General features: G+C 38.9%; 1 protein-coding gene across 2 annotated transcripts; it reads left to right on the plus strand.

Annotated features, from left to right (window-relative positions):
- The first annotated feature begins 12,795 nt into the window (after positions 1-12,795).
- kitlga (kit ligand a) lies at positions 12,796-56,050 on the plus strand. 2 transcript variants are annotated; one of them, XM_021317042.2, is made up of 10 exons: positions 12,796-13,101; positions 41,978-42,091; positions 44,782-44,838; positions 45,416-45,577; positions 45,791-45,965; positions 47,556-47,606; positions 50,119-50,216; positions 50,407-50,516; positions 55,029-55,085; positions 55,212-56,050. In XM_021317042.2, the coding sequence occupies exons 1-9, from the start codon at positions 13,087-13,089 to the stop codon at positions 55,054-55,056; spliced, it is 810 nt and encodes a 269-aa protein (XP_021172717.2). In that variant the 5' UTR covers positions 12,796-13,086; the 3' UTR covers positions 55,057-55,085; positions 55,212-56,050. The 2 variants fall into 2 exon arrangements, with proteins under 2 accessions (XP_021172717.2, XP_021172718.2); XM_021317043.2 differs by having other exon boundaries at positions 50,407-50,507.
- Positions 56,051-72,089: the final 16,039 nt, after the last annotated feature.

Here is a 72,089-nt window from a genome sequence, read left to right on the forward strand (position 1 = left end):
TTAGTTTAGCATATTCCATAAAAGTTGTGAGTGGTGTCTTAGTAAGTTGTAAAAACGGTTAAGTGCTGGCTTAACTGTAGAGTGGATCATTCTTCCAGAAATGTAGGTAAGAAACTCCAACTCCCTTTTTGAATACCTGTGCATGCACAAGACCATATTACCTGCTCTGCCGCTCCTCAGGGGGATCACATGAAAAAAATCTCCCAAATACGCTCTGGCCTTATCTCATCTTCTAAGGCCTTCCTCTTCTTTTCATAAACTGGTAAGACAACCGGATAGCTAAACACTAGACGTGTGCATGATCAGCCAGCAAGCAGAAGCTAACAAGGAGTGTGCATGCATATTGGCGTTACATGAGCGCATCACAATGATTGGTATGTGGAAGAACCAATAAATAAGGTGATCCTCCCAGAACTTGAAGCTGGAAAGATTGTCCACTTTACCTGCAATGTTTTGCTGGGACAATACAATGCTTGCCTAACAGTTTGTATCACTTGCACCTTTTCACATTTTCTCATATTACAAATACAAACCTCTATGTATATTGGGTTATTCAACATTATAGACCAAAACAAAGTAGTGCATAATCATGCAGTGAAACGAAAATAATACATAGTTCTGTATTTTTTTCTCTTTACAAATAAAAACGGAAAGGGTGTCACGTGTATTTTTATTAAACACCCTTTACCTTGATGGCTCTAATAATCCAATGCAAACAATTAGCTTCAAATATCTGCAAAAAGGAACATCTAGTATGATAGAATATCACAAGTATCACTGGGAATTATGTTATTAAGACTGATTAAAAAAAACCTAAATCAAATAAATGTTTTTGCAACTTGCTATGCCAGAACCCAGCTCCACAGTTGATTGAAATCAGCTCTGACTGAAAATAGCAACATGTAATCTGCTGGTCTTGGCCCACTGTGTTTTCTGAACTCTAGCCATCTTCCGTGACATTTTAGAGAACTCCATGCTTCCTTCTGCAGACAAGGTTTATGGAGATGCCGATTTCATTTTCCAGCAGGACTTGGCACCTGCCCACATTGCCAAAGGTACCAAAAGCTCAATGACCATGTTGTTACTTAGCTTAAGTGACCAGCAAACTGGCCAGACCGGAGCCCTATAGAGAATCTATTGAGTACTGCCAAGAGAAAGATGAGAGACACCAGCTCCAACAAGGCAGATGACCTGAAGGCAGCTATCAAAGCAATCAGCCATGCCGCATTTATGAAATCTGGCATTTCATTATATGTCAGCCATATGATCAAAATTACGTGGTGGACCAACTTCTTTCAATATTGTTGAGAGTAAAACATATTTGAAGATTCAGTATTGGTGGAAAATTTGTAATGGTGAAATGACAATGGCAATAATTAACTTTTGGAGTTCACCAAACCACCCACCACCAAGGGACTCCTGTTGATGGGAAAGGAGGCTGCAACAAATATTTGGAATGGCCAAGCTGTGTCAACAAACAATCAGGCATAGCGACCTGTGAGAACCAAGGCCAAGTGGTTAATGCAGTGAATGATTTTGTTTATTCAGCTATGTTAGGGCATAGTAACCCTGCTTGGCCTCAAGGGAAGGCAGAGGGACTGGTTTGACAACCATTTAGGCTGCAAACAATCTCTCCAGGAAGTGGTTATATAATGGAGCATTTGGTTGTACATGTGCTATAACTATGATCATGGTTCAACAAAATACTAAAGCCTTGAAACAACAGCAAAAGCCACCACCATGTGCTAGAGATTTGTTTTGTTGAGTAACAAAACAAGGACATTAGTCTTCAGACTCCGGTGGAGCTGGGATTTAACTAGCTCTACAAAGTCATCTAGATAAAAAGTCAACTAATAATCCTGAACAGGAAAGGAAAACGTCTGTATTGTTGTCTAATGGTAAATGGTTATATGGGTTGCAATGTTTCTTTGAGGAATACATCTACCTCATCTGTTGGGCTACTCAGCCTCCAATACTTTTTTCCTCCCAAAAGAGATCTGGTAAAATTGTAGGGTTCCTATGAACTGAGTGAAGGGACATTAATTTATTAGTAGGGGCTAGGTATGCATATACTATTTGAGCCTTTATTTACATTTGACCAACTGAGGATTAGTGAAAGTCACCAATTAATTCAAACTTGTACACCCTGGCAAGGGAGTGGGGTTAGCTGCTGTTGGGGAACCGTGTATCTGATCTACTGATTGGCTTTAGTGACCTGTGGATGTTGCTTCCATGTGGTGGAAGGTGTGGCCTATGTTGGTAAATGGCGACCTTTAGCTTGGTGGCTGGGCTCGGGCGGTTTTGGGGCTTTATTGGGAACGCTGGCTCAGTGGTTAGTTGGTGTGGAACTGGTGAGTGCCCAGCAAGGTGCATTAGGGTCTTTGTATCTGCAGGGTCCTCTCAAGGGAGTATTAGAACTTCCTACTGTAGGAGGGCTACTTTTAGCCCTTCTACCCTTTGGTAGGTGCAGGGGAACATGAGTGTGGTTCAACTTCCCTTCCCTCTCAATCTTATATATCTCCTCACCCCTTTCCTCTCTAGCTTCAGTCTCAACACACACCCACACATGTAGGGTTTTGGTGGGATGTGTGGTCCATGCCGTGTATTGAAGTGGACCATCCAGGTTGCTTATTTTTACCCAAAAATAAGCAACCTGGTCAAAATCCTGTTGTGATTTTGACCAACAAGGTTCCCTCTCTGCCGTGCTTTGGAACCTGCAACGAAGTTCACCTACTCCAACACCATGCCTGTCTGCTCCTGTCTTTCCGCCTTGGTTTCCGTTGGTCCTGTTGTGTTTCTGTTTGCTGCGCTGCTGGACTCTGTACCTCCGTTCCCGTCTTCATGGACTCTGGCTTCACTCCCGGTTCTGTAGCAGCGCAGCTTTCCCGTTTCCTGGTCAGTCTCTCCTCTCTGCTCCTGCCAGCCAGCTCCTGCATCCTACATCTCCATCCGGTAACTGACTCTGGTTCATCTCATCATCATCATCCACTCTGTCCGGGTTCATCTAAGACAAAATCATGACAGTTTGATTGTTTTGCTAATTTGAAAAATATAAGCTTATACGTTTCAGGCTCCACGCTTTTCCAGACTATATGTAAAATGTATTGGCTTGGCTTTCGAAGATTATGTATTTGTCATGTTATATGTAATAACTACTAGATCAAAATTACAGAATCTTATTAATTTGTTTAGTTTATCTTTTACTTTATATCTAGCCCCAAAAGTGAAATGCATCCCCAAAAGGATGCATTCATTCAACTTATCAAATTACAAAGATCAATCTACTCTTCTGTTTGTAATTAAAGCACAAAACATAACTGAAATATTATAGAAATTAACTTTTTCAGTTAATATTAACATGTATTAGCGTTTTCCCTTGCAACCACAGCTTGGATGTTCTGCTCACTGGCAGTGACTCCCTCAGGATGGAAAAGGTTAGCTTGCTAGCTTCTGACTTTTACATTAGCACTAAACTAGTTAAACATGGGCACAAGCTTAAATACTTGCTTCAATAACTAAATATGTCTCAACCACAAGGGTTTGACAGTTTCTAACTTTTACTAAGTTAACAAATCTATTTGTAATTCAACTCGTTTGAATACATTGGGCTGCTTTCAGCTGCACACACCAAATAAGACAACTGTTGACTGAACCAACATCTTTAGATTCATTCTAATTAAAATCAAAATGGATCAGAGATTGGTTTCTCTGAGGGGAGATTGTCACTTTAAACTGTTCGGCCATTTCCTCTCAGTGGTCCTTAATAAGCAAATAGCATGTGTGATTTAAATGCTGATAGAAGAGAATAACAATGGGAAACCTCGTTAGTGAAAGCTGAAATTGTGTTGTCCAATTGCACAAGCACAATTTAGCCATTTCACAATAAGGAGAGACTTTTTGTTCTGTTTATTTGTTTTTAAATCCAAATCTTTTTAACTTTTAATGTGTTCAAGACTCCAAGTCATTGACTTTACAACATCCCAAAGGGAAGAAGGTTGTTACTGTAGCGTGGCAGTGCAGATATTATCTCCTTTCGATGTAAAACACACCATGATATCCCCCAGGGAGTGACTGAAACATTAAAACTGGCCATATGCTTGAGACATTTTCTTTTTTTAAAGCATTATGGTATATTTAAAAGTACCTTTTGTCGGAGCCAGGGTCTAGTTGATTTCTGTGGACATTGTATTCCCCTCGCATTTCAACTCCAGAAATTGGAGCAAGAACAGAGAACCGAGGTTGGAAATCACCTTCCTCTGATACAGAAGTACTTTTGAGTTTACTATAACCTATCGTGGTGGAGCTTTATGAAACGAAGCGGCTATGAATTGTGAAATATCTCCCAATTTCTTGCAATCTGTTTCTACCTTTACCAGATTAATTTTCTCTGTAGCTATTGGAAGTTGCTTATTTGATTGTTTGGTGCTCAAATGCCAACTTTGTGCCACTTTCACCATATTTCTTTGACTCTGTGGTAAAATCAGCCATCTTCTGTGGTGTGGTCTGTTGGAGCAGCGGCTTATCTGTACCTGAGAGGAAGCGGCTGGGTAAACTCATTAGGAGGACCAGCTTTGTCATGGGATGCCCCCTGGACCCTGTGCAGGTGATGGGAGACAGAGGGACTGTGAGAAAAATCAACTCACTGATGGATAATGTCTCCAACCCCATGCATGGAGCTGTATCCTTAAATGAACTCCATTTTTAATAAAGCAATAGCTATAGCAACAGCTCACATTGTTTTATTACGCTATGAAAATGTTATACTTTTTCTGAAGGCATCCAGCTGTACTATTAACAGTGAAACATTATGCACAACTATTCTGAAGCAAAACTGAATCAAAGAGGTAGACTTACAGCATAAACTAAATCGTCAAATTACAAATATCCTAACAAAGAGGAAGATGATACCACCGACTATTTTAGGCTGCCTATATAAAATGAGGAAATAATGTAGGGATTAAAATGAGACATATCTAAAGTAAAAACATAACTATGGGCTTTTTAGAACAATTATTTATTTTATATTTGGTACCTCTTCATAGAGGAAATACTGTCCTACAACTATTCAGATGGTTAATTCATATAAGGCTGGTCAAAAATCAGTTCACAGCTCTTTCAAGTAAAAGACCAGACACTGAAGTTGGCATCTGTTTCCAGGCTTATAACAGCACCAGAATAACCAGAAAATGAAGTTTAGCTTCGTTGTAAATGAAGGACAGTAAGTAGAAAGTTTCAAGTTCTCTTTCAGAAAACTAGTGAGGATCTGAAAGTGATCATGTGTACCTTTTACCACATGATGGTGGAAAGTGATCAGATGTTCATATATGTATATATATATATATATATATATATATATATATATATATATATATATATATATATTTATCTTACTTTTTTCCAGATTTTTTGGCATATCCAAAGGCCTGAATTGAAACAGGCTCCTGAATTTCTTCTTACATTCCACAGGGGACCTTCAGTATAATCCAGCATCTTGCAAAGTCTGCCGTACATTGACCCATGAAGCTGTACCATTGCTCAGACAGATTTGGAGAACAAGCACATAATGTAATTATGTTGCCCAGACAGCCGTTGGTAAGCGGGGGAGCTTTGCTTTACGATTAAGACAGTGATCATTCAGGAAGTTTGACAGCAATTTCCCTCCTGCAGAAAATCAAGCTTTTAATGAAAATAAGCATTATATCTGTCGTGCTCTGAAAAAGTGTTTGCCTAATACACATAACTTCTGTTTTTGCTTTTTTTGTCATGCTGTTTCACATCATAAAACACATTTTACCATCCCACAGATCACCGAAGTACATGCAAAAAGCTGTTTGTAAAATACCTTAATTTATCAAGGGGGAGAGCTGTGCAGACCAACCTTGCCCTATGTGAAAAAGAGTTATTTCCCTTGAACAAAATACATTTCTACCACCTTTGGCTATAACAACTTCCTTCATATTGTTTGTAATAGCTACCAATTAGTCTTTTAGATTACTGTTGAAGAATTTTGGTCCATGTTCTTGATATAATGGTTTTAATTCAGCCACACTAGAAGGCATGCCAAAACATTCTAATTGGATTTAAGACCTAAGTTTTTCTAGACCACTCCAAAACCTTCATCTAGGTTTAGTTTAGCCATTCAGAGGTAGACTCACTGTTGTCCTCTGGACCGTTGCCTTGCTGCTTAACCCAGTGCTTCGCTGGGCTTCAAAGTCATAGGCTGTTGGCCAGACACTGTCCTTCAGCACGAGACAGCAGAAGTCATGGTTCCATCAGTTGTTTGGCACTTAACAGGATATTCCTTTTCTCAAATGCTATGTTCATTTCATGCCAGATGTAAATGGAAACACACCTGCCACTTTTGTTTTGACGTTGAAAATAATATTTTTCCAAAAATCTGGTGGGTCATCCAGATTTTTTCAAGATGTTTTTTTGGTTGGTGTGTTCAGGTCCTTTTTATTTATTTATTAATTTATTTATTTATTTACCTTTAAATCTCTCTTATGGAAATGAAGCTTTATTGGCTCTTATTATGATTTATCTCTTCAACAATACAGTTGGAACTTTTTTATTTTATTTGTGATCTTCTTGTCTACTTCATCTTGTCAGACAGGTTCTATTTAAGCGATTTCTACAAGTCAGACAGCAGTCAGGCCAAGACAAGTTTCATAAAACTGAATTCATCTTTACAAATAATTTTGTTAATCAGTTAATTTATGATTTAACATGGACCGGGTTGGCTTTTTTCCCCTCAACAAATGAAATCATATTTTAAACATTTTTTTTGCTTTTCACATTTACTCAGGTCAGCGTTGTCTGATACATTACTTTGATCTGAAACATATATTGTGTGTCAAAAAAGCTTAAAACAATAAATATGTTGGAGTTGTGAATACTTGTCGTGAATACTTTTTCACAGCACTGTAAACCACGGATCTTTGATCTCGTTTATTACAGATCCCCAGTAACTCCACATCTCTTAAAGTACGATCTGCAGCATGAAGTTTGGTAGAAATTACAAATGAGTAAAAAAATCATCTGTCAATATTGCAGCAGAAACTCAGATCGGATTGGAGATGGCTGTTTTTGGCATTTGCCTCATTGATTACACATTAATGGGTTCTTCCGGGGTGGCACTGTCCATCCCCAACCCTTTTAAAGCTTGTTTTATTGGTCAGTTAAAGAGCTTTTATTGCAACCCATGGATGAATTTGGTCCTATCAATTAATATTACCCATCCTTATGTGTATCCCACCAATGTTATCAAGTAAGTATAGGGTGGTCACCTAGGAAAAAGATTCAAAACTGCTAAATCTTCTGTCACAGCGTAACTACAGTTGTGTTCTTTGAATAAGAAGACAGAGGAAGTGGCAGAGCGAACAGAGTGAGTATTGCCAACCTGAGTCCTTTTTTAATGCTCCCATTGCTACTCTGTAAAGAGCAGAACAGCAGCGATGATATTCTGTGCAGCAGCAATTCAGAACTACTAACTAACTTTAGTAGGTGCTTGTTGTATATTTTTAGCTATTAACTGTATAAAACCATCAATAATAATAAATTAATGTTATAGATGATGTTACTATAACTAATAAGTGATATGTAATTTTATTTTAACAGCAGTGTGAATCATTTCTGGTTTTTATTAATCCATTCGTTCATTGTCTAACACGTCTATCCCCTGTGGGGTTGTGAGGGGTGCTGGTGCCTATCTCCAGGTGTCAATGTTTTTTATTAATAAAAAACCCAATTGAATTGTGTCATCCATTTTTTTTATTGTTATCCTTTAAACATCCTGAGACAGTGATATATTAGGTACTCCTATTGTGAGACTCTAATACCAGCCTCTGCATGGTCCATCTTTTCACGTGATCAGCATTAAATGGGAATATATATTTTTAAAAGAACAGACACTGTATAAATGTACCAATTCTAATATCCAAACAAATGTATTTTGTTATTAGTGGATTTGTATATATTTACTTCTTCAAGTCATATTTAATTTTAGGAGTTTTCAATCCTTATGAAGATTGGATTATTTTCATTGTAGTGTAAATTGTAGCTTTAAAGTGCTGTGAAATAAAATAAAAACACTGAAAGAGAATGGAAGTTGGTTTAGAGCAGGGGTGTCCGACGTGCAGCCCGGGTATCATTTGTGCAGCCCCCCAACTACAATTCAAGAATGATTTAATTGGTGCATATCAAGACTTTTTTATTTTAAAATTGGTTTAAATTGTTACAGACAAGTTAGAATCATCATTCTCCTTAATTACATAGTAAATAGGACTACATCTATCCAATGACTTTATTCAGTTGCAGACTTTGGTGCACCAAAACATGCCTTTAATTGAATTGTTAAAAAGGAAGGACTGACCAAAGTCCTGTTTCTACTGTTGAGAATAGACCGTTTTTTTTAATCGAGTCCAAATTAATTTGCAAACTGGATGACCGTCTTTTAACAAGGCAAATGTGCGAAGCACTTTTCAAGTCTGGAATCTACAATGATTTACCCATCCCATTTCTACAAAAATGTTATTAATTTGTTTAACTAAAATGTTGCACCCTCACACTTTTGTCGAGGGTAAGAAACAAATATCACAATATATTATGTTGGTTATTTATTTCGTTTTTTAAACTATATATTTTTTTTGGCCTTTGAGAAGTTTTGACTTGACACTTCTGGCCCACTTGACAAAACGTTTGGAAACCCCTGGTTTAGATGAAGCATGTGGTAAATGATGAAGTGCAGAACTTCAGCTCTAAGCTATTAAGACTAAAACAAGAACAGATATTTGGATTTCTAATGGTCTGATAAATAATGCAGCTGAACAGCTGAAGCTAGCTAAAGCCCTCATTTTTCTTCACGTCAACAATAAGGTGAAAGGCGGACAGAAATATTCAAAACCTTAGAGTGCAGGAATGACATTACTCAGGAGATATACAGCTTATCTTCAAAGATAATACCAAGCTTGCTTCTACTTAGAATTCTCTTGAGTCAGTTCATATGTTAGGATTATTTTAAGGGAGCTGCACACTGCTCTCTCTAATAAATGCTGGGTTTTCAATCTGGACACATTTATTAAGGACAGAGAAGCCAAGAGAGTCATCTATAGATATGTCTGCTAAGTTAGAAGATGTGTTGCGATGTGGCACGTTTGTCATGTTAGAAGTACCTCATCTACTGGAGATGCAAAATAAAAACAGAAATATGACTTTAAAAAACATCTTTGGAAACCTAAATGCTAAAGTGGCTTCCTGTTTAGAAGGAATATGTCATGAAATTACCTCTCTCTATGTTTTTTATTTCATCATTTCATTTTATCTTATCTTTTTTTACACTGCAGTTTATTGTTGCCTATTTGCCTTATTTGTTTCTTAAAAGCAGAATTAACCCTTTAGTAAAGCAAAATCCTGGATACCAACTTTTGCGCACAGTCCAAGAGAGATGAACAGAGAAAAAGCTCCAGATCTATCTGTAACAGGTTGGGTGTTGCAAGTATGTTTTTTTTTCTTTTGTCTTAATGGTTTAGGTAATTTTGCATTATCTAATGACTGTTGTCCTTATTACAGTCCCTTCTGTTGCTGTAAGTCGTGGCAGTATGAGAGGAAATTGTGTCGAACTGGAAGTGAAGGTACCCGTCTTGGCACATTTCTGCGGTTTACATTGTCATAGTTTAATTATTCAAGCACATAACAAAGCTTCCATCCCTGAAATAATGAATGTATAAACAAAATCAACATGCACCTTATATTATGTGTTCTTCTGAGGTATCAATTCTTATCAGAAAACAAACTTCTTGATTGAATTAGAATAATCCTGAATCAAACATATAAACCCAGGGGTATGAAGAATTTTGGCCCAATATATTACACAGTTTGTAGCCATCAATAAGATTCTGGCAAACATGTTTGAGCCTTTTTCTGGCAGAGTTCTTCTAACTTGGTTAAATTGATGGAAAAGCCTAGCCCTGCTTTAGCTGTTACACACTAACGGGTGTTTGAGATCAAAGATGAAATTAAACTGGTTCAGATGTTCTGGTACAGCCAAGGGACCATCAAGAAACCAGGCCGCCCTGAACTGGAAGGTTCTAGAGCACCTGTGTTACTGTCCACAGTACATGAATTTAACATAAATATGGGCTGCTATTGTGCCAATGAAGAAAGAACCGCCTGATCCAGATTGACGCCCTCAAGCTAGGCCATTATCTCCTCCTCCCCTCATACGTAGGTCAAATCCCCTAAGGTGAAAAAGACACTGTTAATAGCCGTCATTAAGCTTCTGGCATACTTCAGGCTGGATATTTGACTGTTGTTCTTGGCAAAACTGGTCAAATTCGTTGAAGTCAATTTTGAAGGATATTCCAAATATTGTCCACAAGGTTGAGGTCAGGGGTTTTGGAAGGCCGTCATAGAATAATGTCAGCCTGAATGATCCATTCCCAGATCTGTTTTGGGTCTGCTTCCAAAATGGTGACCATCCATATAACTTGGACTGATGTGTAAAGGTCTGAATTTGGATGTTGGAATCTGCAGTTGTTCAGAAAGACTAGACTTTCCCGACCTCTGAGAATCTAAAATTCTCTAAAGATCTTCATCCTTGGTGTTTTTTCTATGCATGACAAGGGAAACTACCAGCCGTAATACGTCGCTGTCATTGATGTGAAGTCAATGGGTTTGGTGTTGGTAAATCAAAGGAAAATCTAGAGCATTCAGCACTAGTTATTAAAAGATTTAGACGGGTGTATGTGCACTGTACAGACTGAGACTGGCGTTAATTACGGTAATATTCAACAAATAACTGGTATCAAACATCACATTAGAAAACAAAGTAGATGTAGTTTGAGGTGAAACTTAGTTGAAATTCTGAGTGAAGAAATGTCTGTAAAGTTTAGCCAACATTAAAGAATTTAGGTAGAATTTTAGGTTTTCTCAAAACCATGTGGAGAATGTGGAGAAAAAAAGAAGATCTGTTGTCAGTTTGCTCAGTCCGTCAGTCAGAATAACATGTTCAGGTCCAAACGGCTGTTTGCACCATCTTTTAATCTCAGGAAAAGCCTCCTGAGGAAGAGTTATGGCTTAAGTGAGTCCTTTTTTTGCATTTCAGGGTAAGTAGAAATCCTTCTGATGGAGTCTAAACATCCATCAGATTGTTGTCTCTGGTGTATCTCGCTTTTTTTCTTGACAATGCTCCATATGTTTTCTAGGGGTTTAGGTAAGTGCAGTTTGTTGGCCGATCAAGAACGGGGAATTGAAGGGACATTCAGTCCAGGAATATGTGTATCTGGCAGCGTGGCCGTGTATCTGCTGGAGTCCTGCTGGATAATTAAATCAGAATCCTCAAAACGCTGGTTAGCAGAAGGAAGGCTAGTCAGCTGCACTAACTTGATAAAGCCCAGTGGACCAACACCAGCAGATGACATGACACCCAAAACCATCACTGACTGTGGAAACTTCACACTGTACCTCAAGCACGTTGGATTATTTTCCCTCTTCATACCTTTACCATATGATTTCCTAATAAAATGCTAATTTTATTTTCATCTGGACAGAAGACTTTTGGGATTTCTTTCTCCTTGGCCTATGTAAACTCTACAAAGAGAACGCAGTTCCGACTTAAATTAATTGTTTCAATTAGTAACAGGTCATTGAACTAAATTGATCCAACTTAATTCATTTAGTTCCTAAGTTGTCAAGTTAAACCATTCGTAAATAGATTAATTTAATTACTTGTTAGCAATTGAAACAATTAATTTAAGTTGGATCTGCTTTCTCTTTTGAGAGTGAAAGAGGCTTCTGACCTTTCTGGTTCAGGTGTGGCCTGATAAGAGTTATGTAACAGTTGTAGCACATAACCAGGATGCATGTGTGGCACACAGGAACTTCTCTGTCAAACTCTCCAATGGGCTTCACCCAATTCTTCCAATCCTGAGGTCATCCCTGTTGCTTGTGCATTTTCCCTGTGACACTTTTTCCTTCCTCTTAACTTTCCTAGAATATCCTTGAATACAGCATTCTGGAAAAAGACCGCTTCTTTGCCAGTGACCTGCTTGTTGAGCGGCTCAGTGAATGTCTTTAGGACAGCCAGCAGTCCTCCCCATAAACTGTGTGGGCTATAGCATAGTCAAAATAGAACTTTTTAATCTTTTTTAATCTTTATTGCTCTATGTCTTATGTGATATTATTTGTTCTGCAAAACCTAAGCTTGGGATTTAAATCCCAACTTTAAACCATAATCCTCTAGGTTAACAAAATAAGCCCTTAATATAGATCATTGCTCGTGTAATGGTTCAATTTATGAGATATGTTTTAAACTGAATTACTGTAACAAATAAACCGTAAACTGACAACCTGTATTACACACCAAAAACAAAACAAAAAATCTTCCAATTTGAATTAAAAAGTTTTTTTTAGGGGAAAAGGGGGAAAGTTTTTTTTTTTTTTTTTAGCAGGGATGGCTTGCAGTTGGTTATATGAGTCACGGGATGTTTTTGATTTGACTGAATCCTATTAACACAAGCTGACTGAAACAGAATCTTTTATTGTACTCCATATCCATGATCGTAGCCATCTGGCTCGCACGACCTCCCGTTCTCTGCGAAGCAAAGACTTCAGCCGTTTACGTTCCCACCTGTGAAATAAGAAAGACAGAAAATCGGCGTTGAGCAACCTGGTTCTCCCACTGCCATCTGTTTACACTGACAGCAGTGAGATCGAAGTGAAGGCGGCTCGTCAGAGGGCGGCTCTTTGGCTGCATTTACGCATCATAAATGCTTAACTCCCTCCCTCTTCCTCGCTGTTGCGCGCTGCTCCGCTCAGTATCTGGATCTATGTTGTAGCCTAGAAAGCGGATGTGTATGTTTCACACTACACCAGCCTACAGGGTGCAACTATTAAATTAGATTTTTTTTTTTTTGTCTGATTTTTCGTCATTGTCATTCTCTTCGGGGCTTTTTTTTTTCTCGTCTGTTTGGATACCGCGGACTTAGGCATTGGATATGTGCACAGAGGATGATGAAAACCCCTTTCCTCATCGTAGAAGTAAAATAAAATAGGCTTTCACGCACACTGGATTTACTCCTGCCATTCCATATGAAGAAGTCAAACGTAAGTACATGCTTTTGTTTTTTATTTGTTTTTGTTTTTATTATTTTTGTTTGGGGGGGGGGGGTAAGCATTTCGAGTTGGGGACGGATACAGCGGGACGCGATCCTGTTGGAAGAAAGCCGTTTCTCCATTTGACATTTTCCTTTCACCGCTTTCTGAAACAGTTTACTTCTGTCAGAAGGAGCGGACTGGTTGGGATATCACTGGACGGGATAAAGCCGAGGAAGGGATCAAACCCTCTTGATTGACTTTAAAAGAAGTCATTAGGCTGCTGCTGTCATGTGGAGGCAACGTGGAAAACCAGCTTCCTTTCTCAAACGGGTTACCACATTCATTGAAAAAAAGGGGGGGTCCACTTGAACATGTCCATGCAGACTAAACACTGTCCGTGCGCTTCGTTTGTAAATCGGAACGATCCTGATCAGTTTATTTGTGCCAGTCGCTATCTTCTAAGAACTTCTAGGAACTGTTTGCGCTCCGGATCGCCACCCTGTCCAGAATTCCGGCCCTGAATCCGCCGATCTGCGGTGCTATCTGGGCAAAGAAACGTGTTTGTTTTCGTGCAGCTTGAATGTGCACTCCCTCCCGTGCCTCAGGTAAAACACGAGGACGCAAAGGCATGAAACGAATGTGCGACTGTCCTGCCGGGTTAACGCAGCGTCTTGGGCAACAGCCCGCGTCTGTAACCCGGGGTTGGATGAGTTCGTCAGGGCCATCTTAGGTTGACAGTCGGCAAAGCAGTGACACCTTAATCTATGTGGCTGACCTAACGCTGTGCAAACTTTCAGTTCTATTCCAAAGCCGTTTCAAGGAAAAAAAACATACTGTTTACTAGTGCAGGCAAAAAAAGTCGCCCTGTTTTATTAGCATTTTTTTCCCACTTTCCAAACCAATTAATTGAGCAAACCTTTGTGCGTCCCCAGCTCTTATTAGGGCCACATAACGACCTCAACATCATAAGAGTAATTGGGTTGAAAATGCGCACTAGAAGCCATCTAAAGTAAGCTTTTGAAGAGATCCGCGCTCCGTTTGATCTGCACCTAAACCGTGCGCTCTTCGGCTGGTGTTTTCTGCGCGGGCCGTTTCCCCCAAATCTCTTAATTAGATTAAAACAATTAAAGGGCGTAGAGCATGTTAATATGGATATAGTAGCTACCTGGGGAGTGTACGTGTGAGTGGGCAGGAAAGGGAGACGGGGAAGTGTCTGAAGTGGAGTGGGAGCTGGGTGGCATACCGGCCGCTGGTGCTATAAATGCTCCGAGCGGCTCCGCTTTTACGCTCCGTAATAAAGTTAGACAACACTGAGCTGTATGAGTCTGACTGTCTCAACGGACACCTCTCATCCGAAATTTACGCGTTCATATATATATATATATATATATATATATATATATATATATATATATCTCAGGTGACCTTGCGTTAAGAATGCAAGGTCACCTGCTAGACCGTTTAGAATTTTTAATATGTTTTTTTTAAATAGTGCAATGATTCCTATTATTCTCATATCTCTGAAAAGAAATGCAAAAGTATGATATCAGTGAGTGTGCCGCGCCGCGCCGCATTGTTGGTTCTGAGATGAGTCCTTTACACCAGCTTTGGCACAGAGGCTGCGTGCGGTAGTCCGGGAGCATGTCAAGACCTTCACAACACATTTGGCACCAGTAGGGAGCGCTAGTCTCCTGATGCCTGCCACACAGGGATTTTCCTTTTCTTTTCTTTTTTGGCCAGCAAAAGGTTTGCAAAGACATCGTCTCGGTGGGCCCCAGGGCTGCATACAAGAAGTTTTCAAAGAGGCGGCTAGATGGGGGACACTTAAAATGTTGGGGTGGCCCACAGAAACAAATGTAGATAAATAAAGAAACAAATAAAACTAAACTGTAATTTCAGGAGTTGAATTGTGTTGTCATGTTCAAGGGTGGGTCAGGGCATGGCTGTGAAAGAATCATAATGAAATGGGCACACTTAAGGAAGCATTAACATAAGCATTATAAATAAATAAAACTGCTGCAACTTATGGAAACATGTAGTCTCTTATCTTAAAACCATAGATGAAGACTATTGGTCATAGAATATTATCTATCCGGTCGTCCAAATCAAAATTTCTGATCATCCATTTTCTATCTGAGAAAAAAGGGATCAATATTTGGTTTTTAGAAACAATGAAATAACCACGTTTTTTGCTGTCTGATTTTAATTATTGGTTTCTGATAAGAGACCAGCTTTTAAATTATGCATTGAACAATTTGCTGCTTTCTTCTCTAGTGTCTGACATGCTTCCCTTCTACGTTGCTATAAAAATATGTATGTTCGTTTTTTTTACGTTTTTTTTTTTTAAGAGAATTATGTCAAAACAAATACATTCCAAAGAGCTTTAATACAAATTCAAATTATATCAAGGTCATCCATGTAAATCCCAGCATCATGAAATCATGTCCCTAAGTCTGGGTAAGACATGAGAAATTGTGACCCGAAATGTAATATTAATCAAGAAGATGTTCAGAATTATATAAAGATTTAGATGTCACCTCGAATCATTTCAAAGCTCACCTCATTTATACATTTTGAAATAAAGACATTTTGATTTTTGATGTGCATGCTATTCCACTCATGATATCATATGTATGTGGCTTGTAGGAAATAAGAAGACAAGGAATTAGATTAAGAGTGTGTTTACGTTAGGATGAATACAATTATAGCTAAATTACAACAACATTAACTACTTAGTCTTGGAGACATATCCACCCGAAGCATCTTGATTTTAACTATAAAATGTTTGTCCAATCAAATGCTATTTATTGTGAAAGGTGTCCAGCAGGGAATGACACTGACAAAAACAAACATCATTATTCAGGTTGTTTTCAGAAAAGTCATACCCAGGCTTTAAAATTTAACCGTTCAAAAACGATTAAGATTTTCTGTGAAAGTGTTTCTAAGTCCTTTTCATGAGAGACCGAAGAAAGTTTAGGATGGAGGCTGAGTTTCCTCCAGCTGTACAGAGTGGAGCCGGGGCGGCACCCCTCCTTTATTTGTTTCTGGTTTGGGAGGCGGTTACCCTTTTCCCTCCTGAAAAGAAAGCCAAATCCAGCTGTGTGGAATGTCAAAGGTTGAAAACTAAAGGAGTGCCTCTATCACTTTTGCCAAAGTAAAGTAGAGCAGAGTAGAGTAGAGTAAGTGAGAGTACAGGCAGCAGGCTGGTGAAGCAGCTGACTGGAGGCCCTACCTACCCTCGCAGATAGCCTGACTAATAAGCTCAAGGACCCAGTAGAATCTGTCGTCACAGACGGGCTCGTCTGATTGCATTATTTCCTGCCTCTGTGTGACTGTATCCTAGGTTTATTTGGAATGAATCAATCTGACCTTTTATATTTTAAACCTGTGTTAAGGAACATGATGCTAGATTCAAAGATTTAAAATGCAAGCTATCATCCTGCTTGCCGTTGAACAGTTCACTAAGGTGTAGATGTTTTGCACTTACATTTATATAATAAAATGTAAAAGTAACAACAATTAATATTGATGTGTAAATGATCTTTAACTATTTTATTTAAGTTTTATGAAGAAATTGTGTAGAATTCTTTTTATCATTCATATTGCTGAGTAGGTGCAATTAAAAAAGTTTAGTTAGAAATAGTTGCACCACTCTTACAAATTAATTTCTAACTGTTTTACCAGCGTAAGCAGGTAAATCACCAGAAGCTGTTAGCACCAGAGTGATTTAAAAGCACAAATCGCCTGAAGAGAGGAGTCGGACTCTAAAAGGCTGCAAATCATCAGACGCGCTGCTCATGCAATCCCGGCTCAGTTTACCTCTTCTTTATTGTTGTGGCCCCTGGCCTGCTGAGAACCAGCACATAACATCAGGATCTCTAAAGAAAACATAATTCTTCTGCTTCGCCCCTGGAATTATACGTGCTTACTTTGAATGTGCAGATCGAAAGGCCAGGAGGGAAAGAAAATGAGAGCCATGGAGCACTGCATCATTAGATTTATTAAATCACATGTTTCAGGAAACACACAGAAGGTGGGCGCAGGAGCAACACCACTGCTAATGTGTTTGAATCACACTTATTCTAATCATATGTGAGTGAATTTGTTAAGCTGCTAATGAGCTTGGCATAACAGCATGAAACGGCACAGGGAAGCTTGACGGTGTCGGTGCCGTGGGTTCAAATATCTAGTTTCTAGAACTGTAACCCATGACTTAGCCGTGTACTTTGAAGCGTGCTCCGTTCAAGTCAGACTCCTTCCCCCACTCCTGGTTAATTATCTCAGTGAAGATCAGAGATGATTTATGGTCCTGGAGCCAGGTCTGGACCCAATAAATTACACCAGCACACTGGCAATTACCATTGTTCTCTTGTTGTGAAACAACAATAAAAGAGGACATGTTAGGGAAGAGTGTTCATCTCTCAGAGCTGCATCGCAGATATTCCTCATTACTCATGTCTCCAACTGGCTTGAATGTAATATCTACGTTTGTTACCATCTGCTTCATTAGATCCATCTCCGGCACTTGATTGTGTATCACCCGTCCCACTGGAATAAAAAATCCTCCTATGGTCTTTCTAACACCCTCCTTGAAATGGGTTTTATTTGTTTGCAAAAAAAAACAGTTTGATTTCAAGGATATCTTTCTCTGGAACATTTTTCTTTTTCTTTTCTGGAAGCCTTCCCATTTTAAACTGTAAAAAAGCTCAAGTTGCTTTCTGTGTTTGCTATCCCTCTAAACCCCTGTAAGTAAGTAGCACCCATGGGCATGGGTGAAATTCTCATGCTAAGATAACCTTGAATGCAAATACCATGGTTTTGATGTATTAATGCAAAAATTTAAACCAAAACAGTATAAAATAATCTGATAGCTTTTAATCAAGAGAGAAATGCCAAAATTATCCTTACTCCTGATCAAATAAAATGCATAACAGCGATTATTACATTTCTAATTATGTTTTATACAGATATGTTTATTTATTTAAGCATAGACTTAAATATATAGACAAAAAAAATAAGTTCAATAAATATATCTGTGGTTTTCAAGTACTTCTTGAGGACAATATTTACCTTTTTGCCTTTCTGCTCGTTATAGTCTAATACTGGAAGTCTAACAAGAGCCTGCAGTCAGCGGGTTAATAGGCATACCACTCATAGTTTGCCAAGTGCAGTTTCAAAAAGGCATTACCTCAACATGAAACGTGGGTGGCGTTGCTTTTGTTTATCACAACCAGATATATTTCTTACCACCTGAATTTCCTTTATCATCTGGAAAAGTATTGGAGCCTTCCTTCAGCCAGTCAGTCACAGTGTGCAGCAAGAGGTGTGGGAGGGGCAAAGGTCCATAAGATCCAAGCGGATTGCGTTCACAAGCACATGTTGTGTGGACCTTACAAACATGAAAGCCCCCCCCCCCCCACCACCATTATTTTTAGCATTGCTGAACAACCGTTCCACTGAGTGATATTCAGTTTTCACTGCAGCTACCTGGGCGTGATAATGGCATGGATTATACAGTCTCTATTCCCAAAAGGAGAAGAGGAAAAAGCCTGACATCAATTGCCCAAATGGATTTCTCACCAGACTATCAATGCAGTTTTTGTGTCCTTGTTGTCCTTGACAGAAAATTTTCCTAAACTTGGAAAAAGACAAACCTCTGGCTTTGTTTGTATTCGTCTATCCACGATGTCACCCACAACCTACAGTATTTGCTATCTGTTTGATGGCTCTTCTCACTCTGGCATTTCATCTGGTATCTCATTAAAATGTCTCAAACCATAGGATTGGTAGATTAAAAATGCTAGCTATTATGAAACCCTAAGATTTGAAAGCTCTGGTACTCCCTGATACCGATGATTGACTCATGCCTAGCATATAATAAATGTTGTCCACCTAGAGTCAGGGAGTATATCTTCACGGGATCCAAATATATATCTGTTCAGTAGGTAAGGTTAAACCTTGGCTTCATCAGGGCGTGATCTACAGCTCTCACTGGAGCGGTTCGCAGCCGAGGGCGAAGCGGCCGGGATTAAGATCAGTGCCTCCAAATCCGAGACCATGGTCTTGAACCGCAAAAGGGTAGAGTGCCTTCTCCGGGTTGGGGAGGATGTGCTGCCCCTAGTGGAGGAGTTCTACTATCTTGGGGTCTTGTTCACGAATGAGGGGAAGATGGAGCGGGAGATCGACAGGCGGATTGGTGCGGTGTCTGCTGTGAAGCGGGCGCTGTACCGGTCCGTTGTGGTGAAGAGAGAGCTGAGCCAAAAGGCGAAGCTCTCGATTTACCGGTCGATCTACGTTCCTACCCTCATCTATGGTCACGAGCTTTGAGTCGTGACCAAAAGAACGAGATCCCGGATACAAGCAGCTGAAATGAGTTTTCTCCGTAGTGTGTCTGGGCTCTCCCTTAGAGATAGGGTGAGGAGCTCAGTCATCCGGGGAGGACTCAGAGTAGAGCCGCTGCTCCTCCACGTCGAGAGGAGCCAGTTGAGGTGGCTCGGGCATCTGGTCAGGATGCCTCCTGGACGCCTCCCTGGTGAGGTGTTCCCAGCACGTCCCACCGGGAGGAGACCCAGGGGAAGACCCAGGACACGTTGGAGGGATTATGTCTCCCGGCTGGCCTGGGAACGCCTTGGGATTCCCCCGGAGGAGCTGGCCCAAGTGGCCGGGGAGAGGGACGTCTGGGCCTCCCTACTGAAGCTGCTACCCCCACGACCCGACCCCTGATAAGCGGAAGAAGACAGACGGACGGACGGACCTTGCTAAAAAGAATGAAAATTGTCAAGTCAGAACATCAGTTTTGGTGTACCAGTGCTGCAGAACAGTTGGCAGCTAAGTAAATGGCTGGACACAACAGGCAAATTACAATGTCAATGTCTAGCTAATGACCAGTCATTGGGCAAGAGTTAGCCCAATGGGTTGCTGCCTCAGAGGTGAGGTACAAGCTCAGAATGGATACCCACCCTCATCTGCCACCATCAATGAGTCTTAAATTGGCTTATCGTTGACCAGATAATGAGCTTCTGGTACCTGTTACTGCAAATTTAAACTTGTTTTGATTCCCTTACACTATAAGGAAGACCAGTGCTCTAAAGCGCTTTGTGTCATACGTGGTTGTATGAAAAGTGCTGTATAACTAAAGTTTGATTGATTGAATCTTTTCCATACACCTGCTGCCACACGACGTCTGGTTGTTTCAGCTTGCTTCCCAATGTGTATAAGATCAATTAGCAGACAGCAAGCGGGCTTAAATCGGAGGCCACCAGACTTTCGTTCAGTTCTTTCTCAAAACGTGACACTTATCAAGGAGTCTTTGTCAGTTCTGGAGGCTCGCACTTGAGCAGCTTATAGTTGGTGTGCTGGTGTTTTTTAAGGACATGGAGGCCCGTCATCCTAGGTGCATTCTAAGTCAGCAAATCAATGACCTACCCACCACTATCCTGGGTCTTTAGAAGCAATTGCTTGGTGTGAGTAGAGAACTCTTTCACCTGAATGATGATGAGACTCTCATCATCAGTCTGGTTGAGGATGGGCCTCCATGTCCTTAAACACAACAGCGCACCAACTACAGGTTGCTGAAGTGGGAGCCACCAGAATTGACAAAGACTCCTGGATAGGTGTCGAAACGTCTTCAGAAAGAACTGAGCGAAAGTCTGGTTGCCTCTAATTTAAGCCTGTTTGCTGTTGCGATGACCCAGGTAACTGAGAACTTGCACAGGCATCATTTAACAGAATTTTGAAGCACAAAAATGCAAAAAATGAAATATATTAAATAAGTAAACGTAAGGAAAGCAAAGTTAATATTTAATCTGTTGAGGAAGAGAAAGCCTGTTTTCTTTGGTCCAAAAATCTCTGTGTTAGATGATAAACTTTGTTATCAGAGTATGTTGGGTGTATCTGCTTAACAGCCATGGTGTGAAGCTTTGTTGAGTTGTATCTCGTCTGAAACGTAAAACCAAGATGATCTCCGCTTGAAGTCATCTACCAAAGTATATCGGATGTCCTGGAGAGTGTTTGTCTTTTTATATGCAAGTAGAAGGGTTTTCAAAACATTAAAGGAAGATAGTTTAGGACTACAAACAAAGGTCTGTTGGCCTGGAATACCTGCTGTCATTGGTGTGCAAGCTGGAGACAACTGGTGTGATGACTTTGGAAATTTATCATATCTAGGTTTGAGTTACAGTCTTGGCAATTAGGCAAAAAGGCTTTACGGTAGCATGAATGCAAAGATTAGTCCTGGAAATCAGAGAATCGCAGATAGGCAGTGCAGTTGCAGACCTGAGGTGACAGGCCTGTTGTTAGAGTTAAAAAGGAAGGTTGACAGAAGGTACGGGAGAAGATTTTAGTGTTCTTGCAATATTTTCACAGGTGCATTACACTTCTTCACTGCGTAAGTGTTTTACTTGCAATAATATTTTTTTTTAATTCAAATCAGAACTTGTGTTTTATTCCACCTGTTTGAGGTGTTTGATGGACAGGGTTAAGTCTATTCATTGTCAGGTCATTGTAATATTGAATTGTTTACATGTCTCCTCTCAACATTTTCATTGATATTATGACTGTAGAAACAATTTAAAAACATGGAACTTTGTAACATTCAGAATGAAGAAAATTGCAGCTCATGGATTCTCAGACAAGTTGTTCTGGCTTAATTTACTTTTCTGTCACAGCAAATGAAATATGTTTGAGTTTGGGGTGTTGGTCTAAAAGTCACTGTGGGAACTTGGAAATAAGCTGCTGGCTCCTTAAGGTGTTTTGTAATGTTTAATGGATACCATTGGTTAGAGACTGCCTTTGGATTAATGAATAACTGTTATTGTGCCAAAGCAAATGCAGACGCTATAATTCCTAATGGAAGCTCGTGACTTAGAAGACATGAAAACATTGATACAAAGTGTAAAAAAAAAAAACTTTCAAATTTTTTTGAATCCTTTTCATTGACAGAGAGCTGGACTCTTTTACTCATACTGTTCATTAGACAAAATTGTTCACCACTCAAGCAACACAAATGTCAAAATACTTTATTACTGTTTTTTAATCTAGAAAAACAGACCTCAGAGGTTAGTGTGAACAAACTCTGGACCAAGAGGTTTACACTAAACTCGGTCGTATTTCTCCAATCATCCCTCCTTCTCAGATGATTTTTTCCTGTGAGCATAGTAGAAACATCAAATCACATTTTCTGGTATTTGATGCATTGCTCAGCTTTTGTAAGGAAAAGTCTTTTACAGTTGTGATATTGGGAATTTTTTTTCTTGTCGTGGTTAGACTTTAGACTTCACAGCAGTTACACAAAGTCAGACACGTGTGTTTCCGTTACTCTTTGGATTGTTGATATTGTGGAAACAGCACTACCTTGACGAGACAGAATTTCCCTATTGCTTATCAGCATGTACAGTGAACAAAGCCTGGGTTTCCTCCTTTAAGAAGAACAGTGTAAGAACAGTAAGAAAATATTACTGTACAGCCCCAGGGTGGGCTACTACTTTAAATAGTCTGGTTTGCATTTGTTCAGTCAAGTTCTAAATCTGAAACACGTGGACTGGTCAAACTTAAACTGGAAACTCAACAATTAGGGATCTATGAAATCCTTATTCCATTTGTGAAAGAAAATGCTGAATATTTCTATTTTTTGGGCATAAAGCACCTAAAATTGATTAATTTACCCCAGATTCTTTCTAACACAGTTTGGATTAATGAAACCCATATGTAAAAACAAAATTGAGAGTTTTCTTAATTAATAATAATGACATTTACAAAAAATAAAAATCCCTTTGCTGGGTGCAAAAGGACAGGGGGGCAATGTAAGAACCGCGCCTGTTAAAACAGTGGCCATATCTTACTGGAAACATGTTGATGAAGAAGGTATTTCAAACTCCACTACTGTATCTTGTTAATCGAAATTGAAATTTGGATTCCACGAAAAAAGAAAATGTGATGTTTGACAAAGTTGATGCTAATATTCCCCTCGAGGCTCAATTCTTTCTACTTCAAATATCATTTTATTAATTAACATGCGGATTGAGACCACGTGAAAGCAAATTGTCCAGTGAATCTGATGCTAGCTGCAGAAAGGAATGCATCATTTATCCCCTTGTGCCTAAAAAAATGAATAATCTTATTCAAAACACACAGTGAATACTGTGCCTTTCTGTATGTATTTGTTCCGGCATCCAATCAGGGGTGGAAATTGACAAGCTGCTTGAAGAGATGTGAGTAACAAAAGCTCGAGGCATCTCCGGCGTTAAGGACCGTTAGATATTTTTACAAGCTACAACCCATCCTATGTGTGTACTCTCTTCCTCTGTGAAGTCTGTGTGTACCGCTGACTCAGAGCAGATGCTGGAGGCCTCCTTTTCCAGATACGTGTTAGCTTGGATGTTACAGTTTCCACATGATCAGTTTGCCTTCAAGACTGGAAAGGCAAAAGACAGAGCCCATTGGATCTAGTAGTCAGAATCTGCGTTGACTATCTGCACAATGAGCGGTTGCTGTTTGTGCTTAGATATCAGTCCTGGGTAATAATAATAATAATAATAATAATAATAATAATAATAATAATTATTATTATTATTATTATTATTATTATTATTATTATTATTACCCTGATAGACCGCCTCTTTCCCATTGACAGCTGAAGATAGGCACCAGCACCCCTCGTGACCCCATGAGGGTTAGACGTATTAGAAAATGGATGGATGGATGTATTATTATTATTATTATTATTATTATTATTATTATTATTATTATTATCATTATTATTATTATTATTATTATTATTATTATTAGTGTATAGTCATCTACCCTTGTCTTAATGAATAGCAATGTTTTTTTGTGTTCTCACAAATTAAATACAACTATCATAATTCTCAGTCTGTTCAGTGTAAAACAGTTCAGTATAAATTTGTGCAGTCCAGGTCTTTTGCAATTGAACAAGACTAATTAAATGCCTTCCAGATTCATTAAAAAGCAGTAAACTTGGCCTTTCATTTAGTCCAGAATAGTATTCTCAGCTCAGATGGCAACTTTACACAGGTGCGCCCCAGGTAAAGAACCATACAAAAACATTTAACTGATCAGGAAACTTAAAAAAATAGCATGGCTCTTTTTGTTGTCACATTCACATTGCTTTAAGCCTGACATACTGCGTGGCACATTAAAGCGGCTCCTTCGTGCTTTCAAGAGACTGCCAATTTCAATTATTTTCTGCTTTTATGAATCCAACATCGTTTCCAAAAAGTCTTTCAACCTCAGGCGAAAAAAGTCACCTGAGAAATATCCCTCAGTGTCTGCCGATGACAGCTTCTCAACTTCAGGCCAAAATAAACAACCTCAGGCCCCATTCAGAAGAGACATTTGGCAGAAAACATCAAAACAAAGAGTCTTCTTCTTATTATAATAAGCCCAAAAAAAATAAAAAATAAATACTGTTTTTACATCTGCAGACTTTGAACAATGGCTAATTTAATGCAACCACGTGTGTTTTAGTTACTGCTGGTTGGTAGAAGCCGGTAAATATTACACCGAGGCCACTTTTCAGGGTTTAACATACTGCCTTTGAAAAAAAAATTGCAATTGCACTTTTATCTGCAATCAGATCTTAGATGTGAAGACATTTAACATAACTACTGTTGCATCACGCAGTAAGACCGACTTGTGAAAGTTAGTGCAAATCAGAAGCCAAAAGGGGAGTGATCTCTCTTGCCGAAGGAAAAAAGGTTTATTTTTTTCATTTAGTGGGTGGCACGCTCTTCTTTTTTTTTCTCGCCTCCTAGGTCCGTAGAACCAAAATCAGCCATTCCCCAGCCCAAATGACTGCATCGAGCATGTGGTGCTCAGCAGTGCTGCTTTTTCCTCTCTGAGTCATCAGAGAAAGCCACATGACAATTAATAGGATTTCAGCTATGTTAATAATATAAAATCAACATCAGATAGTGATTATAAACCAGTCATGCAAGTCTGAGGATGAATCAGACGATCAGTTGAATGAGAGATCTTAAGGATCTCTCAGGAAGACAAGACAGGATTTGAACCGAGCCATTGGGGAAGAACTTTTCAAGGTGAATTCTTGGCGTGGGATCTGTGTAGGGGAATCTGATAACAAACAGTTTTACAACTTCACTCACTTCCTTGTTGGCTGAGACAGATTCCCACTACTGCATATTAACCAGAACTGTCCCCTGTTTGTTGACACAGTAACTGATGTGCCTATATAAAGGGACTGCTAGAGGATTATAAAACATCACGTTTCCTTTCCAAGGAAAACAAGACGGAGCATACTGTCATCAAAAAGTTAATCCTAATCCTCCCCCTGTCATAGTTTCACCCAGCCTTGAGATGAGATTTCCTGCTGAACGCCAGCGGGACAATGTCATCGCAGTCACAGCGTTCATAGTTCAAGTCAACATGTACATTGACGATGCAGTAATTTATTTCTGTTATATTATGATTGGACTTATAAAGGGAGCAGATGTGGATCCAGACTTGTGTCATACAGAGTATATGAAAAATGGCCTCTCTGAAAAAGAAAAACACTAAGCACTTGAATTCTTCTATCATATGTTGTGTAAATCTCAGGTACAGTAGGCTATATATGTATGTACCCTTATGTCAAATTACAAATGTGCAGATTTCTTTAAAGAAATAATCTAGTTTTGAACTATGCAACAAAAATAAATAAAACTAGATACGAAAGTCATTGGCTAGATGAAACACAATTGGATTTTCTTTCCTTCATAGTTCCCGTTGTTTTCTGAGTTGTGTTTTCTTCATAAAACCAAGCATGAATGGAGGTCTAGTTTCCTCAGACACTTAATCTTTTGTTGTTCTGTTTTTCTCATTAACATGTGGTTTGAATTTTCAAGCTGTAAAACAAAAGGCATACAGGTAGTATAAGGAGATTACAATATGAGATTAGATTTGCTCAAATGTGGCATATAATCTTTGGTTCTGTTTCCTCCCTCTTTTGTATAACAATATAATAAGTTAAATTGTAGCAAAGATTAAACTTAAGTTCTTCAGTTCACATCCAATAACTGACACTACTTCTTGATCCATTTCAAATGGCTAGAAATAAGAAACGCTATATACTACATACAATATATTATTTGCCTTGAAAATATTCATACCCTTTGAATTTTCCAGATTTTGTCACATTATAACCACAATCTTCAAGGCCTTTGATTTTGTTTTTCTGATGGACCAAAACAAAGTGGTGCAGTGGAAAGAAAAGTATATTTGGTTTTCAGACTGAAGAAAAAAATATTGGAATGTGTGGTGTGCATTTGTGTTCATCCCACTTTGCTCTAATAACCCTAAACAAGAGTGCAACCAATTGACAATTATAAACCACCTAATTAGTAGGTCAGTGAAATCAGTATCTCATGTCTGTATGTAATCTCAGTTTAAATCTAGCTGTTTTGTGAATGTGTCAGAGGCTTGTTATATAAAGTTAGATAACAATCGGGATCAGGAAAACCTAGGAACACCAAAGACAGTCTGGTAGGGATGCAAGGCTGCTATGACTCAGCCGTCCTCCTAAACTGACGCGCTAGTCAATTGGAACATTAAACTGTGAAACAGCAGAAGCTTATGGTAACTTTGGAGGAGCTGCAGAGATCCACAGCTCAGGGGGGAGAATCTGTTAAGAGGACAACTAGCTCTGTCCTCTATAGATCTGGCCTTTATGGAAATGGGACAAAAGCAAATCCATTGTTGAAAGAAAGCCTTAAAAAGCCCCATTCAGAGTTTCCCATAAGTTCCACAGCAGCCTGAGAGAGGGGTGGAGGTTGTCTTCCAGCAAGATAACATCTTTAAACATACAGACAATACAATAGTTTAGATAAAATCCTGGGTTAGAGTGGCCCAGTCAAAGTCCAGATCTAAAGTTTACTGAAAATCTGTAGAACTTCTGTTCACAGAAGCTCTCTGTCCAATCTGCAATGAAGAATGGGTACATACAAATTTCACTCTCATTACTTTGTGTTGGCCCAGCACAGTTACATGTCACTAAAATACATTGAAGTTTGTAGTTGTAACGTTGCACAATGTGAAAAAAATGAAAGCGGTATAAATACTTTATAAATACTGTCAAGGCACTGTATTTATAGGCACTTGCCTCTGAGCTGTTGTAGATTCTGTCTTAAAAGTATCACTTCCACATGAAGCAGGTTTTGTGTGGTACTTTTTATAAGAATGACCTCCCCAAAGTCTCAGGTTCCTTAATTATTTTTTCCTGTTTCCCTAGCAGCACTAACGTTTGTCTTTTTAGCATTAAAAACAATATTCTACCCCAGATCACTGACAGACGGACAGTATTAACTTGAAAAGACACGTTTGGTACATACTGATCCGAGGAATCATTTTTGTTTAAAACACAGCAGGCAATTTCCCAGCTTCCCTCCAAAAAGCTCATGATGAGATTTCATCCCATTAGACTCTGTTTCCTGTTTTCCACTACAGTATATGCAGAGCTGCAAATACAGCAAAGCAAATTGTTTTCACATTGGATTAAACGAGCCATATCTCTAATGATGTATCATTAGCGAGAGTTATGTGTGACAGACTGCATGTTGTTGCCGTGGTGAATTGATTGATCTCAGCCAGCCTCTTTCTGTTCATCTGGTGGTAATAAATGTTGCAGCTTTACTGGGGGTGGGGTTTGGTGGAGGGAGAGGGTGGGTTCAAGGATGCCAGTGGAAGAAGTTTTTTTTTCTTCTAATCTGTTTTTTGTTTTGTGTTCTTCATTGGATTTTCTTGATTCATGCATGTTGTTCTTCGCCAGAGGAAATGCAGGCAATAACCCTTATTGTGCAATTTAGGTATGAACCCTATACACACTGTGTAGTTTCTAGGTTAGTGTCAGAGTATGTGATAAATGATAGAATTTAAAAGACCTCCAAGACCTTGTATTTATGCCACATCACTCATATTGTGTAATTTCCAAATGTAGCGGACCATTTTCAGTTTTATTGCTGCCCCTCTGCTTTACAACTAATTTATTTCTTTGTGAACATATATTTGCTTCAGTACTGGAAGGTAGCTGTACATCTGTAGTGTAGAGAAGAAAAACACTGCTACAGAACAAGACCTTGTTATCCATGCTTTGAGAAGATGGACTTAATTTTTCACAATTTTTAATTACAGTCAAACTAATTCAGTATTATTTCCCCATATCGTGATATAGTCCCATCATCTTGATAACGTCAAACTGTTATCGTCCTTTTTTTCCCCATTGGTATTTAAATGAGCAATAAGCAAAATTTCATTATCTTAGATAGAAAGAACTAATAAATAGTTGTTCTCCAATCTCTTGTTTACAAAGCCTGACCGGCCGCACATGAACGTACATGCATGTGAACAGCTGCCTCTCCCTGCCCATAAAATGCCATCGCCAGGCACAAAATGGCGGTGAGCCCATTGGATCAAAACGTTCTCTTGCTAACAGCGTTATAAAGTTATGGGTTACTTTACTAGACATGTTCCTCTGAAAGTTGATGCTGTTCTGCTGTGTATTTATCCTTTGCACATATGTGCATACAGGCCGATGGGTGAGAAGGGGAAGCGGAGTGCTAGAGCGAGGTAGATAATGACATGGCTTGATGCACACCTTGTTTTGGTCTACAGACAGTGCCCAAGCTACACCTAGTGATGACATATCACCTATTGCTCCTTTAAATGCCATTGGTATTGGTATTTACAATGGCATGTTAAAATAACACTCTGGCATTGCCTAACTATACGTTCAACAGGGTAGCATGCATAATTTGATTTAGATAGATTAGAGATAAAGCAAACTGCCGCAGGTTTTTGGGAAATGTAAAAAAGTCCACTACATGAGCGCCACAGATCTCAGTCATACTATATGTGCGCAACTGCTGCAGAATCGATGCAACTGTGACTCATACATCGCAGGAATGACCCAGTAATCCCATTACTTGATGTAATCCTGCGGTATCCTGTCTGCGCTGAGGAAAATTCACTTACCAGGCGCGCCGGATGCTTAGAACTAAAAGTGAAACTGGCGGCTTGACCTACTTTCTGATTAATTTATATGATAATTATCTGAGTACTTTGGGGTAGGGAGGTGATTGAGGGGCAATCCAGATTGTCAGTTGATCTCGTAAAAAATAAAATAAAACTTATACTGTGAAATCCAGGCAAAGTAACATAGTACTTCCCGGAAAACAGTGTGACAGCAGCTTTAAGGTGAAGCTATGGGGTGATATATATTTTCTATTTACTGGCCAATACTGATTTTGGCTTTACCCTTAGGTGTGAGTGTGCATGGTTGTCTGTCCTGTTTGTCTCTGTATTACCCTGTGATGAACTGGCAACCTGTGCGGGTTGTACCTGCTTCTCACCCAATGACTGCTGGAGATGGGCATCAGCTTGTATAAGTAGTTATAGACAATAGATGGATACTGATTTGGGGGCTGATCTGTCAATTCCAGTACTTTTTCTATGGATTATAAAACTATCCATCCTTTTTTCAACACGCTCATCACCTTTGGGGTCACAAAGGGTGCTGGTGTCTATATCCAGCTGTCAATGGGCAACACAGAGACACTCACACTTAAGGAGAATTTAGAGAGGCCAATTAACCTGACGCTAGAAAGACAAATAGTCTGCATGTTTCTTGATAGAGTTTATCATGTCAAATCCAACAGAAAGTGAAGGAATAACAAGATTATTCCTGTTTCTTTGCCAAAGTAAAAGTATATCCCCAAGTATTTCCCCAAACTTTATAGGATTTTTCTCAAACTAAAAAAAACTGCATCGGAGAACATGCTGTTGGTTGACAAATTTCACAACAGAAAATTGAGGGAGCTCTTAGTTTTGGTGCATTCAATGAACAGAATAAACAAAAACGACTTTGAGCCAGTGACATCTGCAAATTCCAAAATAAACCAATTGCTCTGTCACTCTTGAAAGACTCTTTATTTACCACTCTGGGATATGAAAAGAGAATAGGAAATAGGTTGCAGCTGACATGTCTCAGCTATCCATTCTACCACCTAGCCGTTGATTGTGTTAACGTGGCTCCTATAAGTGCATCTATGCAGACAGCATTAGGACCAAAGTCAATTTTCTTGGCAGCTAATTTAATTTTTGCACAAAGTAAGTGAGCTAGAGTGGCTGTGTTGTCTTTTTCTTATTTTTTTTTGACAAGCTTTTGCCGCCCCTACTTGCCTTTACTGTTTAAGCATAGAAATATGCTTCGATAAGATGCTTATGTCTTCAGTTGTCTAGGCTTTATGCTTGGGATTTTTGCCAGTTTATTCCTTGCAATGTTAAATATTGACTGCGAAATGAGACAGATGGATTCTCCAAGAGCATCAACAGCCCTTTCTAGTTAGTTATATTGAAAAGAGAGACCCACATCACCTAAACTCCGAATCCGGCACAGTCACAGCCAGGATCGGCATCTGGAACATCTGGACAACCACAGCAGCCTGATATTTTCTCTGCACGCCCTTTGTCATATGCACTAATCCTCATTATGAAACATGGGAAGTGAGGTCTCGCCAAATTCTCAACAGTGATGTGGGCTGAAGATTAAGATAAAATATCCCTCTCTCTGACAAAGCGGTGGACTAGTGTCATGCAAGGGCCTGCACTTCGCATTGATGAGATTATGCGGAGGAGAGGGCCATGAGGCCGGCATTCTGGAGAGCCTCGTTCCGCTAATGGCACCTCAACTTCAAAGTGCCGGTGAAAAAACGAGACAAGGACCACCATTCTCTGCATCAAAGACAGCAGGCTTCAAGTGGCACGCCTCCGGAGCTGTGACTTGTCTCACAATGACGGACGAGGGTCCTCGCAGAGGGGTATGTCTGATTGGACGTTAGCTGACGTGAGAATAAAGGTGATTGAATTGGCATCAGCTTTCCCCCATCCCAGGAAAATTTGGGGGGGGGGGCAGTATGAGCATTCTGCTTTGGGGTAGGTGTGTTTTTAATATTATGACATGAGTATCAGCATGTTGGGTGAAGAAGTTAAAGCATTTTTCTCACCGACGTCCGGCTGTAGATGGATGTGTTTGACATGTGCCGTGTTTGCAGGCCGTGAATGTTTTTTGGAGCTTTTTTTTTTTTTTTAGAGGAACTGCTGTTTGTTTTACATGGTTATAATTTAGCAAAGATGTTTTCTCCTCTCCTTCCTTGTTGAAGTAAGAGAGCTCTCAGCAAGGCAAGGTTATCTAAGTGTGCTGCGTGCGCAGTAGACTGCAACAAAACGTCACAAACTATCCAATTTAGCTGCGTGGCAGGAACAGGGCTGATATTTTATCCAGACGACTCCAATTTCACAGTCACAGCGAGAATGAGACAGATTGATGTTTTGCAGTTGTTAGTCCTTTTTATAAGAATACCCTCCGACTCACAAAAACAAAGTTGTCAGACTATGAAGAAATAGCTTGTGTAATTGAAGTTATACACTGGCGACCGCCCTCACAGGCACGTTCCAAACATGTCACCGCATTTATCGTTTAAGAGTCTGAGACAGTCTTTAAAAATCTGGAATCTTTTATCAGTGAAATAAAGTTTTAGGGGTGGCACACATGTTCCACTTTCCATCATTGCTTCTGCATTCTATGACCTTAGGGATAATAATTTGAATTTCCTAAGCATTAATGGCTTACTTAATTGAACTTATGTACTTCCTGACATAAAATCCATCAATGAAAGCAACTTTTTGTAAATATCTGACACAGTTATTTCACTGTTGTTTGTTTGGCCTCTTCCTTCTTGGATTAGGCTTTCAAGCTGGACCTCTGCCTGAGGTTCAGACGGCAGACGCAGAATTAAAACTCAACAAAACCAGATAAAGCTACCACGGATTACAACCTCTCTATCTTTAAATAACTATCTTTAAATATCAGGTAATCCACTTTAGAGTTATCAAAATTGTGTTATAGATATACATATAAAGAATTGAGTTTCTTAATAAGAAGATTTTGTGCTCAAATCTGCAGGACAACTTTTAGCTGTTAATGAAAACTGTTGGTAAAAAGTTGGAAGTTGTAGAAGCCCTGATTTTATGTTTTTTGTTGTTGTTTAAAACATTTTCTTTACTGTTAAAAATAAGGAAAAGAAGTAGGTTAAAGCAGTTGCAGAAGTTGAGTGTCTTTGCAGTGTTACGGCTCTGAAGCCCCATCAGGAGGAACTTTTATTGCTTCTTTTTGTGCTCAGTGCCATTCATGTCGGAAATGTATATTTTCCTTCACATGTTGTGCTTTGCATTGAATGTTAGTAATGTATGCCATGTTTCCCTGAGCACCACAGCCCCGATGTCCTTGGCTGCAGGCCATGGCAAGCGAAGTTGCCCTTTGATCAGCCCTAATATCTAACAGACATTAACGTTATCTGTTGGCTTAATGTGGCTTTTACATGTTGTGCAAAAACAGCGATCCATGACAGATTAGCTCCAGTCATGGTCGGAGGTTTACTTACGATCCTCACAGACGTGAACGTCAGCCGACTTAATGGCTTATAATGGTTTATTAGATTTGTTCTATTTCAGCGTGACATGACTACAGAACAGCCAACTGCAATGATAAAAATGAGTTGGGTTAATACATTTGATTTAATTGTGGGTTTTCTAGTGCTCACATGGTTAAAGTATTAATTTCAGGCTAAAATAGATACATAAATGCAACCTAATGATCGGTCAAATGTCCCTCTTATGTACACATTATGTTGTCATCAACAAACACAGGGGCTTATTCTGGCATGGTGTTTGAACACTTATCGCTTCATAATTAGAGCTCATTTTATTTTTTTGTGACCTTGCATGGACCGGGGCTTTAAGAGTCCAAACATGTTCAAAAGGGTTGAAATGATTGCATTCCCAGCTTCTATGTTTGTTTGGTTTTACGTTTGAACCAGTCAGCTGTTGATTTCAGGTGAAGCTGAATGCAATATCAGCACAACTGGCAGCAAAACTCCCCAAAGGCATGATGCTGCCACCGCCCAGCTTGAAAGATGACAGTGTTCATAGGTTTGAAAGCCCCTCTTTAAATTCTCCTAACATCCAATAATACTGGTTCTACAGATTTGTAAAGGGTCAATCTTGTGCAAGTAATGTCAGTTGTGTTGTTATTATCATGACCAAAAATGTGAACTTATTCTAAGCGTAGCTAAATGAGGTTTAAAAAGGTGTCTGCTTAGATGCATCTCATTTTGTGTTTATTCAGCCCTCATTGGTCAAGATAATTGCCATAGATGGAAGGCTGGTATGTTACTATTGACGTACTTTACCTCGCCAAGTTTATCTTGGAGACATTGAACTGTCATTTTGTCAATAACTGTGAAATCAGACTCTGGAGCAACCAGATCAACATACAAAATGAAGATTTACATAGAACCTAATAACACTAGCATCACAGCTTAAATCAGAAGGATCAACAGCATACCTCAATTCTGGTGTTTTTCCGAGTAGGTTTCAAACATCATTATGAGGATTTATTGTGCTTTCCTCACATTCAAGTGTTCAGGTGCAATGGATAGACCAAACAGGTTTTTATTTTCAATTACCATAAAATACTAAAGTGGTTGTATATGTATTGACCAAAAGGAAAAGGTTCATGAAAATAGGATAAAAACATTTTAATTTAATTCAATTTAATTGAAGAGCTTAGAGAAAATACAGTCAGATCTTGTATGCAGCGGATAAAAGCAAGTCCTATTTGTTATTTTGGTGGAACAATTGAGAAGCAATAACTCCCAAGAAGTTTAAAGTACAACAAAAGAGGTGTGGCTAAATTATCAAGAGATCAGCATTGCACCAAGGTGTTGTGCTTTATAGTTTAAAGCAATGACTAATCTACGTAGATATCATAGATATGACATACTGTGCACAGCTACCAAGGAAGTACATCTGAACTCTAATTGAAAAAGAACTACAGCTGGCGTGTTGAGACACTCTCTCACTGTGACATGTCCAGTGTAATGCTTTTTAAATTAAATACGAAGTCACAACTCCGTTAACGCCTTCTTCTGTCCATGCAGCATAAAACCTAGGGCTGGGCAATATATCGGGATTTTAAAAATATCGAAATATTTAAAAGAGATATAATCATCATTAATTGTTTATATCAAGATGGTCTATGTTGCATTAGAATTATACTTTTATGTATTCCAGTAGGTTATTTTTTTTATCTGTTTCTCATATTTATCTACAGCTGTTGAAAAAAGGCATTTGGAATAAAGCCTTGATTCAGAGATGCCTTTTAATAAATAACTTGTGAAAAAAACAGATATCCAGATAAATATCGTATATATCAGCATTCAGCATAAAAATATTGAGATATTATTGTTGGTTAATGTCACCCAGCCCTAGTAAACTCACCTACAGAATCTGACTTCTGCAATAAATTCCTGCAGACATGCTGAACAAACACTAAACAATGCTCAGTGAGCTATTTGCAACTTTGACCAACTTCTCTGTTGCCACGGTTACTGTTAATTATAGACTTTACTACAAAAATGTTAGAAAAGTGCCCGAAGAACAAGCCGACGTTTTGGGAGCACAGCCACCATAGCTGCCTTTGATTAGCAGCCTGTCCTAATTTTCAGTGTTTGCGTTGGACTGCAACCGTGCCCAATGAGGCACAGTCCACCGATTTACTGAAACAAAGCTGACCAAGTTGAAGGAAATCTGCCGTTATCAGAATTTCTGCTGTTCTGTAGATAGAGAAATCAAGTGGACTTCAGCTTTTGGATAGTAAAGACAGAGTAGAAGTCCATTTGTATGTGAATCGTCTTGGTCTCAGCACTGGAGGGGTGACTATCTCACTCCTGGCTATGGGGAAGGATCATCGGCTTTTCAGACGCTGAACCGCATCAGTTAGTTGGAGAGTTGAAGTAAAGGATGAAAATAGAGCTGAGTGTAAGCGGTAAAAGTCTGATCTGGCTTCTTTTTGGGCTGGAGGTTTCTTTAAACTGAAGCCTCATTTTTGTATGCACAGCAAGAAGAATCTTTCGACCACTGTGGGCCGTGGATTGTTCATATCAAACAGCCCAATAATTATTATCACACTTATATCTGACCAAGTGAACACTATTCAATCATTTTAGGTAATTTCAGAAAAAAACGAAGCGAACCCACTTCAGATGTCTTACTCTGACACGCTTAAGTTAGCTGCCTCATTATTTGAAAAATAAAACCACTTCCTGCTTTGTTCATTGGTCAACATTCTCTCTCATTTGCTGACAAGACTGTGTCTCAATCATTGCATTGTATTTTATAGCATACTCCAAAACATGTTCACTGTTCTGACTTGATATAAGGCTTTAAATTTAAATGTAAATTTTACTAGAATATGTTTTCCTAGTAAACTTGCAGTTGAGCCAAGGTGACCTCTGGACAAGGTGAAGCACACACTTCAAAACCCAGCTATATTGTGCTGTACTTCCTGGGGGATAATATAAATACATGGATTAGCACATGATAAAGTAAAGATGTTTTAAATGAACGGCCATTCATGGCGTTTATTTTAATGAAGTATCACACTGGTACTGCTTTTTAACAAATGCCTATTCCTAAATGACTCAGATCCATATCAGGGACAGGAAAGCTCTGATCCAGACATCCTTGGCTCTGGTGGTTGGCCTGTTATTGAAACACTGCAGGGCAAATCCAAGCATGTTAATACTCTTGAAGGGGAGAAATGTAATGACAAATTGTTAAATCCAGTCAAGAGCCTGTCAGCAACTCGTTGACAGGGATAGACTTTGTAAATCCCTGAGGCCTCAAAGCAAAGGAACAATTAATTATACTAAATCCAAATCTGGGATTCCTGCCAGAGAATAATTTATCCGCTACAGAGTTTCTCCCCCATTAATTATACAATCAGACTTTATTGGCTCAGACAATCTTACATCTTCTGTTTTCAACATGATACAGAAAAGCGTCGACCTATGCACTTTTGAGACTCCCATAAAGAGGATAATCATAACATTTTCTTTCCTTCTGTTTCAGCTGACTGTCAGTGGTGTCACATGTTTTGCAAATAGATATTTTCTGGAAACTGCAAGCCTGCACTAATGGCTCAACATCATCTGAGCAGCACCGATGTCAACACTAATCTGCCGTTCTGTTCCCCTCGGCCGATCGGCACGCCAGATTTCACGAAACATGTGTCTCTGACAGCCCCTTCATAACTTGTCAGCACCAGAAGGTCTACGGAGAGCAGAACCTCGGGCTTGTAGTCAGAACGTGCACGTCGTATAACTTTTTTTTTAAGTCAGCTGCGTTCGTGCGCTGTGAATCTGTCACTTAAAAAGCTGAAAAAATGCCACCAGATACTGCCACCGCTCACCTTTCATGTCGGATCCTGCTGCGAGAGCAGGTGATTTCACGCGGCTTTATTTGCGCTCACAAAAAAGCCGCGGGGATCACCATTAGCTTTATAAGAGTAATAGGAGGGATTGTCGGCTAACAACTCCCTTAAGCAGTGCTCTCAGCAGCAGGCGCTCAGAGGGACTGATCTTTTGACTTAGATTTCTAGAGAAGACTGAAACAAACAGCGTTGATGTTTTGTAGATGCTTTCCCCTTCTCTGTGAATGGGTGAGCCTAGCTCATTTGTACAATTGGCACACAGGGTACGGTGCTTTGAAGAACAAATTACTTCTGTTGCTGCTTTTTTTTTGGTCACTTTTATGTGTTTTATATCATAAAACAAGCTTTAATTGTGTTCAGAGAAAACATGAGTAAAAATAAAATGCTGTTTTCAAACTACTAATTCATTTATTACAGAAATAAAGCAATCCAGACCGCATAGGCCCAAGCTAAAAAAAAAACAAAAAAAAAAACTGTGTGCTTGGTTCCAGCTCTGTCCTGTTAGTCTACAGAGTATTGTCTTTAAGTCTAGGGAATAATCAAAATCTTGTTTAGCAGATGTGAGATGGCTCTTCTTTCCTTATCTTTGGTCAGCGTGGGCTTTGTTTTTTTGTTGTTTTTTTTACGTGGAACTCTTCCATGGATCCCTTGTGTTAAATCTAATCTTGAAAGTTGATATTAACCGAGACAACGACGGGCTACTGTGCTTTAGATGTTCCCCAGGGTTGTGTGTGAACTCATGAATGACTGTGAGTCACTCTCCTGGGAGGCCTCATCATGGTTCCATGTGTTCTCCATTTTGGGATGATGGCTCACACTGGGGCTCGCTGAGAAATTGCTTTGGAATTCCGTCCCTAACTAAATATCAATGAATGTTTCTCTGCTGGTCACGAATTTCTTTAGATCGGGGCATTATGTAGTGATTTTAAGATATTTTAGCCTACTTGTGCATACTTGTGAAGGACTGGATTTAGTGTGAAGCCCTTTGAAGTCCTCTGGATTTGATAAAACACTTTATGAATACATGCCATTTACTTTAAGTTGTCACACAGGTCCTGTTTAAGGGATTTCTTGGTTTGAAAAGTCTGACAGGAATCAAGCCTGGGTGTGGCATGTGAAAATAAACTCAAATTTCCAATAATGTTGTTTATCACAGTTAATTCATGATTTAACAATGGGGTCAACTACACTTTTGCATAATCCCCAGCTGTTTTAAATAGCATTTTTTCTAAATAATTTCTAAACAGATTTTATTAATTTAGGTTACAGTTACCGTAATATAAAAACCTGAAATATTTAAATGTGATTTTTTTAAAAAAAGCAAAGGCCCCAAATAAATCACAGCACTTTGTTTCTTGAAAGAAATCATCATTTGCAAACAAAATATAATTATGCATAAGATAGATGTTTACCAACATAAATCGTCTGAAATATTTTTAGCTGTTTAGGGTGAGCGTCATTCCATCGCCAGTATGAGGTTTATTTTACATGAGCGCATTGAAAGCTGAACTTTGCATTAGAAATTATTCTTTGAATGACCCAACACTGATAGAAAATCTTACATTATATCCTCATTCCAATCCATCGTGTCTGTGGCAGTCATTCTTGGTGCTTTTTCTAAAACGCTAGGAGTTATGGTTTTGCATAATATTCCCCCAAAAGTGGCAAATAACTTTTGATTTGGTATTTTAAAATGATGTACTCCTCAAAGAGTCAGTCAGGGAGCAGGGTGCATATGTCACAGAGATGGACAACTAGCAGCGATAACACTACAGGTTGCACATGTCTCTACTCCAACACCCGATTCAGCTCATTCAATTGTCGGCTCATGTTTTTACTAACCTCTATGGGCCCCTGCTTGGGATGCAGTTGTTTTCAGCAGGTGTGTTTAAGGAGGGAAGCATCTAAACCATGTAGGACAGCTTAAAGATTTGGTCATTCTGTCATAGCTGAAGATTCAGTATTAATGCAGATATTTGTGTATAAAATCTACTTTCTCCAAAGGCACAATTTCAGGATACAAGTCAGTAATGTGTCACTGAGGAAATACTATGTGTTCAAGAGAATATACGGTTAGAATGGCACATATTGTCTGCCACAACAGCCATAAATAACAGTGGTTAAATTCAATCACTGTATTTCTTCAATGCGTCATAACGAAGAGCCAAAGGGTCTCATTTATAAAGCTTGCATACACAAATAGCGGAGATCTTGTGTCACTCTCCACGCAAAGGCAGCGATCTATGAAGAAAAACTGAATGCGCGGTCCCTCACGGCAGCTCTGCCACATGCGTACGCCTGGTTTGGAAACAGGGACAACTGGTGATGCAGATGGTAAAGTGGTGAATTGCATGATTCCTCTAAGATGTTCTATTTCACTCCATATCAGACTTTAATCATAGATTGACTTTATCGTAAGCATTCAAAGCTGCACTGGTGACACATAACTATACATTAGGACTTTGTAATTAATAAAAAACGGCCATAAACCAACTTAAATCTTAAATCAACATTTAATCAGTTTTCTACCATCTCATTCCTCTCTCTGATGATCTCCAGGGTGACGTGTACCGCAGATTAACACGTAAATTGTAACAATGTGAGCTAATCACACTGACTGCGGTAAACATGTAAACACTGTGATGACACCCGTGCGTAATGCTGCGGTGGATGCATCGACACTACTGGACAACCTTGCAAAAGAGAATTAGGAGGGAATGTGTTTTCAGTGATCACCAAGATTTCCTGGAGGAACACGGAGCACGTGTTGAAATGTCATCCGGCACTTAAAATAGTTACAAGAATACATTTTTACCAAGTTCTTTTAATGTGGACAACATCTGTGCTTTTACCTCTGATTTACACATTTAATGAAGGCATTTCTCTGACTTTTTTCACAGTTCTCTTTTCTCCATGGTCACCATTGGTAAACGTGAAACAACATTGATCAGCTGACTCATTTAAGTATATTACCGTTCATGAGGTGCTTTGCATCGACCATTTATGGTTGAATCAGGGTGTGTAGAGGGCAGAACATGAGGTGAAACCTGGTACGCAAACGTTTAGGTACAGCTGTGATCTATAAAGGGAAATGGCTGATGTGCACGTGCATGGTTTTACAAAAAGATATTTTTGGGGGAGTACACCATTTTCGGCTTTGGGCCGAACACAAACTATTAGTATAGATCCTACCCGATGTTTTAGAACTGAGTCCTGTTTCTTTGTTGTCTGGATTTTATTTAATTTTTTTTCACTCATGATATCAAATTCTGACTCTCTCGTTTGGTAATCTTATGCCTTAAATAATTGTTGCATATTTAGTCAATTTGGCCTGTCTCTTTGAAAGTCAAACTCTTTAAACAGCCAACACCGGTCTCTACATGCAACCAAATTGGGTCATTCCTTGTGGCTGCTTAACTTGGTTCTTAAAAAAAAAAGAATTCACCGGAAAGTGTAAAAATGACTTCAGTTTCCCACCCATAATACCCATTTCCATCCATCTCTGTCTGTTGTTTCAAATGGATAAGCTGAAGCTGAGGTAAATGTAATTATATCCCATCTGATTTTACGCAATGCTTTTCCTTCAGCCTTTCCTGCTATTGATAGACCATTGTTCCGTTCACTTCCTGTTTTTGTTGAGGTTGAGTGACGTACAGAAAGAGCTGGAAGTCTGGGAGTGCAGTTTGTGTAAAATATTCTAAAGCTTTTGTTCTCAGTAACAGACTTAACTTGCGAGACAAAAAAAGACAGCATGATCTGAAAATCCTTAAGCAAATAAACGGCAGTGATAAATACCATTGCGCCGGCTGAAGCCTGATTTTGTGGATCAGCAAACAATGATCTCTTAACTCCACTCTCTTTAGAGCACATTAAAGCCTTTATTTGCCAAGCAGCCGGTTGGCATTCAAGGTTGCTGAACTAATTCAGGCAGCGCAGGGACTGGCCCTGATCTATATTGAGAGGACAAGTGCAGGTCTATTGCATAATGTTGTCGGATTGGCACAGACATCAAAAAGCGGTCAGCCAAGCGAATGGCAACTTCCAGCTAGTAAGCCTTTAAGTACCTACCTGTTGGGAGACTATGTTTACATTAACTGGCCCCGCTAAACGGTATTGTGTCGCTCCCTTGAAAACCTTCAAAGATATTCAAAGTGTTTCCTTCCTCACAACAAAGGGAAGTTCTAAAAACGTAGCTCTTAAGTATACTGTTTAAATATATCCTTTCTATCAGCAGTCTTTTGTCGCTCCGTTTCCCGTGCATTGTCATTCTGCACGTCAGCAGATATCCCCATAGCAGTGACCTCACCATGAGAAGGTTAATAATTATTCAAGAGTCCATAGGATGGCTTTAGGCAGGTTTGGAATTTGGAAGTTTTTCTAAATTCTAAATTATAATTGACCCTGCTTTGAGTAGTTACCTTTATAGTTTTGAATGGCAAATATTGTTGTCTAAAAACACCAAAACTTTTCCATTTGAATCAAACCTGTACTGAATAGTATTTCTCTCCTTATTTCCAAATGAGTTTTTGTTTTTTATTTATGTTGTCACAAGTTTTGTTAAAGCTTGCACTTGTCATTTTTCTGGTCTTATCCCAATACTGACGCAAGGAGATGGTAAAACCGAGTGATTACGAAGATGATATTTGAAATCTCTCTGACCCTGGTTACAGAGAGATGAAGCTTTTGGAGCTGATCCGATGCCTTCTATGTTTTTTCGGTCAAGAAAGTAGTGACAAAGTTTCAAAAGAAAACTGATGTTGTGTAGATCAGGACTACGAGGTCACGTTTTTTTTTATATAGCCACTACCTGACCAGCAACTAATGGTAAATTAAGGATTATAATCAAAAGGATTCTGTTTGTTAAGTACACATGTGCACCGTCTGCATGCTTGTTGCCTGTATTTGAACATTTTACAATTGCTGTTCATCAGCTGAGACAGCCGGTTCAAAACTGCGTCTGAAATTATAATTATTATAATAGAAAAATTAAACATATAAAACCGCCGATGTGAGACAAGTCTGAATGTCAATAAACCCTGTTTTTGCCCCTGAACTACGCAAACTCATGACTGCAGATGTCGCTTTTAATTTAAAGATGCACAGATCAAAGGTCTGTGACCAGTTTCAAACTTCTGGTTCTAGTAAAGCTCTGACCGTCCAATACTTATTTGTGCCTGTTACAGTTTGTCATAAAGAACTATAACACAAGCACATGACAGAACAGCGATCCAAATGATTTCTATTGGGGGTTCCTTCTATAAGCAGTCATCAATGATTTCCATTATATGCAGAGAAAACTTCACAAACGTTGTTATTTTAGAATAAAAAATAATTTTTTATAGAGATGACATTTTAAACTGTCCTTAGCCATTTAAATTTGCGATTAGCACATTTAGTGAAGCCAGCATTAGCGAACAGCAGTCTACATGTATATTCCTTACCGATTGTAGAAGCTCAAGTTAACGTCTAGACTGCAAACATCATGTTCCCCAACAGAGTGATGTTGAAAAGATCCCCACTGATTCTTGTCTCTCTTGACTTTTACAGAGTTGGATACATGTCTGTGTCCATTTCCTGCTCTTCATGACGCTTGGGGTACATTCAGCTACACTTGATGTTGGAAGAGTGACCAATGATATTGACAAACATCTTCTTGCTTTGGTAAGTTTTGAAAACCTAATATTTTTGGCAATTTGTTTTACAAAAACTTATGATCAGTTAACTAGCCAAAAACTGTGTTTGAAAAAAGTACAAATTAAGCAAGAAGTTACGATCATGATTCTGTTGATAAAAGGGAGAATAATGGTCTTATTTGGCGCCGAGGACACGTTTGCATTTCACAAAACAAATGTAAAAGGTTTAATTCATTATAACATAACACCACACAGTTCTTTGCTATGTTACAGCTTAGGCTCAGATTGGCTAAATGTATTTCCAGACCTTGTTGTTATCTTTTTTTTTTTTTATGGAAACAGACAAGGATTCAATGTTCGACTTAAAATTGTGAATTTTTTTTAAAAGAAAAATAAATACAGTGAGTGAAATGATCACTATGAAAATAAATTTAAAGTTAACTAAAATTGTAGATCAGATTTTAGATTTTTACTTTAACTTTACTGTAAATGTTGTTTACTTGTTGTATTCCATATATAAACCCAGACGCACACAATCTAAAAGGGTTTATCAGTGACTCATTACATAACACTCTGTTAGACATTCAACCAGCAAAGCCATTTTGTTGACTGGTTAACCAATTCTACAAAGAGGTTGGTTTCCACATGAAACTTTTTCATGTTCACCTTGTATTCTAAAAAATAAAATAAAATTGATTAGGTAAGTACACTGTTACATACTTCAGAGGTTTTAAATCAAATATAACAAAATAAATTGTCCTAGAAGTCTGGCTAGGGCTTGAAAATAAATGTCTTATGAATATATTATTCATTTCTGAGTTCTTAAAAATCATTTGTTATAAAGTAGGGCTGAACGATAATTCAATAACAATATATATCGATCGATAAACGTATATGCATGATAGAAAAAATGGTCAATAAAAACTTCAATAGAATTTAGCCATTTAGGTTAATATTACAGTCATTACATCCTTCCAACCAATCAGAAATGCAGACCAGGAATGCTGTCACCAAGCCCCGCCACTTCAAAGAGTTCAGAGAGCACGTGTTTTTTTCTTTTTTGGTAAAAAGTTGGTTGAATAAAGGGTTGAGTTTGAATTCAGTGTTTGTGTGTTCTGTATATAGGTTGGTAAGCAACAGCATAAAATGGCCAGGGCTGCACTTAAATATATATGTTTTGAATTTGTTGATAATAATCGATATCGATCAATATGATTTCTATTTTATTGGAATGCTTTTTTTTTCTATATCGTCCAGCCCTATTATAAAGTTTGTTTTTATACAAAAGGTCAATATATTTCAATCAGTTCCTTAATTCATTAATTAGTTTTTCATTCCATTCACCCATCCAACTAACCTTATAGTGTGTTTTTTACAGATTTCATATTTATAGCCTATTCTGAAAGCAGTGTTATTCATTACCACCCATCTCTCTGGGTATTTACATTTTTTCTTATATAATTTGTCATGTTGATTTGTGCCTATAAGACCAAACACATTTTAACCTGAAACAAATTGTAATTTTCCAATAAAATAAATTAGGTATAATTAAATGTTTTCTGTACACGAAATCAGACTATACCTTTCCTGTTTTAGGTCAGTTAAGATTGCCAACATTGTTTCTATTGACTGACTGTCACAATAATAAAGAATGGAAGTTTAAATATAGTTCCTTTGTATTTGGTTAAATTGTTATTTTTTATGTATTACTTGCCTCAAACATTTCAGACCTCTGCCCATAAGCTTTCACGTTAGTTTGCTCAAATCCGACCCTATAGCTCCTCACAGAAGCGGTATAATTGAGTCCAGTTGGTAGGCTGCTCTGCTGGCCACTGCAAAGCATTTACTTTACTGTCCTTAAGCCACTTTGTATCGAATTCAGAAGACCAAGTGGACATTTGTCCATTTGGGAGACCCATTGACACCCATGCTTTCCTGGCAGTCATCTGGATAAAATGATTTAGTATTTCCGCATAAACTTCATTCCTCATGTTGCCTTCCATTTGTCATGTGCACCAGACCCTCCTGCAGTAGAACACCACCCCCAACATTTGGGTGCTACCACCATACTACACAAAGGGGATGGGATTCTCAGGCTGGCAGGGCGCTCCCCTTTTTGTTGTTACAAAACACTTCAAGTTTCATCAACCCACTAGACTTGTCATCAGAAATTAGGGTCTCCTGTGTTCTTTTGGAAACTATAATCTGCCTAATTTATGTTGCTGTAAGAAAACTTGTTACTTACTATCAGAGAGGAATGTCAGCACATATCAGTGCAGGCCTTAATTCACACATTATGATACACACATTTCACACCAAAACATGTTCATCTCTATGACACAGAACACATCTCTGAAAGTATGGTAGCTGGATATTTCTGTGTTGTTTATAATTTGATAAACATTTTTAAACTGGACTAACCAGACGTTTGGATCCTCCAATTGTCTCTCTGACATCTTGGCAGATTTAGTGTGATTGTCCCATGAAATGTGACGAAGAAGCTTTGTGTTTGGTAATCTCAACATACCCATAACAGGAAATACAGTCTGATCGTATTCCAGTCTTCCAGTGAAAAGAAAAATGTCTCTCTTTATACAGTGTATGTAAACATGTGGTCTTAACTGTCTGTAGAGCTCTAGTTTTTTTTTTTCAGTTTTAATTTCAAGAACTTATCTTTCTTATGGTTTCTTTCATTGTTGTATCTCTTTGTTTCAACAGAGAGAAAATATTCCAGAAGATTACAGAATTCCCTTAACGTACATCCCCAGAGAAAAGGTAAGTCACCTTCATTTATTTCCTTATAAAGAGTCACACATAAATAAAAATCCTACTGACATGTTGACGTACTTACAGAATACCCTTTGGCTAAAACCAAAAAAGTTCTGCATGCCAAAACAATATAACCTCTGACAGCTAAAGTAGCCCTTTAAACAGCCAATGACTTAACATGAATGATTTGTAGACAACCCAAACTTTGTTAGGACATTTCCCACCAATAATAGTCTTAACAGGGCAACGTGGGGGCAACCAAAACTGTTTAAGTGAGGGTCGGTCAATGAATCTGAAAGAAACCTGTTCAAGGCCATGTAGCAATGTTTAGACTCCCACAATACTAAACAGATAAGATCTGATGGATCCTAGAAGTTTAATCTAAAAGAACCCTAAAGACAACCCAGCCTCCCTATAAAGATATTTATATGTATCTTTTTTGATCGGAGAATGGTCTGGATGTGGAAACCCACCCAAAGGGTTTCTCTAAGTGATACCAACTGTCCTCAGAGGTCTTATGTTACATCGATCTTTGCACATTTTTATGTATTTTCTGATTTTTTTTTCTTTCTTTTTCTTCTAGGGTGAGATGTGTTGGGTAAAATTAAACGTTTTCTTCTTGGAAAAGAGTTTGGATGATTTATCCCAAAAGTTTGGAAACATTTCGTCTAATAAAGACATCACAAAATTAATCATCATGTACCTTCAAGATGAACGGATCATCTTCCAACAAAATGTTAATTTGGTGAGTTAAAATGAGTTAGTATCATATAAATACGGACTGTAATGCTGTAATGCTGGAGCTACTGGAGTCAGATGTGATGGTGTGTCATTTATGATTAATGGTGGAAGTAAAAACCTGTGCAGTCCTAAATGATTTCACTTCTGTATCTAACCTGCTTTGCACAAAGCAAATGCTGCGCTTTTGAACTAAGGGCAAACATTTTCACCCTGACAGGAATTACTTATCTCCGACTTTGAGTGCCACTACAGCACAGAGAGGTGGGAAACAGGGACATACTTTGACTTTCTCCAGGAGCTCTTCAGAGCTGCACCAAATGAAAACGTTTCAGAGGAATGTGATCCTCCTCCCTGTCCCACCATACCAGTATCAACAGAGGAATATTCAGCAGGTATCGTTGGCTCAATTCTCCTGATATTTAGAAAACATGATATCACTTATATATGATGCTTAACAAGAGTCAAACAGCATGTTTGGCAGAAAATGTCTCCAAAGTTATGTGTGTGATGAGAGAGAGAGAGAGAAAGAAAGAAATAAAAAAAGAAAGAAAGAAAGAAAGAAAGAAAGAAAGAAAGAAAGAAAGAAAGAAAGAAAGAAAGAAAGAAAGAAAGAATCCACTTCATCACAATTCTTTCAACTATTGACTTGTAAGGCAAGCCGTTTCAAAGACAAAACCTTAAAGCAATGCTTTCAGTTGATGTGGTCAGTCATTACCTGCCCTTCTAATGTGCATGAGTGGAAGCTGCCATTCCTTTTCCCAAAGTGATAAACTAAATGCGGTATTAAACGTTTTTTGTGGAATATTTATTTTAGGCAACAACCATAAAGTATGCTAGAACTGAATTGCTTCTTTGAGAACCAGAAAAGGTTATCTTCACTCAGACAGTTGCAGAACTTGAGCTCATTGCTGTAAAACCTGTCTCGTATGATGTATGTGGGTGACAGATCCTCTTTAGTAGCTCACAGAAGGCTTAAATTCTTCTAAAACTCAGAAGAAACTGATTTATTTTTTGTCTGAAAGGGGTCTCAGCACATGTAAATCATTCATCCTGTGGATTTAGAAAAAACAAAACAGAAATACCACATGTATTGTTAACTGAAGATAAGCCATAGCTGTGGATTCTGCATTTTATAATAAACAGCCTAATACAAACTGGGTAATAAGCTCCTCTCTGCTGTAATTCTGCTGTAATTCTGAAAATCAGATAAAGCATGGCTATTTTATACCATTGATCACTCCGTGTGGATTTTTTTTTCTCACCTGTTTTTGCCCAAAAACCCTCAACCCACTGAAAAGTGACCCGTGTTTGAGCCCCGAAGAACAACTTTGAACAACCGCTTTCTTTTTGTACTACAAAAAGTCGGCTACGAAAGGACCAAAAGCATAAAACGGTGAAGGGGTGAGATCCCAGGCAACCATTAAAATGCTTCACCGACTCCTAACTAGCAGCATACCAGCCCCCTGCTTGCTTACCTTTGTAAAAACTGATCCCACCTAGTTTGGACCATTGTGAAAAAGCTGTATTTAGGACAGATCTCCTGTGGCATTTTAGGAGAAGCTTTTAATCTGCCACCATTATTTTTTACACAAGAACTCTGCTAGATAAAACGTCTGGCCGGTCTCGGCGCTCAGAATGCCCATTGAGACACGGCTGAGTCACAGGACTAAAGGAAGATGTCCCAAGGTAGTGCTATGTTAAAAGGAAGAAAAGGGCCGAAACCTGATTGTATACGTGTTGATTACAGAGCAATCTTCCAATCTTTCCAAGCGCTTTTCTTTATTTGTTGCCAGATCAGGTGTTTTTGTGCGTCGTTAGGGGGAGGGTATATAGAGTGGCACCAAAGTGACTATTTAGCGCCTAACAATGCGTGTTTTCATCATCACACAGTAATGCTTCACTCTAGGTCTCTTTTGTCTTCAGTTTTTGTCATTGTCTCCTCCTGATGCTAAACTCCCTTTTACCTCTTTTCTTCGGCTCAGAGAATCTCACCATTAAAGGAGAAGAGCCTTCTAAAACGCACCAAAAAGAAGGTGAGCAATCCTTCCATTCAAATATCCCCTTGTTCTGTCATATCTTTTCTGGTTCTTGTTTGTTTGCACAGATAAAAAAACAAACAAAAAAAAAAAACATTATGACTCTCTATGATGCTATCCAGAAAACATATTTGTGATTGATATGATCTCAAATATACCGCTGCCTCTGTATGTGATCTGTTTAAAAAAAAAGAACTTGATGAGGTCCAGTCGTGCAGGTGGTGTTTAATAAGACTCTTTGAAGCGTTTGCTCTGGCTTAGGAGGGATTTTACATGTATTGTAGAATCAAACCTCTGCATGAGAGCTGGACTTTGATGGGTATTTGCTATAAAACTTTGCCTTGTGTTCTTCCCTTTCATCTTTCTCTTGGCACAGCTGTTGGTGAACAGAAAGTCTGTTTAGATACACTTTGTTAATTTTTTTTGTTTATGGCCACATGTTTCTGTAACATTCGGAGTGGTTTGTTGCAGAGGCATGACTCCTTCCTGTACTTATACAATTTAAGATGAATCAGTCTTTGGAGGGTGTAAAGATTTGGAGCAGATGTTCTCAATTCACAGAATCTAAGAAATTAGTCAAGTCCCACTGGAGGTGAGTGTATCTTCATCACCGCAGACAGAGCATGTGCATAGCATAGCATGGGAAGTAACATAATTGGGTGATTCGATTTGTACTCGTCTAAAATCCGCTGCAGTGCTGCCATTGTATGGCACCTATTATTTAACTACTCCAATGATCTACTGAGATTTCCTGGTATCTGTATTTCATGAGTGTTTTAGTTTACTATAAACAAAACGTTGTTGCTTGTAAGATACATTCGTTCATCCAACAGTTGTTCATAGTGGTCTGTTGTGTGTTTTAGCTTTAAATTCTGCCATACCAGGTTGTAAGAGCTAGTCAAAAATATATTAAAGAAAACCACGTGCTTGAAGCGTTAACTTGGTTTCCAACATGGAAAGATCTTAACCCATCTGAGCTACAGATGGATGCACTGGACAAACAAGCACATACCGTATAGGTTCCAGCTAGTAGCTTAAATATGTTAATGGATCTGACACTGACTGAAAAACCTAAGTATGAATTATATATGAAACAATGCGTAGACGGGTCACTGCATGCGTTGCCTTGATAAATCACAAATTGCGAGGAATTGGGCCCACCTGCAAGTGTACCTAGGGTCACCCTGTCCTCGCCCCTCATTATATATGCAAATCAGTCAAAATACCCAGAAAGCATTCACCACGTGCCCAAATAACCATGGCAACGCAGCTTTCAGACAGTCATGGAGACACCTAGGGGTATATTTGTAGAGAATTACATCAAACTAACAGCTTCTCGAGTGACATTAGCGTCTTATCTAAGAAACTGGCTGAAAATATAATGTTTGTCTCTTCATACCTGTTTTGTTCTCAGGATGTTTATTAAACTCAAACAGCGCTGTATGGCTGCTGAATTGAGCTTGATGTTGATCATTGTACTGTACACCACATTTATGAAATGAATATGCCTCCAATACTTTGATCAGGAAGTCTGTCCCCACATCCACTTTGTGCAGTAGGCTACCTCAAATATTTAGAACTGGTCAGGATGTTATATAAAGAAATTACACTGAAGTCTGCCATCGTGCACGGAGCCTACTCTTGTTTTGTTCCTGACACAACTATTGTAATGAGAGTTATTAATATTATGATAATATTGTGGAATCCCGAGTTGAGCAGGATTATAGCAACATGAGTGCAGTCAGAGCTCTGATTATATTTGGAAATTGGCTCCTTGCTGAACCGCCTAATAAGCCACTCATCGTCATGTGCCAGCAGGTCAGCAGGACCTCTGAAAACACGCTCCCTCCACATTCTTCCATCGGCGATGTCCTCCAGCGGTGCCAACACTGCCATTTTTCCACAATTACACACAACTTTATGCAGCTATTTATGGAGATGTGTCATGGTCCCCATCATCACACCTGACCTTTTAGGAATGAATCTGCTGATCTGACCCCGTTTTCTTTTTCAGTGAGAATAAATGAGCCCCTTAGATGATTCCCATATATTTTACGGTTCTCAGCACACAGACCAATGCTCATTTACATCCACGTGCAACAAAATCAGATGAATATTTGTAGTTTACCTCTTATTGAGGTTGTTTCCATCATTTTGAGGTTTGTCATGTTATTGTATAAGGCTAAATGTGATTCTATTCCTGGGTTTTGTGCGTAGACGTGCTTTGTGCAAGAGGTCGCAGATGTCTAATGTTAGTTCTAAATCAACAGTTTAGTGCTGCTTTTGCTGGAAGAGAGCTTTTCAACATTGGGTCATAATGTTATACAGGACAAGGGTACAATGATGGTCCTTACTCTAAAAGCTGGATACATAAATGTATTAATTCATTTATTGTATGTCAAATCTAGTATTGGCTGGATGTATTGGCTGGATGCAGAATATTTAACAATGCTTTAAAGAATTACAACTCACTGGGAATTTTAAGAGTTTTCTTTCTGTTCTTTTCCAGTTCATACGGCAAATCCCATTCATGAGGTGGTGGAGAAAAGCCTTTTCTCCTTACTGTTTATTCCACTGCTGGCCCTAATCTTCCTGCTTGCATGGAAGGTGAGCTAACGTTTAACCGCTGACACAAAGTCATAAAACTTCACGAGCTGCTCCAGAGATATCTGTTTCTCAGGGGTTTTATGGTATTGTCGGAAGATAGCGCTTTTTTTTCCATGGCATTTATCACAGCTGTCGGCAACTTTGTTTTTTTTTATAGTAAGCATTTACTCATATTTTTAACCCTCTACAGGCCAGATCAAGAAGGAACGTAGATGATCCTCTGCCAAATCCGGGAGAAGAAGACCGCTTTGCAACAACAGAACCAAGGGCACCTCCACTAGATAGTGAAACGTCAGAAATGTAAGCCATTTCTGTTTTGTTGGTTCTGTCATCTTCCATAGCTTATTTACATTGCAAATGGCTACAGTTGTCTACAATGGCTTGATTAGAATTCATTACACATTATTACTAGTTTGTAATGTTTTTTTTAATTTTCTTTATTTCTGTGAGCTCTTGTCAATAATGTGAGATCTTGACTATTATTCTGACTTCTCCGAATAATAAAGTCTTCGACGAACAAGGAAAAAGGCAAATTGGAGATCACTAGCTCTTATAACTTGATAAAAAGCAGCTGTGCATTGGAATGAGGATTTTGCACTGTAAAAGTGTGAAGTGCTAGGTTTTGCTAGAACTGGGAATTTGTCCGAAGGTAGGAAGACTATACAGTTACATTATGAAAGGCTGTGGAACTTGAATCATAAAATAATAAATCAGGACTGCAGCAGGTTAGTTACTTCAGTTTTATTCAGTTTGTAAACCCCTTACCTGTACACGACTTCACAATCTAAATCCCTAAAGTCACTATAATATACTGCCACTGCCAGATGCATGGTGTGAGATTACAGAAGCATGTTGGGTACAACATAAAAATCCATAATTTATATGTTGTGGCTTTTTTTTTTCAGATAACATGTTAGCTGTGGATTTTTCTGCAGTTTTTTTAAACACGTTAGTTAAAAATAACATTTGCTATATAACTATTCATAAAAGGTACACAAATGCTTGACTCGTCACATTAAGCCATAGTCTTCAAGTAAATTCCTATCTTGTTCCAGCTGTCAATGTTTGACCCAGTCGGAACAATTTACTGAAGTGGTAAAAACCAGCATTAGCACAATTGCAGCGCAAATTTCTCCAATTATCCTCCAAAATACAGACAGCATTTTGAGTGTCCCTCCTGGGGTAAAAAAACATACCAGATCACGTAGCTGTAAAATATGCGTACCGTGCTTTCACATGGGCTGCTTTGGGATTTTCTGATCACTGTCTGCTTCATCTCATTCCAACCTATAGGCTGAAATTAATAACTTCTAAGCCTGTGGTTCAGACTGTCAGGAGGTGGATGGAGCACCCAAAGCAGATACAGGCCTGCTTTGATTGCACAGATTGGAATGTTTTCGAAGCTTCATCCACTGGCCTGAATAGTTTTACTCATGCTGTGACATCATACGTCGGTTTTTGTGAAGACGTGTGCAGACCAAGACGTTTTGCACATGTAACAACAATAAAACACGGTTTCTGTCACCCCTGAGCGAGTTCGTAACAAGGAAGAGGCTTAAAGCAGTGGAGACCGAGCCTTATGTAAGCATGCCAGGCACAAGCTGACCAAGGATATCAAGGCATCAAGAGAAGCTACAAGGAGAAGCTACAAGGAGAAGCTACAAGTCAAGCTTCTTGGCTAATGACCCTGCTTACGTTTGGAATGGTTTGAAAAAGACCAGTGCCTACAGGAGCCTGTCCCCCACCCAATGCAGAATCCTTGTCTGGCGGACGACCTTAACAGCTTCTACTGAAAGTTTGAAAAGCAGCCATGTCTCACCAACTCACCCACATCTCTGAAGCAGACGATCCCCATGCACCACCACCCTCCACCCCTCCGACTCCCAACCTGGATTTAAGGAAGATGTAAATATGCTATTACCCCCCCAGAACTTCAACAAGTCTCTGCAGTTGTATGCAGTCCCCTCTTGCTTTAAATGTTCCACCATCATCAACTGTTCCTATGTGGATACCATGCATATTTGTATTATGTGTCTTCTTTCCATGCATAAACGCTGTATATGTACATATTTAAAAAAAATTGGTATTTCCCTTTTACATGTTAATATTTAAAAGTCTTGAATGAGATCAAAGTAGAACCGTAGTCAAGTTTCTTGTGCACAAAGTTGGCAATCAAAGCCGATACTGATTTCAACTCTTGTCTTTATGAGTTGTTAGCAACGTTGTAAAAACGTAGCCTACTAAACAACTTCCTTAAAGGAGAAAGCTCACATGTTGACCATAAATTTCCCTTTTAAATGCTTTAACCACTCCAAAGATCAAACGGATTTTTCAGATGTAACTGTGACCATTTATGATTAACATCAGCAGTCTGAAGGAGAATGGTAAATCGTATTTTTATCTTTAAATTAGAAAGTCTAATGATAATTAGCAATCATAGCTTGAATTCTCTGTGTACCAATGATAGCAGATGTTTTTCCTTACTTAATACAAACACTAAAGACTAAAATAATTGACCAAAAATCGGACTTTGTCTACCCGTGTAAGCCTATCTGACAGCAACATGTGGGGAATGGGGAGCACTACTCTTTGCCAGATAGAGCCATCTTTTGGATCTTATTACTGGACTTTAAACTGTGGAAATGGTTTGATGGAATATTTTTATTGGTTTTGAAACTACAACATTTTAAAACAAGGGTCAACCAATTAATGCCAATTGCTTGCTCACTGTGCTCACTTGGTCTCTTATGTATAAACATAACATTTCATTTCTTTCTTTAACCCCTTTACTAACAGCAGTTAGGTCTTGCTAGTCTTTGAACACTGCAGACTTACTAATGAAATTATCAGCAATGAGTTCAGAATGGTGGCAGATTTCTGTTCCCACACCCGTGCTGTGCATGGCTTGTATGAAAGCCAAACTCTTCCACCAGCAAAATGGAAACAGTGTCATCTGCATCTCAGGCTCTGGTTTCTGCAACAAATCAAGCGCGAATGGTCACAAGGAAGCATTGCTTGCACAGTGCCAGCAAATCAAAACGACTTAAATCCGGCACATGACACACGAACGATAGAATTAGAATATGTCTAGTTTTCACAGAGGAAAATGCCGCATTAAAATGACTTTAATAGTTTATGGCAAAAACAATCACCCAAGTACGTGCAACACATTAGTCGGTCATCTGCAATTAAAGTAAGAAGATCTTCTTTGTTGTTGTGCTTACAGTGTCACACTGTTTTCACATGATGAGCATCAAAGCATTTAACGGAGCAGTGAGCACATACAAAGTCCCACAGACATCACCATCTACAGCGACTGTTGAAAGAAATTTGGATGATATGGAATGGTTACATTGCAGAAAGAATGAATTCTTTCTGCAATTGTTAAAGTGTCTTTTTTAATTGAATTTCGTGTACAGTGCCTGGCCATCATATGCACACTTTTAGTTTATATGTATATATATATATATATATACATATATATAGATAGATAGATAGATAGATAGATAGATAGATAGATAGATAGATAGATAGATAGATAGATAGATAGATAGATAGATAGATAGATAGATAGATAGATAGATAGATAGATAGATAGATAGATAGATAGATAGATATAGTTTCCGCACTGCAATTTTCAATGTTTTAATAGGATTTTATGTAACAGACCGACACAAAGTAGCACACAGTTGTGACGGGAAAGGGAAATGATACGGCATGTGGTCTTCTAATGTGTTTTTCAAATAAAAATCTGAAAAAGGTTGCATGTGTTTGTATTCCTCTACTTGACTCTTCGAAATAGTTCAAGCTCATGATCTCATTTGGATTGAGCTCCGGGCTTTAACCTAGACATTCTAACATATGAAAAAAGCTTTGAGCTAACCATTCTATTGTTGCACTGAATATATATTCAGTGTAGTCTTGTCTTAAGCCACACCTCCACCATACTCTCGAGTCTTTTACAGCCTCTATTGGTCCCACTCGTCTTCCCATCAAATCGGCTCATCTTCCTTGCTGCCACCACTACATTTCCCTGTGGGGATGCTGCGTTCAGGCTGATGTGTAGTGTTCGTTTTCATTTACAGAAATGATTTCCCACTTAAGTGAAACATTTCCGTTTTGGTTCGTCTGAGCAAAGCACCATAATGGCTGGTGTTGCAACTTGAAATGGGACTTATATGTGTATGTTGTTTGTTTTTTTTGTCTGTCTCTTTGCTAAACAGTGTCTTCTTCTTGTCACTCCTTTTCTACTGAATGCTCTCCTTGCCTAGCAATTACCCAGATATGAACCATCTTTACTAATCTGGTGACTTCTGAAGGCAATTCATTACGCTGGATTTTATTTAGACATACCACAGCAAAAAGTGACTGTATACATATGACTGCCACCCATTTCTGATCTTTATTTAAAATTAAAACAAAAAATAATCATGTATAATTTTCTTTCAATCTCACGACTATGCATGGATTTATGTTTTGTCGTAGCAGTTTCCAATGATATTAGTTAGAGTTTGCTGTTCTAGCGTGACTAAAGGCGGAAAAAAGTTCAAGGGCCATGAATCATTTTGTAAGCTCTCTAATGTTAAACATAGAGGAAATTTTTGACCAATGGGCATAATATGACTGAACTTGACTTTGTAAAGTGCCTTGAGATGACATGTTTCATGATTTGGCGCTATATAAATAAAATTAAATTGAATTGAATTGAATCCTTAAACTCTCTTCCCAGTAAGATGCTCCTGCAACATTAGGCCTGAACCAAAGTGATTTGTCTGCATAATGTCTAACGTTTATCCTGCTATCCTTTTACAGAAATGTGCTTAACGTCTGTGCAGTGTAGAGTGTAGAGTCCGCGCATCAGCGCATTTGGTGAGTTTTCTTTTCTCCCACATCATGTCACATATATGAGATAGGAAAGAAACTGACCTCGTGTATTTCTCTAACACATTTCTCTACATTCTCTCCCCCCCCCCCCCCCCCCCCCCACCACCACAGGGCTGAACTCTTTATTTTTCTCCTGTTGGCGTTGAAAGGTGAAAAAAAAAAAACATGAACTTGCACACCACAGCGAGACTACAGAGGTGAAAGGCATGTTTTGAAAGCGCTCCAGATTTACGGTTGCAAACAATGACTGCGAGTTGTCTGGTTAAGTCAAACCTGACACTGTTTCTGCCTTTTTGTAAGACTACATTAACCCCATGATTCTGAAAAGGACAAAGATGTTGACGATAACCTACAACCCGACCACTCCCCACCCCCCCAACAACATCAAGCCCTAGATGCTCCTGGCTCTGAACTATCATCCATCATGACCTGCTGCTTCTTCAACCCTCTGGGGAAAACTTGGCTTATTTATCGACTTTATTTTCCTCCAGCCTGCCATGTTTGTTTGTTTTTTTTTTTGTTTTTTTTTTTACGCCTGCTTCTCAGTCTTCAGAGAACAAAGACAGTGTGACTGATGCCGCTACTATCTTGTTTGAACTGGGGCATGAATTACTACCTCTGGTAACGCTTCATGTTAGCCGCATCCTCAACAGCTCCCCCACTTTTCCTCCAAGTCCGAGGTCGTCCAAAGAATAGCAGTGGGGAGGGGGGGGGGGTGCAGGGAGGTGTGCTGTATTTATTTATTGGTGGTGGCGCTCAGTGGCTGCTTTTCCAGAGAGTTAATTTAAGGGCACCTTTTACTCATGGGTCACACTTAAAAAAAAAAAAAACAATCTCTGTACCACCATATTGTAAAACTGAACACATTATCCTCTTTAGCAAATTACACTGTCTTTTTCAATGTAGTTGACACACACACACACACATCATTCATATATATATATATATATATATATATATATATATATATATATATATATATATATATATATATATATATATATATGAATGAATGACTATATATATGAATGACTTGGGCAATTTTGAAAAAAGATAAAAGTATGTTGCATTGACTAACTCACAATATGGCTATTCGACACAGCAAGGCAATCCTGCTAACCCATGAACAGGGATGACACACTTGGGTTCCCATTGTTTTCAGATTGTAAAGGTTAATCAATCAAAGAATAGGATTCAGAGCCAACGGCAACAACAACTGGCTTACCATAGTACAGGTTTATTAGCTATGTCCTTTATTTTTCACTCATCTTGCATATATGCGTTGCAAGACGCAACCTGTTACAGAGGAGACCTTTGATCTGAATAAGACTTTTTTTTTTTTCTTACAAAAATAAGAGAAAAAATAAAAGGCATTAAAAAAAACAGAATAGTTGTTTTGGACTGTTATGTGATCACATTTAGTCAGGGTTCTGACCAATCCAGCCAAGGCTGTTCACCTCCAGACAATCTTGTGGCAGATTTAGCGAAGCTTCTGGACTTTTGGTAGGCGACTCTCAGTCAGACTCTCAGTCAGCCAGCTCCATCGCTACTTCTTAAAACGCCATTCCCAAAGCCTTCATAATCCATTATTTGGGGAAAACAAATCATCACCTGGCTAATCACATTTGTATGGCAACAGAAATGACTTCAAATGCGATGAAGTCCAGTAAAAAGGAAGGCTCAACTCCTGGCCTCTGAATCAATTACATGCTATAGTGTTGAGCTGACCTCCAGAGAGAGTTGGGCGTTCATTTAATCGATGAGAGAAGAAAGTGGAACAGATTTTGTTCCCAATAGCGGATTATGGATAACGTGTCTCCTTGCTTGAGCCAACTTCGGAATACGTGAGCCAGCTAATTAAATGTTTATATATTCAGTATATTTTTAATATCGTCTGCACTGGCAAAGTACAACATAAATTACAGTCTGATGTATGTGGATAGAGGGATAGTTGCACCCTGGCCTGTTGTATAGGCATTGATTACGACGTAGGAAAACAGGATCACAATGAAATTTATACATGTGTTTCTTTTGCAGCACATTAAAGCGCCATTGGTGCCATGAGTTGTTTAAAAAAGGCAGATCTAAGCACCCAACTTGGCCACTAGTTTTAGCAGAAAGTAAATACTACTGGATCTGCCATGGGCAAAGATAACAAGAGAGACAAAAGAGAAATATTTGCCTTTTGAGATGAAGACAAACAAAATTATTCTAGGACTAGCTTTTAGCAAAACTACATTATATATAAAAGGATGGTTTAGAATTTTTAAGTGACATTCTTACAAGGTACAAGCAGTCATTATTCTACCTGTAGTCGATGGCTCTCTTGCTGTTGGACCCGTACCCTGAAGTTAATGGCCCCTTCTTAAAGAGCCAATACCAAATCAGAATTCTACTCTCCTTAATAAGCCCAATCTCAAAAATGTCAAAGCGACCTGCACAAATACTATTAACTTTTGAATTCTTGTCTCATCCGAAAAAACAGTAAAGTATTAACAGCAAGAATAACTTTCTGATACAAACATGAAGTGGTGTAAAAAAAAACATTTACATACATCACAATTTTTTTAGTTAGACTTCTTCACTAATGATAAAAATCTGGTTCAGGCCCCTCTTCGACTACCCCTGGCTCCTCTGGTACTAGTTGATATAAACTTGTCTGGATTCATACTAAATCAAAGGCACCAAGAGAGTTATTCACTGCATGTAGTTTGCACAAGGACATCAAAAAACCTCCGACTGAAAGGGGCCAAGCAATATCTGCTGAAACGCATAACATATTTCTCCAGGTCTGTTTTGGTTCTTTAATCATTTTCGCTTGTTGTTTTTATTGAAGAAATTACAATCGGATTCTGGAAGTAACAATCCTCAGCTTGACCTTAACCGTCTATAACCGAAAAAGAAAAAGAAATAAATTCAAATGCCTTGTAGAATACAACTTGTTTACTTACCCTTGCCCTTGATGTGCTTAATAACGCAGTGATAGTTGGTAGCAAAGAAAGCGCAAGAGGGTGTCCATAATTTACTGAGTACCTGTTTGGGTCTTTAATGACTCTTCGTAAGCTGTATGTAGTTCCTGATCCACAACAATTAGAAAATAATGTAATAATTATGTAATAAAAATACAATATAATATTAAACAAATTATGAAATCATTCCATTGCATTCTAACACAATGTAAGTCAAAATAAGACCCAAACACAACCAGTCCAGCCTGATCAAAATGATACTGTAATGCATTTACAGTCAGATGGTTATATAATGCCAGTTGCTAAATTTATCTAAGGAAACCCAGCTGATCACATTGTGTCACTTTGCAGCAATCCCTTCCGTTGAGCTAGCATGTGGCAACAGAGCAAAAGTGGAACCACTCTTGTAAAAGGAGGAAATCTCCACCAGAGCGCTTCACCTGGTTGACTGATATGAAATGAGCTGGTTGCCCCTGGCTCTGTCAGGCAGTTCTGCTTTGGACTATTGCCCAATAGACAGGGCATAAGTGCTATTTAGCTATTCTGCCCAGATGACTGACTGACTCGGATGTTAAATCTGCCTCTTAATCGGCCCCTGGTGACTTTTCTCTTGACCAGTATAAGTGTTGTGCTTGCATGATGTAATCCCCACGTTGATAACTTCTGCCTTAGAGTAATTGTCAAGATTAAGCATATAAAGACAGTGGTGAATGCTTAGTTGGATTAATAATTCACTAAATTTACCACAGAAATGCCATGCAAAACGAAATTTCTTTTTTTTTTTCTTCTTCTTTTTTTTTTGCCTTAAAACACTGTCAAAGGAATTTCACTGTGATCTCTTATATCAACCGGCTGTAAATTTGAATTTGTTATTGGAGGTGTTCACAGCTGACAGACTTTTTAATTGTATAGGCATAGCAGTCGGTGACTGTCTTCTGTCCACATTAATTTGAAAAGAATATGAATGATTATGCAATTCCTCTCCTGATGCACGCTGTTCCGATTAGCAAGCAGCTTCCCTTTGTGATCACAACAGACAATAACACTACTTTGGAGGAAGGCATTAGGGCCGGACTAAAAGTGATAGTTAAAAGAAGCCTTGACCTAACAAAAACCAGGTAGGTCAGTAATGAAACTAAGATGAATCTGATTACAACTGAAAAACAGTAAAGAAGTAGGAATGAGAACAGGACACACCAGCTGTGGCCTTTCCAGTTAGGCAACTAGCTGACAATGTCAGAAGTGACAGGGCACTAGAATCTGTTTTTAGACTAGTGGGTATTTCACACCACTATCATCATCATATTTGTGGTCTTATGTTGTTCTATTTCCATTCTTGGTTTCGTGCCTTTTTTGATTAGTGTATTTGACTCATTTGTAAAAGTCTGCAGCCCATCTGTGCATCCCTGTGGTAGAAGAAACATCCTCCCTGGTTGGTCTCCTTTGTTATGTGAGAGGTCAGTCAGCTTGACCCATAAGCAGTCGTAAATTGGTACTTTTCTTTCTGGCAAAGCAGTGCTTTTACATCAGCAGAACAAATTGCAGTGGTTGTAAACATTTCCTATTCGCTTTACTTGTTAACCTTTGTAACCCTTAGAAACTATTTCAGCCAGCAACTGCTTGTTTCCTGATGAATTGGAGCTATATACTGGGAATTTTTCTTATAGAAGACAAGAGTATATTGTGCAAGTTTGATTATGTGTTTTAAATAAGAAAATGTATACCACATTGGTGTTCATATGTTTCTGATGAGCAGTAATATTCAGCTCAAATAGCTGGAATCTCTTTGGTGTGGTAAAGTACTGTTTATTGTGTCAAGCTGCAAGATAACAAAATTCATAAGCAAACCCTTTTTATCAAAAATTGTGAGTGGTAACACATTAACATGTGCCATAATCTCAATGGCAGTTTAGAGCTAAGTCTTTGTTACCTAAAAATACCACAACTGTGCAAGTACTTCAAGAAGGAATATCAGAAATTAGTGTTAAGAGACAGATTTTTATATATTCGAAGATGCATTTGTAAACAATGCAGGAGTAATATATCTATTACAGTTTAGACCTGTGACTTTCTCTTCCATCATCATTAGATAGTACTTTTCTACATCAATAGATATTAATAAAGTCCATCGTTCCATGTAGTTTCGTGGACTCTTTCCAGAGACACTAGTTAGTCCGGCCCAAACTAACAAGCAAGGCATACAGCATTTGTTTGCTTTTATATATCTAGTCTACATGAATTTAAGAGCTGTAACGGGTCTAAGCTGTGAACAAGTACAAATGAATAACACGGCCTCCCATTTTCCTGTCTATGTTGAAGCCAGAAACTGTTTGGTATGTCTGATGCATGGAGGCCAGAAGCAAAGCAGTGTCATGCATTAGTCAACAGAATGACTGCCCTTAAACACTGCTCCCATGTGTGTTGTGCTGTGGCGTAAGAGAGTAGACCTGCATCCTGAACAGTGCGTTTGGGCACGAGTGATCCAATTCAATCCACTAGAGTGGGTGAACCGAGTGGCTCTAGGCAGGAAATAAGTCTGGGTGCCAAAAAGCAGATATAATTATAGCCCAGCTGATATTCTGGGCAAAAACAAAAAACAAAAAAACAAACAAAAAAAAAATAAATCTCTACTGTATTCTGTATTTTTGTATAAATGTATACAAGCATATATTAATTATGAATAAAGTACATGTATCCAAATGTTATTTACTGGTTTTGTTTGTTTTTGTTCAATATTTTTAACAGCCTTTTTTTATTTTATATTTTACATGGGGCCGGAATTATTTGACTTTTAAGAAGGAGAGTTTGGGTTTGACTGTAAAACGAAGCCATCCAGCTGGGCACAGAACCTAAGAAAAGGTCTGACATCAAAAACAACTCTAGTCTAATCTATAAAATGCTCTTTTATTCAATTCTCAGTTTAATTAAATTTGACTTATATTACAGCAATTCACACCACTTGTCATCTCAAGGCATCAATTTAGTCAAAGCAAGCAAACAGATTGTTGAAAACGTTTTCTGAGGAAACCCAGCAGATTTCATCGTGTCATTGACTTGGAGCATTAACTCCTCCTGGATGAGCGTGTAGCCACAGTGGACAGTCACCTACATAGTGTCATTGACTTTGAAGCAATCGCTCATACAGAGCATGCATGTAGCAACAGTGAAGAGGAAAACTCCTCTTCAACAGGAAGAAACCTTCAGCCGAACCAGAACCAGGCTCAGTGTGATCGGCCATCTGCTATGACAGATTGGGTACAGAAAAAGAACACAGAAGCACTGATCAAGGAGTACTTTCTATGTTAGAAAAGATAATGGTAGACCAGCTCCCTAGGCAGCCATGTCCAGTAGAATGGGAGGCAGATCCTTTAGCTATCAGGCTCCTCTTCTGTGGAACCAACTCCCAGTTTTGGTCCGTGAGGAAGACACCCTGTCTACTTTTAAGACTAATGTTAAAACTTTCCTTTTTGACAAAGCTTATAGTTAAAGTGGCTCATGTTACCCTGAGCTACCTCTATAGTTATGCTGCTATAGGCTTAGGCTACTGGAGGACATCAGGGTCTATTTTTTTTTAAACTTTTAACTTTTTGTTCTCTGTCATTTTTTTCTTCATAGTAGGTACACCTGGTCTGGCATTCTGTTAGCTGTGACATCATCTAGGGGAGGCAGATCATCTTCCATTATCACATAATATAGAAAGGATTCCTGGATCAATGTGTGCTTCTGTGCTTTCTGTGTCTCTACTCTGTCTTCTGTAACCCCAAGTGGGATGAGGCAGATGAGTGTTCCCACTGAGCCTGGTTCTGCTGGAGGTCTTCCTTCCTGTTTAAGCGGGGGTTTTCCTCTCCACTGTCACTTCATGCATGCTCAGTATGAGGGATTCCTGCAAAGCCACCAACCATGCAAACGACTGTGCACTGTGGCTCTACGCTCTATCTGGAGGAGTGAATGCTGCTTGTCAAGACTTAATGCAATCTGCTGGGTTTCTCTAGAGAGGAAACTTTATGACCAATCTGTCTGGAAGATTTGATTGAATTTGACTTTGTAAAGTGCCTCGATATGCCATGTGTTGTGAATTGGCGTTATATAAATAAAACTGAATTGAATTGAATTGCAACTAAGTAGTGTGATTTGAAAAAATATAGATAACATGCATATGTATTCATGCATAAAAACAACAACAGACTATTTACAAGTATGAAAAAACTGCAGGAATGTAAACAACTTACGGAGTTCATTGAGAGAAGTGATGGTTATAAAGTCTTAAAGTTGCTGCAATATTCATTCATGAATGTTGAACAAACTCATTTCAACAGCATGACACTTCATAGACTGACATTTTATTGTGTTTATTGTGCAATCAAAAACGGCTTTACTCCCTAACTGAGTGCTTTTGGGGTCTTTTGAACTTGTTCTGTGAGCTAGAAAAATGCTGCTGATGTGCCAGTTTTTTTTTTTTCCCATGAAATCACACCATGCTCCAGGGACGGCTTAAGAAAAATAAAGCTGCAATTATATGTAATGTGTCTAGTTGATAAGATAATAAAGGAAATCTATCCACCCATGCAAACTGCAAAATCATGTCTCTTGGCTAGCAAGGATTTTTGTCCTCTGAGATAACTGTAAGCACAGAATGCAAGTACATTTTTGTTGCCCTTAAAGAACCAGACTTCATAAAACCCATTAAACCAGTGGGAGTACTTGGCCTCCGGCCTCTTGTCTATGATACCTTCATCAACATACCAATATATCACAGTTTAGCAAAATATTGACTACTAAAGATATGGAATTGTTCACACATCCCTGAGGCTTAGTGTTCTCCTTGTCTACCCACACAAGCAATCTGTAAAATTACTTGCTAATTATCTCACAACACACAAAGAAAGTTTTAAATCCAGACTAATAAAGACAAACCTTTCCATCAAAAACTTTAACGTGGATAAGTTCATCTAGGTGTATTAGCTGCATGATGACTTGCATTCAATAAACTCATAACATTTGGAATCCATTATATATGTAAGTGGCAGGATGCACCACTCGTTCAGTTGTACTTGTGTTTTAGTACTTCAAATGGGAAAGAAAAAGCAGTCAAAATTGGCCTTGAAATGTTTGAAATTTGTTCTAAATTAGAAAAGAACACGTAAAGGTGAGTCTTTTGCCAGTGCCTATTGTGGCAGTGTTGAATAAATGATTTTCATCACATTAAAGGGGCCTAGTCACGTATTTTTGATCATCAAAGGAAAACACAAAAAACATATATTAATCTTCAAATAAAACAATACACACCAAGCATTCATCCTGATGGTGTTTACTTAGTCATTTTTGACCCTTAAAAGAACTTTGTACCGGGCACAATTAGCAGATATAAACATTGTTATGCCATCTGCTGGCAGTAGGCAGAACTATCAGAAAGCTATAAGCTCGACAAACCCTACAGAGTTAGGGATACTTTTTCTTTTCGCGTGTGGCTGACTCGCTCTGCTCAATCATAGACAGATCAATGCATACGTGCTGGATGGTACATTGACACCACCATATTGGAAGTGGCATAGTGGAGAGATTTGGAAGACAATCTGAAGTTCATTTCACCGCAGATGCAACTTTGTTTGTCTTATGAATGGAAAGGAGGGCATCGTTTCCCAGTCCTCTTTGAAAAAGGAATCTGGTTACTTCTTGTTCTTGAAGGGCAGCATAGAGTTTACTCCATCGTGTAAATCTTTGCTGCCCAATTCCCCTCCCTTGTTCAGTCATCTGATTACTGAGGGAATGTCCATTAAACTTGTGGTGCTGATGAAATTAAATCAGAGAGACAGTTTGACTCAAAATTATTGATACCCCTGGCAGATTTAGATTTCCATTTATTAACTGAAAACAGTGTTTCTGATTGGACATGACACAGTTTTAACTCTGATCATTTGAAATGTTTGAAATGTCTTTGAGATTGACAGGTCTTTGTGCCGTTACCTTTACCCATGGATGTCAAAATCCAGTCCCAGACAGCCAGTGTCCTGCATATTTCCGCTGTGTGGCAAAGTCAAATAGACCTGAATCAAATGCCTTTCTATGCTCCTGTCAGGATGCATGTCCACGTGACACCTCCTGGGTCCTACCTATAATCCAGTTTTGTGATTCAGGTGTGTTGACACAGAGACACATCTAAAACATGTAGGTCGCCAGCCCTCAAAGACGGGACTTTGACACTTATGCTCTACTCATTTTGCTCCCTCCACGTATTCCCTGTAGGATACAGGCTGAGACCCTGGCTGGGCCACTCCAAAACATTAAAATTACTTCCAGACATAAGAAACATGTTGGTAATATTTTAGGACTGCTTGCCAGTGGTTTGACTATGTCTGGACATAACTGCATGCTGAATTTATGACCAACTCTTTGCTCAAAGTGAAAATGCTGAACATAGGTAGAACTAGCTTCCTCTAACTAGTAGGTTGAGTTTGTTCACTTAAAATCTTAAAATAACTTCAGGAGCTTTGCAGCACTCCTGATTTGTGATCCCATTATTCTGATATGAATAGTAGGAGCAGACAGGGACATGGTTTGGTCTTAAATCATGTAAATCTTCCTGTAGTATTTTATGTAAACTAAATAACCATGCTGCAGTTTCAAAGAGTCTGAGAGGAACTTAGCTAATGATATTTGAAAACCCCTTAATCTGATCACTTTTATGTTACCTTTGAAAGCATAATTTCCAGTGACTCATTTAGCCAAAGGGACATCGTAAGAAAACACACCTTTAAGGACAATGCAATGGAAACCTTTATTCAAGCTTACTTTGCTACTTCAACCTTGGGCTGCAACTCAGTAGATGAGCTAGTAGATAACTTTCAGTCTAAAGTCTCAGACATCATTGACTGCGTTGCTGATTGCCAAGTGAAAGTTTTTTCCAGGAAGAAAAAATATCCTTGGAGAAATGCTCCAGCAGTTAGAGGTGAAAAAGGGAGTGTCTGTGCATGATGCAGCCTGTCTGCTGCATCATGCACAGACTCTAGACACTTGCCACCTTCCATACAGCTCCAGTCTCCGTTCAGTAATCATCCACACCTGTCAGCTACTAATCATCCAGCATTCAGCACACCTGTTAGCCTTACTACTTAAGCTCACTGCAGTCTGTCATTCCTCGTCGGTTCGTTCTGTTTCCCTGCTTACCTCTGTTTCTGCTGCTCACCTCATCCAGTCTCGTCCAGTCCATAGTTCCTCCATTCTGTCGTGCTGTGAGTCCAACCTGGTTCCAAGTCTCCATTCTGCTGTGCTTCTGGTTCTGCTGCCTCCATACTCTGGTTCCAACCTGCTTGCCAGTTCCTGCCTTCACCATCCTCCTGCTTCAGCTCAGCACAGACTCTTGGTTCCTTCCTCCATTATCCACAAACTTCAATAAACTATTAAATTATACTCTGCTGTGTTTGTGTTCGGGTTCAGTCTACAAAACGTGACAGTGTCGAAAAGCTGAACGCAGGTGGAGAAAGAACAGACTCCAGGTTCACTACAACATCTATAAAGAGACTTTACAGATATAACTTACAACCGAAAAATGCAAGGGAATCTTTCTTCTCTGAGACCATCAACAAGAACATTAATAATGCTCGTGTGTTATTTGCCACAGTCGACAGCCTTGCCTTGCCTTTAAAACCCAATAAAGGTCGCACAATGTGCATTGCATTGCAAATGACCAAAACCAATTGGTAAGCCATAGAAAGTGTCAGGTGATTTTTGAAAAGCACATAAACGTTTTAAAACCTTTAGCAAAACACATAAATCATAAAGAGTAGGTTAAGAAAATAATGCCAGTTTAAAAAAGAAAAAAGAAAAAAAAAACTGGCCGACCCAATAACATATTGTCAACATTTGGACCAAAATGTAGTTGGTTTTCACAATATGTAAACATATTTTAACATAACTTAAAATACTTCAGGGAAGGGAAATGAGTGTGCAAGTCACTGTAAGGTTGGGATAAAAGTCATATTTTAGTCCTAATATCGGTAGAGCACTCAACGTGCCTTTGCAAGAATCCCACGGTTCCTGATAGTTCACTTAAGTGCAGAAATTTTACTAGTGTTGTAAGTTTAAGGAATGTACTCAGTTGCTTTTCATGTGTCTTGTCTGGCAGTGTAACACATAGAATTGCTTTCTTAGTGCCAATGAAACCCCAACAGATTTATTTTTACAAGTGGCACATCACTGCTTTCGCTATGGTGCTGTGCTTGATAGATATGCAAATTCTTTTACTGGATATTATTTTGGGATTATTTCAAATTCAGTGGACACAGAAACAGAAAGGTAAAAAGAGAAAGAAGGGAAGGGAGAAGGGTGAGACATCCTCGGAGTCTGCTTCTACACCTGCAGAAAGAGAGATAAAAGGAACCACAGAACAAACAAGAAATATCACAGCTTTGATCAGTGAAGACCTGAGATGTTCCAGGAGAGGGGACAGCCCAAAACCCAACCTGACAAGGAAACTGGCACACAGTCAAAGGCATGCAGTCTCAATTCCCACCCTAATGCCTAAACATGCAGACACACATAACCATAACCTCACTGTAATAATACACAAGAATGGATGCTGTACACTTAGATTTAGACTTAGACAAAAAAAAACATGGTTGCACTCTCTACACACAGTGCAAACACACACTTGCACTCTCCACACACATCCTATACTCCCAGTTCTGTATGCACTCTGTATGTACAAAACGACAATAAAGTTGTCTAAGTCTAAGTCTAAGTTCCAGGTACAGATACCCCAAAGGGGAGACCAGCCCTTGAACACTGGAGATGATCCCCTTCATGAAGGTGGAGGAGAGCAGACCGACCGAGCCACAAGCCGAGACCAGGGCAGAGCATCCAGAGATGGGGCCAACAGAATTGGAATGAGCCAGCCAACCAGAGCCCACATCATGAACCCATAGGTGCCCCAGAAAAGCCGGCCCCCCCCCCCCCCCCCCCAACAACTCCAGTCAGCCAGCCCATCCAAACCATCCAGACCCCTTGAACCTGCCTCCAGACAGAACCAGTATTCAGAATTGGTAAAAAGAAACCATGTTTTTTTTTTTTTTTCACATAGCTCCTGCTAAAAACACAGGTCCTAATCTAGATGCTCTATTTCAAATAAAAAAAGCTTAGATTGGATAGCTGATTTCTCTATGTTTACTAAACATATACAGTATCTTAAATATCATTATAGTCAATAGTTAGCCTAAGCAAAAAGGAGAGAAGGAATTCAAATATGTTTCTTCCACTCTGTTGAACAAATAGTTTTTTTTCTTCCAATCTGTCCCTTGAACTCATTGTTAATGGTATAATTATTATTTATAGCACACAGCGGGATCCAGTCATGCTAAAGGACACAATGTGTTTAAAAAATGATGTCACGGGGTCCTGACCTAGCATTCATATACCACGGGTTGACAGTGATGTCTCGTCTTGCACTGAATTAATGCCACTACAGCTAAGGAGAAGTCATGATACAACATCTGCTTTTCGTCTCTGCAGGGAAGGATTCATGCTGCAGCAAGATAATGAGCAGTAAGACAGACAACAGAACAGACTATCGTAGATTTTCTTCCACAGTAGTCTGACCTCAGCCCTACTGAACATTTACAGGGGTGCTTGAAGCCTGAGAAAGCATTCCTGAGATGACAAGCAGCTCTAAGGAAGTTGACAGATCAAGCTGGGGTAAGACGGATTGTTTCATTTTGTGCAGATTTCAATGCTACGGAGTTAAACAGTGGGGTTGGGGGATGAAATCCAAGATATTCTAAAAACCATCAGCATCCTTTTCATCTATTACAGTAGAATAATTTACCACATATTAAATGACAAATATGTAAATTAAGAGTATCTGCTGGAGCTGCCTCCAACATTTGAAACTTATTGCAAATTTAAGCTAAGCCAGATGTGTAAAACAGACGCACAGGAAAATGAATTCTAAAGAGAAAGACAGAAATTTTACAGGAGCCCATTATGCAGCAGCTTAAAAAGCCACTAATGTGTTCATGTCATTACTGCAAACTACTTTGACATATTATGTGTCTTATTTGACACTATACAGGCTCACTTTTTCACAAGCCTCTACTCAAACCACTTTTGGCGCTTTGAAAAAGGGGTTTTCTGACAGCCTGCACTCTGTCTATTACTTTTCATCAGCTAAACTTTCTGACAGACTAACCTCAGTTTGGCCAGCCCAATGATTGAGGATTGCCATTAAACTGAATGATAGGTTATTTTGTGGAAGCCAAGGGACTACAGCATATAATGCTAAATTTGGCTTTGCTATCGGGATCCAGCAGGGAGGCTTTACAAATCCATCGCTCACTGACAGATTACAGTAATGCCGTGGGTCATGGAAAATAGATATCCTGTGGTCTGACTTAAAGAGCTATGAGATACCACGCACAGGTCAACAGTTCTTAGCTTGTCGTGTTCAGGCTTAACGGGTTCCCACCATTGTCAGAGCAAGGGTTAGTAAAAATTACAATTGATAAAAACAAAGCAACACAGCTGGTGATTTGCTTATCATACAAAAATGACAATAGACACTGTGCTGCACAAAACCTACAGACGACTTGCAGTATAAAACTGGCTGTTAGTCATTTTGCACCAACCATGATTTCGTACACACCTTTTGGACATTTCGTATCCGCCTGATCAAGATCTATCAACATTCAGTATATTATGTAGTTCTCTTCTGCCTGGCTATACTTTCAGTGTTAGCCTACCACCTGCTATAAATAGGATTTTTATTTAAGTGCTTCTATAATCATATATCACTTCTATTTCCTCAATCAGAACAATTGCTTTTTGGTCTTATTTGTACAAATATCTATCTCCATAACCAAGACAGACTTATTAACACTCTAGAATTGGTTTGCTGGTCATTTTGCTCCTTCAGCACTTTATGCCTACCAAATCTTTTACCTATGGGTACAAGAAGGTGCCGTCTACCATGTGATGTTTAGTGCTGCCTATGTTTGTATCTGCTTTGGAAATTTTATTGTAAGTTTTTAGTTAAAATCTGTTTTTTTTTTGTTTTTTTTTTATAGACAACCAATGATTTGAAGCAAATTTCTATGTGTTACTCATATATTGTACGGAAATGTGCCTACGTGACAACAGAAGGTTGGTCAGAATTATTTTGGTTTGATTAGATGTCATTTCAATCTCACAAGAGACAATTAAAGAGATTTATTGACACAAATTGGATAAGTTATTTGGTGCTCGGACCCCAGTAAAAGATGTGAAAGCTGCTCATGTCTATGAGCTTGGATGTTCAGTTTAGGAATAGGTATTGGTGAAGTCTTCCCCCGGGGTCCAGACACTGGTGGTGGAGGCTGTTGGGGAGAAGTAGTCAGGTGAAGCTTGAGAGCGTGAAAGGGGAGATGTGGTGGAGGAGGGTCGAAGCTCAGCTGAAGCTCAGTCAAAGCTCAGCTGAATAGATTTTGCCTTATGAGCAAAGTCTTATGGGATGGTAGGATGAGGTCTTGATGCAGATCGGCTGGTGGACGGACGCCTGACGAGGCAATAAGTGGAAGCAAGTGCGCCGGGAGGTGAGTCTTCCAGCTTGAACTTTCATTTAAAATTCATATTCTGTCAGACATATATGATAAGCATCATATGGGCCCAAAACCAAAATACTTGGGAATAGATTATAACACAAAAATCTCAGGTACTGATATAGACTTAGACTTAGACAACTTTATTTGTCATCCTGCATGCACAGAGTGCGTACAGAACGAAATTGATATATATGATATATAACTGAATCAAATAATATGTACAATACAACCGTTTTGTTTGGCAATTTATCTCTAAAATTGATGAAAATATTGAACTATAATAGAAAAGCATACATTTACGCCCATGATTACATGAGTAGGAAATTGTTTGTTCAGAGATACAAATACAAGTAGAAAGTAACAAATGACAATATGTAGGTAAGAACTGACAAGTGGCAAAATTTCCCCAGAGTTGTGTAAAACACAAAACTAACAGGGGGCACTTAGAATAGATTTATTGCCAGATTTGCATGTGGTCTGGGTAGAACTGTAAGGATACGTCAAAGGTGCAAGCAGGAGAGACCCCAGGTGATAAAAGGATGGAGCAAAACAGCGGCGGGAGATGGCCTAACGTTGCTTTGTCGATCAAGGAGGTCCAGACTATTTATTATTTGCACATCATTGTTTCCAGGGCAGTTCACTTTACACCCTTTGCACACAATGATTAGCAATTTGATCTTTTCTAGGTTTCTAGGGCTACGATGCACTTCATTGGTTTCCCATGTATCATCTATGGCTAATGATGTGTTGGACTGAGTAGAGAAGGTGTTTTATGTTGAACAGTAAGCATTCTGAATCCGAATGAAGTAAGCTGTGAATAGTCTGTACACACATCCAGACCAGTCTCAAGCAGTTTCATAAAGAACCTGCCTTTATGCCGAAGCTTGAAGCTAAGGCAGAATACAATGTAAAAGAAAGCATCTTGTACTCGAAATGTGTGTTGTTACAAAAAACTGTTAAAAAATATTTCACCTGTTTCATGTATTGCTTTGATGTAAATTTAATGTAAATTTGTCTATTCAAAATATTCAATATTAGCAATTCAATAATGCATTCAAATACTACATTTTTAATTTTAACTTGGAAGGTGTCCAAACAGCTCCAGGGTGGCCAATCAATACAGTAAGACATGGGGAAGGTTGGAGGTGTAAACTTTGAATTAGCCCTTCTGGTTGTGGTGGTGAACACAGTCCTGTTCCACCTCCTTACTGAATGTAGTGTGAAGTACTTTAAAGTCCTCAAGACTTGATAAAGAGCTACAGAAGTACATGCCAGTTGCCATCTACCATTTCTTATGCTTTTAGTAGTTTGCACAACACCAAATAGTAAACACCACTTTTTGACTGAGTTAACCACACTCAAGTGTGACATATTCCCAGATCTGTGGTCAGAGTTCCAATGCAAGCAAAATTCAGCAAAATCCCTTTATGTATAACCCTTCCTTGGTTGGTTTTCTTTTTCTGTTTTGGTGTATCATATTTTAGTACTAGTAATTAATTTTACCTCCTCCATACTTAACTTCATGGGAGTCTTAAATATTTTAAAGGTATCTGTGTTGGTGAAAAATGCGTGTTTGTTACAAATTACATGGAACTCGACTGACTTGTATTTATGACTAAGGCACACGGTAGTTATCTCTGGAACATCTTCCCAACCTTCCTTGGCCTACTGCCACGTCTTGAAGTGCTATGTTTTAGGTGTTTTCCTCAGCAATGTATGAGGAAACAAATAAAAAAAAACAACAAACAAAAGACTATGATGAATGAAAGTACCTTTCAAAGTACCTTTGAAAAAATATACAACAGGGAGGAAAAGGTCAAAAGCAATGCCCATGACAATTAAAACCTATGCACTGTTGCACATGAAAAGTGCAAAAGAAAAAGTACTTAGCAAACGTTGTTTTTTGGCAGTATTAAAACTAACATCATAAATGAACGTTTTGAGCTAGGGCAATAAAGGTTTAAGGAGCCCGTGCAGATGATTGAACCCCATGGATCTTGCATGAAGCATGTACCCGTAGATCATTTTTGACTGGAGACACCTCTTTGCAGGAAACAAACCAAAACCACAAACAGTTGCAGTAAAAGTGGTTTTCCAACTTTCTCAAACATGGCCTTAAGGACTGTCTTTTGACACCAGCTTTCATTAACTCCCTTGTCTCTACTTCCTGACCAGGACCCTCCGCGTTCCCATCCTTCCCCACAGACAGCTCCAGGCTGCACAGAGCGATGAAACCAAAGAAGAGTGTTTAGTACCCAGACCTTTTTTGTTTTTGTGACTGTACGCCAGCTGAACTTGGACCACAGTGCGCTGGCTCCTGGTGCGAGTGCACTTGATGGATCAGTCCCTTATGCACTCATGAATGCGACTTGGAAGCATTTTCAAAAAGGGGCTTGTTTTTTATTTGTGAAAAATGTGTTTTCAGTTGTGCTTTGTCTCAGGCAAAGATGAAT

Source organism: Fundulus heteroclitus, chromosome 2, assembly GCF_011125445.2.
Source record: "Fundulus heteroclitus isolate FHET01 chromosome 2, MU-UCD_Fhet_4.1, whole genome shotgun sequence".
Classification (NCBI taxonomy): domain Eukaryota; kingdom Metazoa; phylum Chordata; class Actinopteri; order Cyprinodontiformes; family Fundulidae; genus Fundulus; species Fundulus heteroclitus.

Coding starts and splice junctions, on each gene's coding strand:
- kitlga (XM_021317042.2), top strand. Junction 45,578..45,790: donor TCCAACAAAATGTTAATTTG/GTGAGTTAAAAT, acceptor TCACCCTGACAG/GAATTACTTATCTCCGACTT. Junction 50,217..50,406: donor TCTTCCTGCTTGCATGGAAG/GTGAGCTAACGT, acceptor AACCCTCTACAG/GCCAGATCAAGAAGGAACGT.